Source organism: Poeciliopsis prolifica, unplaced genomic scaffold, assembly GCF_027474105.1.
Source record: "Poeciliopsis prolifica strain line A6 unplaced genomic scaffold, Auburn_PproV2 SCAFFOLD089, whole genome shotgun sequence".
Lineage (NCBI taxonomy): Eukaryota > Metazoa > Chordata > Actinopteri > Cyprinodontiformes > Poeciliidae > Poeciliopsis > Poeciliopsis prolifica.
In genome coordinates, this window is record NW_026562464.1 from 166,711 (window position 1) to 238,399 (window position 71,689).

The 71,689-nt window shown below is 40.2% G+C and overlaps 4 protein-coding genes across 7 annotated transcripts in view; 1 reads left to right on the forward strand and 3 right to left on the reverse strand.

Annotated features, from left to right (window-relative positions):
• The first annotated feature begins 4,562 nt into the window (after window positions 1–4,562).
• prr33 (proline rich 33) lies at window positions 4,563–15,671 on the forward strand. Its single transcript, XM_055022689.1, has 3 exons — window positions 4,563–4,738; window positions 5,034–5,083; window positions 11,140–15,671. The coding sequence occupies exon 3, from the start codon at window positions 11,155–11,157 to the stop codon at window positions 14,209–14,211; it is 3,057 nt and encodes a 1,018-aa protein (XP_054878664.1). The 5' UTR covers window positions 4,563–4,738; window positions 5,034–5,083; window positions 11,140–11,154; the 3' UTR covers window positions 14,212–15,671.
• lsp1a (lymphocyte specific protein 1 a) lies at window positions 8,027–55,151 on the reverse strand. 2 transcript variants are annotated; one of them, XM_055022691.1, is made up of 13 exons: window positions 54,835–55,151; window positions 47,247–47,378; window positions 34,990–35,326; window positions 33,996–34,135; window positions 27,470–27,710; window positions 26,937–27,065; window positions 23,282–23,325; window positions 19,975–20,056; window positions 19,461–19,595; window positions 18,208–18,306; window positions 16,697–16,783; window positions 15,713–15,812; window positions 8,027–10,645 (listed from the first exon to the last, which is right to left on the reverse strand). In XM_055022691.1, exons 1-13 carry the CDS (start codon window positions 54,891–54,893, stop codon window positions 10,623–10,625), a joined length of 1,608 nt encoding a protein of 535 aa, XP_054878666.1. In that variant the 5' UTR covers window positions 54,894–55,151; the 3' UTR covers window positions 8,027–10,622. The 2 variants fall into 2 exon arrangements, with proteins under 2 accessions (XP_054878666.1, XP_054878665.1); XM_055022690.1 differs by having other exon boundaries at window positions 19,939–20,056.
• A 3,605-nt stretch (window positions 55,152–58,756) lies between these two features.
• On the reverse strand, window positions 58,757–62,077 carry LOC129353385 (troponin I, fast skeletal muscle-like). The gene is made up of 7 exons (XM_055022693.1): window positions 61,972–62,077; window positions 60,893–60,925; window positions 60,681–60,717; window positions 60,335–60,463; window positions 59,504–59,593; window positions 59,255–59,428; window positions 58,757–59,124 (listed from the first exon to the last, which is right to left on the reverse strand). The coding sequence occupies exons 2-7, from the start codon at window positions 60,898–60,900 to the stop codon at window positions 59,047–59,049; spliced, it is 516 nt and encodes a 171-aa protein (XP_054878668.1). The 5' UTR covers window positions 60,901–60,925; window positions 61,972–62,077; the 3' UTR covers window positions 58,757–59,046.
• Window positions 62,078–70,356: 8,279 nt separating this feature from the next.
• The window catches only part of LOC129353387 (troponin I, fast skeletal muscle-like), a 7,894-nt gene continuing 6,561 nt past the window's right edge, over window positions 70,357–71,689 (reverse strand). For all 3 annotated transcript variants that reach the window (XM_055022694.1, XM_055022695.1, XM_055022696.1), the window contains exons 4-7: window positions 71,495–71,623; window positions 71,162–71,251; window positions 70,840–71,013; window positions 70,357–70,750 (exon numbers count right to left, since the gene is read on the reverse strand). In XM_055022694.1, the coding sequence (XP_054878669.1) occupies window positions 70,673–70,750; window positions 70,840–71,013; window positions 71,162–71,251; window positions 71,495–71,623 (471 nt within the window). In that variant the 3' untranslated portion in view covers window positions 70,357–70,672. The remainder of the gene's footprint in view (window positions 70,751–70,839; window positions 71,014–71,161; window positions 71,252–71,494; window positions 71,624–71,689) is intronic.

Consider the following 71,689-nt stretch of genomic DNA (forward strand, 5'->3'; position numbering starts at 1 on the left):
GATAGAAACAGAGGCTTTGACACTTGGGTGGTGGGTGTGTCTCTGTGGCCGTGATGTCATCAATATGAATGGGAAGATCAGTATCCTGCTGGCTTAGTGTGTATGAGGAAGCGGTGAGCGGGGAGGTCAGTCCTTGCAAAGTTTGATGCATGATAATGAAAATGGAATAAATCCATAATTGTTACGGAACAAAGACGAGGCCTGGAGATGACTGACATGCATCTGACAGATGTGATTCCTCGAGTTAACCCCGAGTTAACCCCCAGTTAACCCCGAGTTAACCCCGAGGTAACCCCGAGTTAACCCCCAGTTAACCCTGAGTTAACCCCGGTTAACCCCCGAGTTAACCCCAAGGTAACCCTGAATTAACCCCGAGTTAACCCCGAGGTAACCCCGAGTTAACCCCGAATTAACCCCGAGTTAACCCCCAGTTAACCCCGAGTTAACCCCGAGGTAACCCCGAGTTAACCCCCAGTTAACCCTGAGTTAACCCTGAGTTAACCCCCAGTTAACCCAGAGTTAACCCCCAGTTAACCCCAAGGTAACCCCAAGGTAACCCTGAATTAACCCCGAGTTTAACCCGAGGTAACCCCGAATTAACCCCGAGTTAACCCCAGTTACCCCCTAGGTAACCCTGAGTTAACCCCCAGTTAACCCTGAGTTAACCCTGAGTTAACCCCCAGTTAACCCAGAGTTAACCCCCAGTTAACCCCAAGGTAACCCCGAATTAACCCCGAGTTAACCCCGAGTTAACCCCGAGTTAACCCCGAGGTAACCCCGAATTAACCCCGAGGTAACCCCGAATTAACCCCGAGTTAACCCCGAATTAACCCAGAGTTAACCCCAAGGTAACCCTGACCCCGAGCTAACCGAGTTAACCCACTTAACCCCGAGTTAACCCCAAGGTAACCCTGAATTAACCCCGAGTTAAAACCGAGTTAACCCCGAATTAACCCCGAGTAACCCCGAATTAACCCCGAGTTAACCCCGAGATAACCCCCGAATTAACCCCGAGGTAACCCCAGTTAACCCCGAGTTAACCCCGAGGTAACCCCGAATTAACCCGAGGTAACCCCGAATTAACCCCGAGTTAACCCGAGGAAACCCCGTGTTAACCCCGAATTAACCCCGAGTTAACCCCGAATTAACCCCGAGGTAACCCCCAGTTAACTCCGAGTTAACCCCGAGGTAACCCCGAATTAACCCCGAGGTAACCCCGAATTAACCCCGAGGTAACCCCGAATTAACCCAGAGTTAACCCCGAGGTAACCCCGAATTAACCCCGAGTTAACCCCGAGTTAACCCCGAGGTAACCCCGAATTAACCCCGAGGTAACCCCCAGTTAACTCAGAGTTAACCCCAAGGTAACCCTGAATTAACCCCGAGTTTACCGAATTAACCCAGAGTTAACCCCGAGGTAACCCGGAATTAACCCAGAGGTAACCCCGAATTAACCCCGAGGTAACCCCGAGTTAACCCCGAGGTAACCCCGAATTAACCCCGAGGTAACCCCCAGTTAACTCAGAGTTAACCCCAAGGTAACCCTGAATTAACCCCGAGTTAACCCCGAATTAACCCAGAGTTAACCCCGAGGTAACCCCGAATTAACCCCGAGGTAACCCCGAATTAACCCCGAGTTAACCCCGAAACCCCGAGTTAACCCCGAGGTAACCCCGTGTTAACCCGAATTAACCCGAGTTAACCCCGAATTAACCCCGAGGTAACCCGAATTAACCCCGAGTTAACCCCGAATTAACCCCGAGTTAACCCCGAGTTAACCCCGAATTAACCCCGAGTTAACCCCGAATTAACCCCGAGTTAACCCGAGGTAACCCCGAATTAACCCCGAGGTAACCCCCAGTTAACCCCGAGTTAACCCCAAGGTAACCCTGAATTAACCCCGAGTTAACCCCGAATTAACCCCGAGGTAACCCCGAATTAACCCCCAGTTAACCCTGAATTAACACCGAGGTAACCCCGAATTAACCCCGAGTTAACCCCGAATTAACCCCGAGGTAACCCCGAGTTAACCCCGAGGTAACCCCGAATTAACCCCGAGTTAACCCCGAGGTAACCCCGAGTTAACCCCGAATTAACCCAGAGTTAACCCCGAATTAACCCCGAGGTAACCCCGAATTAACCCCGAGGTAACCCCGAATTAACCCAGAGTTAACCCCGAGGTAACCCCGAATTAACCCCAAGTTAACCCCGAGGTAACCCCAAATTAACCCAGAGTTAACCCCGAGGTAACCCCGAATTAACCCCAAGTTAACCCCGAGTGGCCCTCTACCTCCACTATCACTAAAATCTAATTTTTCCCCATGTCCCCTGAAGGCTCCGTAGAAAATGCTTCAGCAAAGATTCTGATTACAATTAGAAAGAGAGATCATTTTTACTTTATTTTAGCTTGGCTTTATTGGCTCCCTGTTAAATCCAGAACAGAAGTTAAGTTCCTCCTTCTCTCATGTGAAGCCCTTAATAATCAACTCCATCAGACATTGGTTCATATGTTCCTAACAGAACACTTTGCTCTCAGATTGCAGATTTACTCCTAGACTTTCGAAATGTAGAATGTGAGGCCAATCCTTTAATTCTCAGACTCTTCTGGGAACGAGTTGAGTCTGGGAACCGGTTCCCAGACTCAACTTAAGCCTTTCCTTTTCCTGTCTGTGTGGCTGGAGATTATCTGAAAACTGCTGCTTCTACCTGGTTATGGGATCCTGATCCACTCTGTCAGCTGGAAGCTGCTCTTCTGCTCCCCAACATGTGACTGGACGTATCTCCGGCACACAGTGACACTCTGCTTATTTTAGTTCTAGGTTCTCTTAGTTACCACATCTGTCACCTAGTGGGGGATCTAGAGCTTTTACATTAGGGAGGGAAAAGGACTGGGCTGGGAGGTAAAGCTGAACTTCCTGGGTTGTGAATATTGTCTCCATGTAAAGTGAGTCAACAAAATGTTCACAAAAACTCCTGAGCTATTTAAAGGATTCGTGTTTCTTCTAAGTAAATACAATTTTTATATGGACATGTTCCTTGACTCATCAGCCACAATAAAAAAAGCATTCCCTTTTCACATGAACATCACAGCAGAAGTTCATTTTGAGAATTTTATTTGACAATTTTGGGATTTCAGGCGTTGAATTTGTTGATAAGATTTCATAAAATACCTTGTTCATTCAGTGATTTAATTATTGGGTATGTAATTAGTAAAAAAAAAGAAAAAGTAAAATAATTGAACAAAAAAACCAAGTAGATGTTATAATATAGTGTTATAATAAATTCTATTCACCAAACAAGTCCTATCACTTGTTTATTGAGGTAGCGATCAGAACCAGGGTTAGCAGGCGATCGGGTCAGAACAAGTCAGCCTTAGATTATTTTATCAGTCACAGGATTTTTTATTTTACTAACCTCAGAAGAAGACAATACTCCTAATTGTACAGGAAGTGTTTAAACACAAAGATGGTAGAGACATAAAGTGGCTTACACAGTTAAAAATGAACAACAAAAAAAAAACACTCCTGTGTTGGCACTATACTTCACTACCTGAAGTGTCAAATCACTGTAAGCAATAATAAGTTGGATAAAGGAGCAGAATCATAGACATTCATCAGCATCGTTGCTATTACTGTCCTTTGAATGGTGTATTGTAGCCGGTCGTGATTAAATGATCGTAAAACCCGACCCTGCCTCACACAGCGTCGGGTTAGTGATGATGAATTGAGAGGCAGACGAGATGGAACCAGGTTGAAATGAAATGTGGGTTTAAAGATGAAAAAAAGAGTTCAACATAATCCAGAGTCCATAATCCTGACAGCACAGCAGAGCAGAAGGCAAAGGCTCAGCACTGGTAGCAACCGGGTTTACATGGACAGAATAAGACAGACTGGAACAACATGTGACAATGAAGACACGGAAACACAGGTGACATTAAACACCCAGGAGGGTAATCATGGAACGAGACACCTGGGAGTAATCAAGAGGAGACAGGACAACCCGGAGGCTCAGAGACAGAAACCTTAATTACACGACAGGAAAAACACAGATCCTGACAATACAGAGTCAAATGATTTGATCATCTGAATTTACACTTACGATCACTTCCCCTCTGTTTCTCTCCTTTCTCCTTTCCAAATCAAGATCCTTGATTAATGGTGCCTTGAGACAACATTGCTGATGATAGATAGGTTCATTCAGATTTTCTCTGCAATTATATTATCTTTTTTGCTGTCCTTGAGGAAACTGAAATATTGAGAAATGGTGTTTTGGGGGAAAAGGTGTTATTCCAAATTCTCCCCATCAAAAAATAGCACTCTGAGTTAGACTGATCTGGAATTGAATGAACTGGAAGAACCTGACAATATTGCTGTTGTGATAACGTCTTTTGGAAAACGGCCCTGCTGAAAGACCCTCTGCAGCATTTAAATGTTTTTTTTTCTTCTCAAGGACCTCTAGGTGGCCTTCAAAGCTCACTCAGAGGTCTGTGTTTGTTAAAACTGGGTGTTGGCCTGTCAGCTACATCTCGCCTCAACTTTCTCTGCGGTCGCAATGTTGCTGCAGCTTCTGAGCAACCCACAGCGCTCAGGGTTTATTTTTGGAATGCCATGGCGCCCTTTCCTTCCATTTGTAGGAAGGGGGGTCGAGTTGGTCTCAACATGAACCTGCCGATCTGACACTCCAGGCTGGGACAAGCAGGCAGCAGCTGGCTGGCCACCCCCAAGCAGCAGTCCTACAGGTAACAATTCCCTTCAATTACACCTTTTATTTTCCAGAGCAGAGGAAAAGCGTTAAGTTATGGAGGCAGCTGCTGAGACCTTATGTGTGTGGAAGGGTAACTTTTTTTTTGTCCTCTGCAAAACTGAAGCACTGACAGGGCTACAATTTCAAATGTGTGGCTTTACCACACATTTTATCACTGATCATCTGTCCAGGTTATAAAACAGTGTAGCATTCACTTGTAATTTGAATTGAACAGCTCTAATAAATGCTCATTTTTTACCATGAATTAAAACACCGTCCTGTCCTGCCAGGGGAAACCTGCCTGGAGCACTTTAAACTCCATCAATAAGTTCTTCGCCTGGTAAGTCGTTTTCATTTCCATTATTGCTTGACATAAAGTCTGTAGCTTGAATTCACGCGCATAAGCAGGTTATTTCTGTTTGAGTTTTTTGTTGCATAGCTATTATTAGACTTTCCTCTTTTGAACCTGCATCCTAAAAGAACTACAAATGCCAACACTTCCAGAGCCTTAAAAGGAGGAATGAGTATCTCATGTGTCAGGCTGGCGGCTCAGTGCAGAAGGGGGGAGCTGGGAGAGTTCTAAACATTTACCAGGTTGTGCCTCTAAATCACAGGGGTGACACGTAGTGAGATAAGACTAACTGAACTTAATTATGCCAGAACCTTAAACTGCCTGGTTGGTTCTCCAACAACCTGATCTGGTAAATCAGGGTTAAGGCTGGTGACACAATGTTCTGGCAGTGTGACACATACAGAGTGTTATTTCTTAGGCCTAAAATAATGGCTCCCAGGCCGTGTGCCAAAGCTGCATACTCATGGGGCATTCATGCCTAATTGGCCCTCATGTTTTCCTGGGTGACATCACATTTCAAAGGTATTATCCAGTGTCAGTGGGGCGTGAGATCATAAGGTATAATGAGCGTTCACTTTCAGCATGTTCTAAATAAAAAAGCAAACACCTGATGGGCAGCTAGTCACAGTCCAATAATACAATAATACATTTATTACAATGGAACCGAGACTCAGGGATCTACAAGCTTCGTCTTTAAATGACAATAATCTTGGAGTTATCAATACAGTTAGCTGAGCCTTGCATTGAATTTGGATACTGTAAAAATACAAAAGCATGCCTAGTATTTTTGGTCTAGTTTTTATTGCAGGTGTCTTGATGCCCTTGACACCTGCAATAAAAAATGACAAGATGGAACAGACTGCCAGAACAATTGAAATGTACAGATAACTGGTGAGCACCAGTTATCTCAACAGGTGCTCACCAGTTTGAGATAACTGGTGAGCACCTGTACATAACCCGCTTTCCATCAGGTGATTGTACTCTTGTGACAGCTGCACCTGCAATAATCAGTCAAAATGCATCATAAAATTCTGATTTAACATCAAACATAAATTGTTTTAACTCTGCTCTGAGGCTCTCTAGTGTTGAATGAATCCAGGAACATCAGGAATCCACTATTCTTCATCATGCTGTTCACATTTTAACATCAGGAGAGCAGGACAACACTTAACTGATCCACAGTAACTTGGCATTGTGAAGGTCGAGGACGTTCTCTGATGGAATTGGACCCTGAGCTTAGAGTGTCACCAGCAGGCTGCAACAGAAAAACCAGAAGAGTTGAAGAAAGGCATAGAATTGACCACATCCCACACGGGTGACCTCTTGTTTGTGAGCAGTGCCCTGGGGAAGTGGATGATTGATGCCACTCAAATTTGAGCAAATTTACTTGAACTGAGAATCACCCAAATGTCAGGTCAGAACATTGAAACCCGTCTACATCAGCATGGTCCTGTGTACTATACGACCTGCAAGGATATTGAGTACAACATCAGGCAAAGGTGCTGTTGTCTTGCATTGGCCATCTGGGTATATAAAAAGATGTTTATATAGTGGCTTTCATTGAACAGCAAACTGACAGTTAGCTTCTGTACAGGGTGTGTGTGCTCTATCAGCTGAGCCACCCAGAACTCTGGGACAGGAAGGTTACCTGGATGAGGAATCGAGGGCTTCAGTGCTTTTTCTCTGATGAAAGTTGATTCACTCTGAACAGAAACTTTGGCTGCCAGTGATGTTGGATATATCAAGAAGAGCACCTGGGTGATGGTGTTAGTGTGGAGTAGTGAGTCCAGTCAATAAAGTACTGCCCTAAACTACCCATACTACCTGAGTAACGTCATGATTTCAGTCATGATGTCCCTATATGAAGAACAATGTCATCATCATGGATGAGATTGCTCAAGGTCACTTCACAAGAAAGTGATTGCTGGACACTGGGGTTCTTCAATGGAGAACTTGAACATTCTTCAGACTTCAATCCTGCAGAAGCCTTGTGTGATCAGCTGATCACCAGAAGCCCAATGACCCGAGGGCCGTCCTTCCTGAAGAAGGGCCATGCCTCAATAGGTCAATTTATGAACAGCACTTTAAGCTATAATTGTGATTAAGACTTTGACATGTTTTGTTGAAACTTACCCACTGCTGGTGTTTTGTTTCAATACATTGCTTGAAATGAAGAACTCACCATTGCATGCGAGTGCTTAAATATGCTTAAACACTCTACTTTTGTGATATAATATCACAATAGTGTGTACTCTATATGTTTTCCAGAAATTTCAATATCAAATATTTATCACCTCAGACCTAAGGGGCTTATATGTAAAGCCTTTTTCTTTCAGGTGTGATGTGAAAAAACTATTTTACCAAGCACTGTTTGGTGAAATCACTCAATCAGGTTTATTCATATATTGTGCACAATACAGAGAGCTTGTAGGACAATCAATGATGAAGCAGGTCTGGATGAGTTGAGTTTTATACCAAGGATAAGGAATTGAAAACAAGACAGTCTGGATCTGAAGCAGCTGTAGAAAACAACTTCCAACCTTTACATGTAACCCAAACAGTTCGTTTGGTGAGAGTTCACAAGCATTTAATAAAACATGATCAGCAGATGTTAACTTGTAGTAATTTCCCACCACATATTTAAAACGATCTAATTCCTTCTCAAAGAACACAGATTTAGTTAATTAGTGGATTTTACTTTGAATACTGGACAGAGTTTGAGATAACTGGTGGTCTGGGTGGGCATTCTATTTCTTTCCTCGAACAAAAAAAACCATTTTAATGAATCTTTTAAGCAAGGGAAGATGGCAATTATTTTGTAAAGTGTCATTAAAACATTTTAATATGGTGAATGTTGTAGTTGTTTGACACTACTGATCAATGAACGGCTGCCCGTTCATCGATCGGCATAATAAAAACAGTTGACAGAAGAACAGATACTGATTTTATTTCATATTTTCAAGGTGGCATATAAATAGAAGCAAAAAATAAAAGTAAAAGCATTTTGAGGCAGAAGCAGAAATGTATCAACTAAAGCACACAGTGTTCAGAGGTGTGACTATTAAGCTAAATATCACAAAGTCGAATTTCAATAAGCAAATGTCCACCACAATTCTCACCATTATGCACTGTATAATATTTATAATTACAACAGATTTTTATAGCTAAACCAAAAAGTATTCATGACTTTGTAAGTTTAAAGTTTAAATCAACCTTTTGATTTCAGCATCATGTCAATTTTGACTGAAAGACATTGTAACATGGGTTATGAAGAGGGAACATCCTGATTTGAATCTAATAGAGAATATTTCCCGTCAAATTATGGTGACGGCAAAGAATTTAAAGGCTTGGAGCACATGATCAAAGACAAATCACCAAAAATGATTCAACAAAATTGATCAACAATCAGAAAACAAGCAATTTTTTTCCATGAAAATCTTTGAATTATTTTATTTTTTCATAATTTCAGACAGATAGACTTTCTGGTAGAATGAAATAAATGTTATGTCTGATCGTATCTGGGGTATGAATAATTTTGGGTTTAGCTGTACATCTGGTGTCAAAAAAAGTCCCACACCCTTTACCAAAGTTAAACCAAACTAAAAACTTGTTTTAGGATAATTAGGATTACATCATTAACTACTTCTAAAAGCCAGAAAATGAGTCAGAGATATTCTGTAAATTTCTTCAAATTCAGCCGTTTACATGTTCACCTTTATATCAAAATTTGAACTGGATGAGTTGGGTCGGTTTGGGTCTTCCACATAGCAGACCTGCTATGGAAAGGTGGTAAAAGGTTTGAGGGAGTTTGAAATGGCTATTTTTCTATATGTATTTAACGCACTTTATAACCAGTACATAAATGGTATGACTGGGTTCATTGTCCACTTAAAAAACTATTTTGTTTGCAGGTTTAACTTCCTTGCTCTTGTCTGGAGGTGAGATGTTAATTGTTTAAAGTACTCTTCTTTTCTTGTGATGCCAACTTTTGATCATCATTCCCCCAAAATGCACACGATATTGACGTCAACCTCTTACATCATAGTTGATATGTTGTTCTCAGTTTTACAGATTTTGCCATTTTTACTCCAAATTGTAATTATGACAATTTTACAAACCCAGTTTCATTTTAGGTTTATCAGACAGAGTTTGAAAACTGTTATCTGACTCCTCTTGGCTGAGTGACATTACAGAGCTGTCTTCACTCTCACTGGTTTGTTCAGACAGCTGGAAATTACTGTGGTGTTGATGCTTACATATGATTATTTTAACATTTGAATGTTAAAAATGCAGATGCTCATGCATCTGGAGATTGTTCCCAAGGATAAACGAGATAGTGGAGGTCCACAATTCTCTTCCTATTTAGATTTTTATGTGATGTTACATAAGTAAGTTACAATGCCATAAAATGTTGCTAATTATTTAATAGCAGCAATAAAGAACTTACTTTAAAAATATCAAAATAAAAATGGTTCCAGCACAAAAAATTCCAAATAAAATTCTAGTAAATTTTGGTGAGAAGCTTCTGGAAGGACGCCCAATATTACATAACTCATACAGTTGGAAAAAACTGTCTGAATTAGATGAAAGTTGTAAAAATAAATGTTTACATTATGTTTTCGGAATCTATCAACCAGAAATAGTTTTGGTAATCCCAAGTGGCCGAAATAACAAAACATTTCTTCAGATTTAATGTCAGAGAGTAAAATGCTTGTGTGTTTTTATTACATCTAAAGTCTGCTTTTAGCCGCGGCTGGTGCTCAGAGCTTTTGCAGTTTTGATTGTCCTCAAGCTAAAACAGGTGACCTGTTTAACATCAATGTTAAACAGGTCAAACATTGATGTGATCCATTTACTCGAGATGATTCAAATTGTACATTTTACAAGTGATCGTCTTGAACAGGAGCAAACTGAAAACTAACTCACATTTAGACTCATAATGGTAAAAACAGAAAGCAGGAAGATATAAAGAGTATCACACAACTAAAACCATCAGATATTTTTTGTGGGCTTTCATTTTTAACTTGTACAATTGAGCCCAAAATTATTCATACTGCTGACAGATTTCTGAAAGTCTTTCTCTACACTGGAAGCATTAATATTCTTGGAGGTTGCAGCAAGCATACCAACATGAATATGATTGAGAATCCACGGGTGAAACTTAAGTTTAGGGTGATGGAGGGCATCCAAGCTTAAGGACTTGGAGAATAGGTCAGCAACAAATCAGTGGAAAGGTGGGAAAAGCTTCTCATCAATTGGAATGAACAGTGTGATTGTCAACAAAATAATTTTCCATTGTTTATTGAGAAAGGTTTGCATTTTCAACATACTGGGATTTTAATGAAACATAAATTTCAAAAAATTACTGAGCCTAAAACTGCCGAGGGTACATATCTATTTCTGGGGCTGTATGTGCATTTCCTCTAGAGCTGGTCAGAAAAAATACAGACTTTCCTGTTGCAGAGTTTCTGCATCAGCATGTCAGGTGTTGCAACATCATGAAGGCAACAGGAGAGGAAATGCTTCCTCAGCAATCACTGTAACACAAACCTGCAAAAGGGACGGAGGAAAAACATTAGATATTGAAAATGTGAAACTTCTTTTAACCTGGTGTACTTTCAAGAGAAATTCTGTTTGAAAGAAAAACTGAGTTTGTCCACTTCCAACTTTGAACACACCTGTTTAGAATTGTATTTGAAATGTAATATGTAACAATGTATTGTTTATTCCATGATGCATGACTTTGTGTTTTTGTGTTTATGATGTAAAGCACTTTGAAATGCCTTGTTGCTGAAATGTGCTATACAAATAAAATGTGATTGATTGATTGAAGTATTCAGGATGAAGTTAGCAAAAGAGGAAAGCGATAATGATGTTATAGACATTAAAAAAAGAAAATGTGTTTAATATGCCATCCCCACTGACCAGCTGCTTTATGGTTACTGCTTCCATTTAAATGACTTGCATGTGAAAACATACAACAATGAACAATTGTGAAACTTCAGGCAAAGTTTTAAGAATGCTTTATCTCTTTTTTTCAATAGGGTGCAGAAGCATTCATGTCTGTTGCTTATGGCACTATCCACCAGCTGGGCCTGTTTTCCCAGCAGTACCCTCCACCACTGCTGCCCAAGCCTGGAAAAGACAATGTCCGTCTTCAGAAACTCCTCAAAAGGACTGCAAAGAAAAAGGCCTCCATCCAGACTTCACAGTCTGCTACACCTTTCCGGTCGAGCCTTTCCCCTGTAAATGAAGCAAGCCCTGACCTGGAGCGCAGCGACCACTCAACTTCCCCTCAAACACCAGAGACACCCCCTCAACTCCACAGCAGACAGCAACCTCCACGGTTCACTGTCAGGCCATTGTATCAACATGTGCCGTCCCCTTACCCGCAGCGTGCAGCTTTTGGTCAAGCAGTTAGCATGTCGCCTCCCACGGTGGCTGCCCGTTCATGCACATACTCACACCACGTCACAAAAACATCATTAAGTTCTGCTTCAAATCAGTTTTCCAAAGTCTTAGCTTCTCCAGGAGAAGCAAAGCAATCACCGCCATATTCCTTTGTGCCTGAGGTAAGCATACAAACAACTGAACTGGAAACATTTACTGAAAGCCACGCTGGTTTGAGACCTGCCCCTTATGCAGGCACCCCACATTCAAAAATCACAAGTTCAGGTGCAACTCAACATCCGGTACCAGCGGGTCAACCTGTGGTTCGACCTCTTACTGTGTTGGCCCCACTCATAAAATCTAAAAGTCCACGTCCAACATTTAAAGCAACTGAGCCTTCAAAATCACCAAAGCCAATGTTTGAAGTGCCTCAGATTAGGATGTATACAGCAAGCACTTCCTATTATGAGACATCCAGGACACCTCCAGTGTACGACACGGCTGGATTAACTGCTATTGGCAGCATAGTACTTCAAAGTAAAACATTAGCAGAAACAAAACAAGAAGTGCTCACAGCATCTGAGATCAGAGGAGGGAAGGCAACGACCACAACAATGCGGCCTCCTTTATTCGACCTAGATCCTGGTAGAAAGACTCCAGCAACAGAAGTAAAAGGAGCCGCCCCAAAGGCTGAAGTAAGAAGAGTCACTCCAACGATAGAAACCCAGCGAGTCACTCCAGTGTCAGAAATCAAACGAGTCACTCCAACTCCAAACATAGAAACAACAAGACCAACTCAAACAGCTGAACATAAAACCACCACCCCAACATCTGAGGTCAGAGTTCAAACACCAACTTATGAGTTTCTGTCGTCCAGGCGACCTAAAACCCCAGCATACCACATCAGCCGAGCCGCAACGCCCGTCTTTGAAATCTCGCGACCCAATCCTCTTTTGTTTGCGGTGTCACCAATCACAGTTGATCTAGAGAGGTCAAGGTCACCCCAAACAATTTCTACTGTGAGCACTTCATTGCCCTCCCTTCATCTGAAGACAACAGAGCTTCCTGAAACTTTACTAAATGGGGATGTCCACTCAGATGTGACACCTGCAGACAACTCTATAAAACAAAGTATGACAAAGTCAAAATCAGAGTCTGATCTGACAAGGAGAGTGATCTCGGTTTCAGCGGTTGGCTCTCAAAGAGCAGTAACTCCTGTATCTCTGTCTTCAACACAAGTAGCCACTGCTTATCAAAGGCCAAAAACCCCAACTTATGAAGCCTCTCGCCTTTTGACCACATCGCTAGGCTACAAAAAGCAAAAGGCGTTACCATCATCTATTTCACATGTGGCCTTTCAGAGACCTAAAACCCCAGACTCTCAAAAGTCAAAGTCTGCTTACCGCGGACTTACACCAGCTGAATACGCTGCTTACGGTGGAATCAAAACATATTCACCTGCATTTGGCATTACAACCTCAGTGACACCAACACAAGATAAGATTAAAGTTGAAAACGAATCTTCAAAACAGAGTAGTGACGAAGCAATTGCAAAGGAACAATCATCGGTTGAAATCTCTGAAAGACAGGACACCACTAGATGTGAGGAAAAGCTGGACCAGAGTCAAGTACAGGCTGGTCCCAGTGTCACAATCCCAGTTATTGTAGTTTCAACACCATCTGACTCAACAGGAACAATATCAATACAAGATCCATGTACAGCAACCAGTCCAGTTGCAGCAAAACAAGCGGCAACAGCGACTCAAGAAATGCCAAAAGCAATGGCTATGTCTTTTGAAAACCAGAAGGAAAAAACCACAGTAATTACAAAGACAAAAATAATAGATCCTCTTCTAAAGAGTGGCGACCAAGATTCCCTGAAGGTCATAAAAAAGCTTTTGAGTACAGGGAAGGTCCAGACCAATGAGGAGAAAGCAAAATCTGACTTGAAAGCTGACAAATCTGTCATAACAGAACCAAAGACACCTGTTACGCAGATTAAGCATGAAAGCTCAAAATCAGTTCCTGCTGAAACTACTCTTCCTATTGAGGCCCCTTCTACCAAGTCAACTAAAAGCAATAAAAACAACAACACAGAAACATGTTCAGCAGATAAACCTGACAAAAAGGGTGCTGATGACTCCCCTGCAGCAGCAGCAGCAGCATCAGCAGCAGCATCGCTTCTTAATGTCACGCAAAAGTCAAAGGGGATGAAATCAACAGCAAGTGGGTGGTCGCGACTAAAGAAACACATGGTGGTGGAACAGGAGGAACCAAAATTCCCAGAGACAGGTTCTCAAGCTGAGATCCAAGGGCAGGACCAGAGTGAAGAGATGAGGCTAGAAGAGAAGCCAAGTGGTCAGGCTGAGAAGCTAGCTACACCCAAAGACACAGACACTCCAAAGGCAACTAAGATGTGGGACGCCGTCCTCTTCCAGATGTTCTCCTCCAAGGAAAACATAATGCATCAGATTGAACTAAACAAAAGTGAAGATGAGAAAAATGAGGAGAAAAGCAATGAGCAGAAGGAGGTCCCTTCGTTTGCGTTCAGGCTACCCGTGTTGCTTTTCAGCCCCAGATTTGATGCTAAGAAGCTGAAAGAAGCCGCCTCAAGACCAGTGTCAAAAATCTCTGTTGTGTTTGAAATGGGTCTGATTGGGCGGAAAGGTAAAGAAGAGGAACCAAAAGACTTTAACAGGAAGGCCAGAGGGTTTGCTGCTTCTTAAACTATGCCTGATATGAAATGTCCACATTAAACCACGGCTAAACTTGTTCTGTAAGTTAATGTACAGCTCTACATTAATTTCTCTGTTAACGTGAGACTTCTGAACACTGCTGAAGGAAACTAAATCCCAACTTTATACTTGACAAATGCATTAGAGTATGACGGTAGCTTAATGGGTGTTAGATGTTTTATTTTTATTAGTAAGCAAAAACGAGCTAACTTGTGTTAAATGTCTCCAGACATCACAAAACATTAAAGTGTTTACGTAATCTGACAATTTCCATTTGCTTCTTTCAATACACTTTTAGAGATGCTGCTGAGCCACTGAATATGTATGTACATGGTTGCTGCATGTGTACAATCTTCCAGTATTTTTATATTTATCAAGAAATGTTTGATTATATGTTAATTCATAATCAAAATAAAAAAACAGCTTTTTTTTTTAACCAAATTGTGTTGTTTGCCACAACATAACACCTCTGAGGAAATGATAAATGCTTATGTAGAGTTTGTAGATATTTTTCATCTGTTCTTTGAAAACACTCACCTCAGTGATAGAAGAGAAAAGTGGGAAAGTTTAGATGAACAATAATGTTTAATGTGTCCCTCAAAAACTGCAGGATGGAAGGGAATCACCTATTAAGGCACAAGTAATTCATCCACTCCTAGTAAACCTCCATAATAATAAATTCAGCAACAGTAATAAACAAACCACTGTGCTATATAATCACTATGATTTTCATTTGGAACATTAGGCAGACACTTATCTTAAATCGAAGCGACTGAAGGCTATAGACAGCGTTTTAGAGGTCAAAAAGAAATAAATAATGTAGAGAAAATGTAGAGTGTTTTTTTGTGAGTTGTTAAAGTTTTAAGAGAAAAGGAATGAAAAGCAGACAAAGGGCTGTACAGCATGTTAGTTACATGGTGAGGGATGATGGGATGGTAGAAAGCTCTGCGCTTCTTGGCTGTAGTTGTTGAGTATCTTTTTTTTTTACTACGTATCATCTTCCCTTGATCAACACTTTTATTGGGGAGTGGACAAAAGTCTACTTTTCAAATGACTCCATTTTCTCTAATAGACACAATAATAAAGTCTAATTACTTTCAAAATAAAGATTTTCGTCAACAAAAGCCAAGTTTCATCTTTTCTTTTAGGGAAAGAATTTGATTTAGAAGTCAAACCCAAACTGCCTGGCATGTTTAGCTTTTGCAATGTAAAAAATAACCTCCATGTACTAAATGACATCTTGAAATGATGTTTCATTGCCACTTTGTCTCAAATTCAAATAGATTAGGATGCACACAGGAAAAAAAATGAAGCATATAATTCAAATACATTTCAGCTGACTTTCAGTTAAAAATGTGGTTGTATGAAGGAATTTGTTCCAATTTCTAAATTAAAAAAAAAAGACTGAAGCAAATTTAATGATCAGAAATAAAACCTAAAATGAAAGCCGATCCTGTTTGTTGTGTTGCTCTATTTGTGATGAAGTTCCTACCGGCACTTTGACTGAAGTCTCCACATTCATCTACAGAGATCTTCTCATATTTTCCATGACCAGTGACAATAAATGTATGTTTTTTCCCATGTGGTGTTGGCTGTGGAGAGATGAGACAGAAATGAGTTTATTTCTGTTAAAAGCCCTTTGATTTTTGTTCAGATTGACCCTTTGACCTGGAGGGTTAAGGTTTTCCCTACACGTCCATAAACATCAGAGTGATTCAGGTGCTGAAGCCACTCTGAGCAAGGAGACAACAGAAAACTCCTGTCTGAATGAATGAGGAGGTGTGATTGATCCTGTTGCTCGGGCTGATGCCGTCTTGTGATCGGCTCTTCTTCAACTTCTGTTCAACAGCGGTTGGAAAATAATTTAAAGGAGCATTACTGCCACCCACTGATGAGGAGTGTTGATCAAACATCAAAGAAAAAAAACAACAAAAAAATCTTATCCCATCAGACAAATTACCAAAGATTGAAAAAATATTAAATATTACGGCCAGGTAGCCTTTACTGATTGTCTTTCTGAAATGAATCAATAAGGTCTAATCTTGACTTTGATTAGTTAATGCACAAAACTAAAAAGGCACAAAAAACACAAATCAGTGGATATAAATTAATGATCATACAGTCCAGACTGGATTAAGAGAATCGTGCCATGATGAAACTATTACATATGCTGTGCTTGCATGTTGATGCAGACACAGCATCAACATGCAGTGCCTGCTGTTTGCACAGTTCAATCCATGATTCAGAGAACGTCTCTCTTTTCCTCACTTCTGCTAACATTTTGTCCTGTGGTGCATTATGAATAACTTTTATCTCTACATACGTACAGAACTCACAGAAAGATACAGAACATTCTAGAATTTAAAGATGTACTCAGCTTCACTGTAACAATGCTGCGTAATTCTGACATAAAGAGACTTGCAGCCATGGTCCAGCTGTTATTTTGAAAGAGAAAAAAAAAGCAGTTGCTACAAACCTTTGCTTTCTGTTCACTCCTCCCTGATGGGTCTCCACATATTTCCCACATGTTCTTCTTCTGCAGCACGCCTCCAGATGTCACATCCTGGAAATCGCATCCAGAAGGAGAACAGAACTGTTAGAACTCTCAGGTGAAAACAGAGGAGGAGGAATCTGTTTATCCATAAACCGGAGTCAAGTCAAATCCTATCATATGGACTGATTCCAATCAAATTACATTCACTTCATTATAATCCCGACTTGAATAAATACAGTAATCATATCATTGTAACTGGAAGTCTCAGAAAGTCCAACCATCGGCACTTGAGTGTGTGAGAGAAAAGAACTCAACTCCAGTCAACAAGTATTCATTTATTTCATTTGGGATTTTGAAATCTGGACACAGTCGGTTTGTTTGAACTGACTACCAACCAACCAGACATGATTACCTGACCAACAATAAAAAGAAAAGAAACAGCAAAATGCTGACTGTCTTCCATTTTTGTTGATTTTTTCTACCAACTCGTCTTATTAACGGTAAACAAACAACAAATTGCTGCGTTTTCTCCACCATCTGGGAACTCGTAATTATATGACTATGATTCATTCAAATGAGATGAATGTCAACATTTTGGGTTAATTAGTTCATGTTTTGTGTTAAATGACTTGTCCTACCTAAAAATGATGCACTTTGAGACTCCTCTTCAGGGGGCTAACTACGTGACAGTCAGTCTTTCATTCTTCATACAAAACTCTGATAAAACCAGCTTGCTAGTGTGGATGATGAAACCAAGATGTCAGATTTATCTATCAAAGAAATAGATGAATGCCATGTGGAGTCTGCTTGAGTTAGAGTTCTTATTACACTTAAGCAACAGCCACCCAAAAACCAGTGAACAATTCAGTTTTACTTCTCTCTGCTTGTGTAAAAACACAGACACCTGGTTTTACCTCAGTGCAGGGCGCAGCCTGGTAGCAGCCAAGTCTGATTTATCATCCTAATAAAGCGAGCCAAATAGTTATCAGATCCAGGGTGCTGCATCATCCAGTTCTTGATGAGAATGTAAGCTCTAGCAAAGACGCACAAGCTTTATTTCATTTTTATGAGTTTGTTTAACTTCTTGTTTGCTGTTGATGGCATGTTCTCATGCAGAGACTTTAGCCAGGTTAGCTTTAGCTGCTTTATCTGCTTTAGCTGCTTCTTGTTGTGCCATACAGGGGACAAGTCAAAGAAGAGTTTTATATTGATTTTGCTTGAGAAAATAGAGTGTAAAAAAGAGAAAAATGCAAAACAAAGCCTAGAAAAGATTAAAAGTGAATAAATAAACAACACTAAATGTCAAAGACAGAGACAGAAGACACTTCACCATAAGAATGAACACATCACTGCCACATCAGATGTTACACTCAGAATAAGATGTCACTGCACAACTATGAACTTATGCTTAGAAACCAGAGATTATGTTTAGAAAAATGTTTTTCTTTATTTGACATAAGAGAACAAATTCAGAAGATTCAAAGTGGACTTACAGACGGTCGGGATGGGGACTGTTTGCTGCTGGGCCCTGAGGGGCCTTTCACCCAGTGTCTGATCAGGCTGGCCACGCCCACTTTCAGACTGCCAGTGTCCTGATTCAGAAAGTAGAGGAAAGACAACATGGACTTCAGTTTTACAACCATTTCATTGTTTTAGCATTACAAAGGAAAATGAGGGAGTAAAAATGTGATTTTATTATTTCCAAATTCTTTAATCTGAGACAAGATTGAGGTGATTAGTGGAAAGAAGTCAAATTATTATATAATTTGTATTTTGCAAATCATTTTAAAGTAATCTTACATGTACACAATCAATTTATCATATAAATTTATATTATTGATGTCAATCATTACAGACTGCAGAACACACATGTCATCTGTTTTGCTGATCCCAAATCAGCAGACAGATAATGAAGTTATTTTATACAAAATAAAACAATTTTCTTCTATTTTAAGCAGAAAAATGTGCAACATTTCTCTGCTGTACTTGTCACAAACTCAACTGAAAGTTGCTCTTCTTGATCAGTACTGACAGACATTTTGAAAACTTTCTCTGAAGAGGTTAAATACACAGATCTGACCCAAGACTTCAAGACAAGTCTGTTGGAGTTATTGTAGTCAGCAAAGTCTATAATGATTGCTGAATCATTTTCACAATGTACATTTTTGCCTAGAATGTGAAATCAGCAGAAACATAAGCAGAGAGGACAATTAAATTAGCCTTAAAATGTGACTGTTAAACATTTTTGAAGGGTTTAAATTGATGGTTGTAAAACTACCACTAAACTGTTTACCAATTTATGACGCGATTTATAGTTATGATTCAACTACACTATGATTGGATATGAGTCTGAATATTGGATCGTTTAAATCCAATTTAAATCCTACATATCTGAAGTGAGTTGGAACAATCTGTTAAGTGCCTGGGGACATATGAATTATTCTGGTGCCATATGAAGTAAATATCATCTAACTTTTCTTAGTCTGCATACAACTGGTCAACTTGTCAGCCTATAGGCAGAGAATCAAGCAATATGAAGGTTTAAAATAGTTGCAGTCTCAAAATTGCTACATAATTTCATCACATTGTTCTTACAGTTTAAGCTTCTTTCAGTGAGATGTCAGAAGTCACGAGAGTGAGTAAAGTCTGCACAGTCCCAGTTGGAGGTCTGTAAAAATTGGTCTAAGCTCATTCTAGATATTTATGCCATACATCAGCAACAAACAAACTGTGTGTGTTTTGTCACCCTGCATCTTGCTCCTTTGTTCAGGCTCCAGGCCTCTCCAGCCTCAAACAGATTCTTCTTGGAGGCAACGACCTCTGGGGAGTTGGGAAGGTCAGAGAGCGAAGCCTTCAGTGCCCGCGAGTCCTGGGAGGTTTTCTGAGAGGGAAATCTGTGTTACCAGTATGTACATAACCTGACTATGTTTATGAAGTCTCATGTATAGGGTATTGTTATATTGAGGAGGTTCACTTATCCTGCAGTAAACACATTAAATGTTTTTAAACATATGTTCAATACAACCTTTCTAGTTTGAAATATGTATGCTGCCTTATCTTTAAATGGTTGGCCCTTAAAATGTGTCTATATCACTGCATCAAAATGAATAATACATCAAATAATATTTTATATTACTGAAAATAATTATTTTTAGTATTTTCAGTAGTAGTTATAATTATTTTCAGTAATATATCCAACATAACTGAAAAATATAAACATGTACTTTTTGTTTAATGCTGGACACATGTGGGATGCTGACCTCCACAGCGTGAGTGTACTGCTCCATCTTATCATCGATCCTGGTCAGGAGGAAGGGAGGCTGAGTCTTCTTGAAACTGTTGCTAAATTAGACACAAGACACTGTTAAAATGAAAGCCACAAACGGTTAACTAGATAAGACAGATAACTGTGTGCAACTTTTCACATAGCTGTCATGATGTGTCATTTGAGAGAACCTCTTTTTTCCTAAACAAAAACAGATAGTCTAGACCAGTGGTTCTTAACCTGGGTTCCATGGAGCCCTAGGAGTTCTATGAGTCGGTCTCAGGGTTTCGGCGGAGCCTCTGCCGTGGAGGTAATGACACATTGTGTAAAGTCGTGATGACACGCCCCGCTTGGCCGTCACTTTGCTGCAGAGGATCACGTGACATTCCTTGGCCAATCAGAACTGCGGGGAATTTAGTCCACTCAGTATTCAACGGCTGTCGTAGTTGGATGTCGTGTGGTTTCTTTCTCGATTTTTTATCCATACTAAACATGTCGAGCAAAAAAGGAAAGTGATCGCACGAATATGTACAACGTGGATTCACATGCAACATAGATCCCATTCTGTATATAACAGAACAGGATGGGAGTCGGCGTCCCATCTGCATGATATGCAATGCCAAGTTGAGCAACTCTAGTCTCGCACCAGCAAAACTAAGGGAACACTTCTTGATGGAGATGGGGAAAAGTAAAAAAGTATTTTGTGGATTCAAAACAACAAAAAACAAATACAATTTCAAATTGAAAAAAATTTTGTTGTTAAAAAATATTAAATTTTTTTTAAAAATCCAAATGTACTTTTAATTCGTAAAATAGCTAAAAAAGTAAAAAAATTTTTTTACATATATATATATATATATTATTATTATTATTTATTTAGTTTTTTTGTGGGCTGAAATTCTTTTATGAGGCCAAAATATTGTTTTGGGGCCAGAATAAAGTAACAGCGTAATTTGTTGTGTTGGTTTTGTTCTTTGAGCAAGGTGATGTTCATGCATGACTCATTTTGTGCACCAGTAAAAAAAAAAAAAGCCTTGAATTTGGGAAAAAAAATCATATTTTATTTATCACTAAAGAAGGGTTCAGTGAATGCGGATATGAAACTGGTGGGTTTGGTACCTCAGAAAAGGTTAAGAACCACTGGTCAAGACTAAGCAATTGCTGTTTTACCTTTGTATGTCAGATATTTCCATACATTTCCTGAAGGCATCCTCATATATTTTCTTTGTACCAACTGACAATCAGGCAATCCAAAAGGAGTCTGCCCAATGTTGGACTGTCCACTCTGGATTAAGTCTTCTGCCTCAAGCAGAAGAGTTTAAGTACCATTTTTTTAATAAAGGATTGGATTCAGTCAATAGAGATGTTATTGAGTTATTCTTCTTTAGAAAATATCAAGTTTGAATTCTCAAAAGCTATCAACAAGGAAATTAAATGATCTTGAACTTATACATCCTGACAGAGCTTCCCTTGTCTTGAAAGTTCCTCATTTCCTTGTGCAGACTGCCTGGAGCCGTCGTCCCTCACCCACCAAAGATAGTCTCTGACATCTGGACTCCGTTAAACAGAGCTATGAATCACAACCTAGTAGTATTATATCCTGAAAAATATGTGTTGGCGGGGGTCTCCTTTGACCTTCTTCCTTGTGGTCAAAGTTAGTTGCCTGTCTTAACTTGAGGCAACTGAGAGTTAATCAGCATCTATGAAGCAGTTAGGACAAACAACTGAAGAATTAGCCATTCAACTTTCGGCATAATGATTAATAAAAACATTTTCTACTAAAGTAAATTTAAAGTGATTTCAAAGTTCTTCCAAATTACACCTTTTTTCAGACCAGGGCTGGTAATGTTAATTAGGAAAACATTTCATGGTGGAAAGTTTTGTCTCTCCAACATGGGTTGGTTTCAAAAACTGCCTCTTTGAGAAATATCAGAAGGTTAAATATTAACTTTATAGACTAGCAAGAGGGCAGCAATCTTTGTTCATCGGCTGCTTTAACTTGTGATGTCCAAGCCTCTTAGTATTCAAGCCAAAATCATTTACATGAAAATAATGAAAGCCCACAAATTGAAATTGAAACATTTCTTGTATATTTTCTTTAATCTCATGAAGAAAGAACCAAACACATCACATGAACAGTGTAAAGTTGTCAGAGTTTTGTTAAGAGGGTGAATCTATAAATCCCTTCAGATCTGAAGTATTTAAATGGTTGTTCATTAAGGAAAGGCTGACACTATGTGGAGTTAGGTTTTTTTTTGGTGGCGTATTTTTAGCCTTTGTCAGAAACAAGAACTCTTTGTTCTTTAGGGAAGTTAACTGAATGGGTGCAATAAAGACAACTTGTTGGAAGTTCTTATTGGTCTTATGTATTATGACTGTTAAAATCAAAGGAAATAAAATATGGTCATTGAAATATTTGGATTAAATGTTTATTTAACTTATTTTACGCTAAAAGCTCTAAGTTAGTGAAAATTACAACCATATAATCTTTAAAACAAATCAATCCTCCAGCTGCAGCTGATCCAGAAGCTGCTGCTCCTGTTCTCACTAAAACCAGGAAGATAGAGACATAACAGCAGTTTTAAAGTCCCTCCACTGGCTTCTTGTAGCTCAAAGAATAGACTTTAAAATACTGTTGTTAGTTTATAAATCACTGAACGGTTTAGCACCACAATACATCAAAGATCTGCTGTTGTTGTATCAACCTTCCAGACTCTCAGGTTCTGGTTCTGGTCCGCTCTGCATCCCCAGAACCAGAACCAAGAGAGGAGAAGCAGCTTTCAGCATCTATGCACCAAAAATCTGGAACAAACTTCCAGAAAACTGTAAAACAGCAGAAACCCTGACTTCCTTTAAATCTCAACTGAAAACACACCTGATTAGAATTGTATTTGAAATGTAATATGTAACAATGTATTGTTTATTCTATGATGCATGACTTTGTGTTTTTGTGTTTCTGATGTAAAGCACTTTGAAATGCCTTGCTGCTGAAATGTGCTATACAAATAAAATTTGATTTGATTTTGATTTAAAAAGTAACGTATCTGCATCAGCCGCCTTTGAGTTTGACCAAATTTCTTGGATAGTGACTGTGTATCACAAAACATCATTCTGACGGCCACCAACGGCCCACCAGCCACACTTTGGACACCGTGGACTGAACAAGAGTCTAGCAGCCGTATTCTGTTTTACTTTGAATAGAATCTTGAAAACATTTAAAATATTTTTTCAACAGTTTTGATGAATGAATTGCCTTTTTTTTCTCATGAAAAAATAAAAACAAAGACTGAGAACATAGTTACCTTTTCTTCAGCGAACGATTCAGGGAGTTGGTTCTTTCTGTGATCTGAAAAAGAAAAAAGGTTTGGGTCATGCGTCATACCTTCAGACTGTCAAGTTCCTAAACAAAGCCCCAGATGTCCATGGTGCAACACATGCTTACCAAACTCTTTGAAATGTTTAACACTTAGTTGTGACCGTGAGATTCAAAGTGATTTTTCAAGCAGAAAGCCATCGAGCATCTCGTCTAGCAGGCAGTCCTGATCAACATGGTGACACCTGAGTCATTTCAAATAAAAGCTGCTTTGTCTTCTGTCAGGGCTGATGATGAGGACAGGACTGGGATAACATGGTACCTTTTCAAAATTGAGCTAATTGTAATCAGAATATGTTTCAGTCAAAATATTGCTGCATGAAAGAATTAACTGATGGCATTTTGATGAATTAGAGAGCAAAAATCACTGAAACATAAGGCAGAGTGGATGGCTGCAAGTGTCAATAGTTTGCATAGTTCAGAGGTCGGCAACCCAACATGTTGAAAGAGCTGTATTGGACCCAAAAAACGAAAAACAAATCTGTTTGGAGCTGCAAAAAAGTAAAAGTCGTATATAAGGCTTTTATATAAGGCAAAACAGGCTCTAGGTGTTTACATTAGCGTATTATCAAAATGACTAAGTGTATACATAATTAGTATTCATGATTAAATGTTTATTTTCCCTGCAGTGCGTCCTGGAAGGAATGACGCATCACGTGACTCTTCTGTTGTACGATGGAGCTTTAAGTTAATCTTCTGTTACAATATGAATGTATTTACAAAATTAAAGAAACGCAATAAAGAAATCAGATTTTTGATATCATTTTTATTATGAAGAGCGACAGGGAAAGTGTCATTTTTTTCCCTTTTTGGAACACGGAAAATCTGCCCCCGAAATGCAATTTGCATAACGATGATCGCTCTTTGTGAATAATTACCGTTAAGTGTGTGATCAAAAAAACTACAAAAGGAGCATAATAAATCGGCAGCCTTTTGAAAACGTAAAGTATATAAAATTAAGAGTTTAAGTTCAATTTCTGTGCAAATGCCAAGCAAGTCAGTGCAACAGTAACACAAAGCAGCCATGAGCAACGACACAAAATAATATCGCTAAGTGTCATTCTAAATGTATACTGATGAAAATTACTATATCGCTTATTTATGTATGTTTTCAGTTTTTTATTTTTTTCCAAAAAATGTGTAGTTTCGGCTTTCATTGAGGTGCGCTCCGGAAAGTACGGTACTCTTTTAGTTATTTGACAACTTGTCACTGCAGAGCGAACATTCAGGCAATTCTTCCACACTGGCAACAAATGCAGATGATTCGGTCCAAGAATTGTAGAATTGAATGTTTCTTCTACATTTTTATAACATTGGAAAATGTTAAGAATGATTGTGTCGTGTTTGTCCTCCGATAGAAACCATAATTAAACAAAAAATATATTTCCCAGCCCCATCTTTTCCCATTTTCAAACATTTTTGATGAAGCTCCAAAGAGCCACTAGAGCGGCGCTAAAGAGCCGCATGCGGCTCCAGAGCCGTGGGTTGCCGACCCCTGGCATAGTTTATTGATCAAAAGATTAAAATACACATTTCTGTGGCATGCAGCATAATGAAAATAAATGTGGTATTTCCATTTCTAGTTTGAACTGATTGAAGTTCACAGTGAGACAAAAAGGTCAGCATGTCGTTTTATTCATTTTATCTCGATGTGTGGTCTCATTTGTTCATGAAGTCTTAAACATTTGAAAGCAATGTAAGGGTGGTATTATCAATCAGTGAACTTTAAAAAACATCGCATGCTGCCAAGGTGCAGCCAAGACATGCTGGCTTTACAAACTCACATGCACACCCCCCCCCCCCCCCACACACACACACACACATGCAACTTACAAAAGCTTAAAGACTGAACCCATCAGCTGCAAAGAGAACACAGAGTTATGTTCATTCCTTTTTTGCATGTTCAATAAAGTTGACAAAAGTCAAATAAGAAAGCCTGGTCTGCTGCTTCTGTTTTTGGTTGTTTTTAATGTTCTTTGTAATTGATTGTAAGCAAGATTAAGACTGAGGATTAATTAAACTAGGTAGCAAAATCTTTAATTAAACTGATAAATTATAAAGGTGAGATAAACATGGTGGTATCCTGTTAAAAGCTTCTTGAGGCATAACGTTGGATTTTACCAGATGGCATTTTAATGCAACTTTCATTTCATTTAACAACAAAAAAATAAAGTCATCAGCTAACAAAGTTATTGTCATCTGATGCATTCATATCATTCTTTTTTTGTTTCATCCAGAACAGATACAAGCTTAGTTCTACTTAAATTTATTATTTTTCCAGATTTTAACTCAATATGGAGGTCAGATGCAAAGTGTAAAGTTCTGAAAACATTCCGCTTAAGCTCTTTTTGGTTGTATAAGACTTGATCAGGGGTGCTCAAACTTTTTCAGACCAAGATCCACTTTTTCCATCAGCAGCCGGCTGAGATCTACCTCATGACATGAAGTCATAAAAATTGTAAATTAAATCCTATACACTTATTTTATATGCGAATGTACATCAATTATAACAGAAATATTAAAGTGATAGAAAACCTAATGCAGTTTCTTCCTCAGTGAGATTCTAACTCTGGGATGAGATTACTGGTTGTAAACCTGAGGTCAGCAGCTGTCAGTCAGTTATGACAGATCTGAAATTTGGTTTGATGACATCACTATAAGAAACTGCAGACTGATAGGAGGAACCAAAGAGCTCTGCAGAGGTAAAGGCAAATCTGCTGAATTTGGAACATAATTCATTTAGTTTCACATAATCATAATGGTAGAAACCATTTGTTTGTTAAAACTTAATGCAATATATTTGTCCTATTTGATGTTTGTTGTGATGTTTACTGTAAATAAACGAGGTCATTTGAAAATCAGTAAAGTCCAAGTCTGTCGTTTATTGAACGTTCAGAAACTCCAGCGGCTGTGATGAACCACAGCGAAGGTCAACAAAGGTCAAACAACCCCAACAGGTGATCAACTCAGAACCACTCGCACCGTTTCACTCTCTCTCTCTCTTTATCATGCCGTTGCCGTGACAACCACCTGGGCCCCACAAGCCGAGCAAAGATTACATTCCAAACATAACACTCGGTCCATTCCCATATCAAGGCTTGATATTTATTGATTATTAATGAGCCGCTCATGAACACAGCGGTGGTTGATCAGCTCATTTAAACTCCTGCTCTGCTGGTCAGTTGGTCTTTGATTCACCTTTTTATCATTAATGGAAGCGAAATGCACTGGATGACCCAACACCTTGTTGAAACAATAATTACTGATTATTAATTTAAACACGTTTTGCGGTTTTTTAAAATGATTCTTCTTTAATGAAGCTATAAACGTTTTGGATCTTAGTGAATATTTTTATAAGCCTGTCAGAAGAGGAAGTTCTGGTCTCAGCGTCCTGGAGGCCTTCAGTTTGTCACTTCCTGCCGAGATCGACTCAAAACCTCCCCGCGATCGACCGGTCGATCACAATTGTCGTATTGAGCACCCCTGGGCTAGATGATGCTGAATAGCACGACACAAAATAATAATAAAAAGTGTTTTATGGTTTTGCAGCTGAAAACAAAGTCATGCTGTTCAGTTTTTATCACCTTGAGTGTTGAAACTTTGGGACTGAACGCCTCCTCTCCTTCTGCACTGGACGTTCTGAGGCTCTTCATCCTTTCTGCTGCTTCCATCCTCCTCCGCTCCATGTCTTCCCTCATCTTTGTTCTTTCCTCCTGAATGGAATTCCAAACCACTCAATCACATCATGCGGTGCATTATGGTCTCATATGAAACAGACATCATTTTCCTCCCTGAACATTCCTCAGTGAAGTCATCATTTCCAAAGTATTCTGGCTGATATAAAAGGAAATGTTTTTTTTGTTTTTTTTACTTTGGTCACAACAGCAGCTCCTTCTTACAAAAACACAACCTAACCTCAATTCACCCTGAAAGTTTGAGGACTTGATTGTGCTGCTTAACTGAAATATTGACTTTGCTGCCTTGTTGCTGAAATGTGCAAAAATGTTTGGGTTCATCTCTAAGCTATTTTATTGATGATACATTTCCTCCACTTCTGTAAATATCTACATCCAGCCAAAGGATTGTATTTTTATTTCACTCGTTCTGCTTAAAGCACCTCCTCAGCAGCCAGCTGCTGCTTTTCCTCGTCCTCCCTCTGGCGCTCCTCTTCCTTTCGAGCTTGCCGTCTCTCTTCCCGTCTCCTCTTCAGCTCTTCCAGCTCCTGCTCAGCCTCAAACTGCCTGTGTCTGATGTGCTCCAGCTCCTGACTTTCCTTCTCCTGCATGCTCAGGCGGATCCTCTCCAGTCTCTGCTCCGCCTCCAGGAAGGGCTTCGGCTCCTCGGACTCCACAGATTGTCTGCATACAACACAAATATCTTGGTTTTAGCTCTGGAGCACATATAGGTCCCATTCATTAAACAAATAATTGAACAAGTTATCTGAGTTTATTATTTTATGATGCTTTAGTCCCAAAATAACTACTTTTGCCCTTCTAAACACAAAATTGTGATCAGAAAAATATTGGTGATATTTGTGTAGGTTATTCTGTCGAAGAAGACCAAATTGCTATCACTTTATTTGACAGATTGTGCATAAGACTGACATGAAACTATCATAAACATAACATAACAGTTGTCATGAACAAGAAGACTATGAATGTTTATGACTGTTGTCAAGAAGTGTCATTCAATAAATAATTACACTTGTAATGCAAAGTTGCTCTAAAAGTTGCATCAAAAGTTTGTTAAAAGTGCAAACTTTGCAATAAGTGTCATTATTTACCGAATTACATTTCCATGACAATAAGCACGAATATTCATAAAGTATTCTTCACAACAGATGTTATGTCATGTTTATATTAGAATCATATCTGACTTGTGAAGAAACCTTTAAATAAAGTGTTACCAAAAAATCTATTTCTATATAAATAAAAATTCCTTCTCACCCACTGCGGGTGGTTCTTATCCTCTGAGCTCGGGTCCTCTACCAGAGGCCTGGGAGCTTGAGGGTCCTGCAGTATCTTGGCTGTGCCAAGGACTGCACTGCTGCACATTTCTGGACTGAGATGTCTGATGTTGTTCCTGGGATCTGTTGTAGCCATTGATCCAGTTTGGGGGTGACTGCCCCGAGGGCCCCAATGACCACAGGCACCACTGTGGTCTTCACCTTCCAGGCCCTCTCCAGTTCCTCCCTGAGGCCCTGGTATTTCTCCAGTTTCTCCTTTGTCCTGATGTTGCAGTCACTTGGTATTGCTACATCTACCACAACAGTTTTCCTCTGTTGTTTATCCACTACGACAATGTCTGGTTGGTTCGCCATTACCATTCTGTCTGTCTGGATCTGGAAGTCCCACAGGATCTTAGCTCTGGTGTTCTCCACCACCTTTGGGGGTGTTTCCCACTTTGATCTCGGGTTTCCAGTCCATATTCTGCACAGATGTTTCTGTACACTATGCCTGCCACTTGGTTATGTCGTTCCATGTATGCTTTCCCTGCCAGTATCTTGCACCCTGCTGTTATGTGCTGGACTGTCTCAGGGGCCTCCTTGCACAACCTACACTTTGGGTCTTGTCTGGTGGTAGATCTGGGCCTCTATTGCTCTGGTGTTTAGGGTCTGTTCCTGGGCGGCCAGGATGAGGGCCTCTGTGCTGTCCTTGAGTCCAGCTTTTTCCAGCCATTGGTAGGATTTACTGATATCAGCCACTTGGGTTATTTGCTGGTGGTACATCCCATGTAGGGGCTTGTACTCCCATGATGGTATCTCTGGCACCTCAACCTCATTCCCTGTTGTCTGAGACATTCACTGAGCACATTGTCTGTTGAGGCTTTGTCCCTGATGTATCTATGGATCTTAGTTGTTTCGTCCTGGACAGTGGTTCTCACACTCACTAGTCCTCTGCCTCCTTCCTTGCGGCTCGTGTACAGTCTCAGGGTGCTGGATTTGGGGTGGAACCCTCCATGCATTGTTAGTAGTTTTCTAGTCTTTTATCTCCTCCTTTGGCCAGCTGATTATTCCTGCAGGGTATCTGATTACTGGCAAGGCATAGCTGTTTATCACACGGATTTTGGTCTTGCCATTGAGCTGGCTTCTCAGGACCTGCCTTATTCGTTGGAGGTATTTAGCTGTGGCTCTTTTCCTTGTGACCTCATTGAGGTTACCATTTGCTTGTGGTATACCTAGGTACTTGTAACTGTCCTCTATGTCTGCTATTGTTCCTTCTGGGAGTGAGACCCCTTCTGTGCGGATGACCTTCGCCCTCTTTGTGACCAGCCGACCACAATCTCTAGTCCGAATGACATCCCAATGTCAGTGCTGTAGATCCTGGTGGTGTGGATCAGTGAGTCGATGTCTTGCTCACTCTTGCCGTACAGCTTGATGTCATCCATGTAGAGAAAGTGACTGATGTTGGCCCCGTTCTTGAGTCGGTATCCGTAGCCAGTCTGGTCGACAATTTGGCTACAGTCTAAAATTTGATTATTTTAGACTGTAGCAAGAAGCTGGAGCGCCTGGAGAGAAACCAGCTCATTTCTTTTTGATATTTTATTTCTGAAATTTTATTACAAAATTTATTTCTGACATTTTATAATTACATGTCAGAAATACATTTAATTATTTCTGAACCTTTATTCTGAAATAAAGGCTCTAGTGGCCTTTATTTAATAGTAGTAGTCAGGAAAGTGGGTTATGAGAGAGGGGATTCAAACCCAGGACTTTGTTGCTGCAAGGCAACAGTACTTCCAAGTGATCCACTGTGCAACCATGTTGTTCACAAAACTAATGTTTTATTCACATCTAAGGAGAATTGAGGCAAATTAACTAAACAGTCATGATTTTGAACTGTGGCGGGAAGCCAGAGCGCCCGGAGAGAAACTTGCAAACAGTAAACCGGTCTGATCTTATTACACTTCATCCCAGAACATTTTATGTCTCTTGTCATGAATGCTAAAGTAACTGAATTCATCAGTCACTTTAACTGATGAGTTAAAGTAACTGATTACTTAAACTTTTCCAGCTTCAAAATGCTCACTTATGCTCTCATCAGGGATATTTTCCTTAACTAATTAGAAATTTCTAGCTCCTCTCCGAAAGCACCTTTATCGTTTTCAAGATGAGGGGCAGGAGAAACGGTCACCTTACATGTTCACCTGGCCTTTCTCTTCTTTCTTTCCTTCTCATAAAGATCAATGAAGCCCCTTCAGTACATGTCTTCACTGCAGCAGCTGTCTGCAGTGAAGACATGTTCATCAACAGCCTTCAGTGTCTGCAGTCCATGAATTATGTTGGTGTAAAGCTGGGCTCGGTCAGAACCACAGCAGATGACAGAGGACAGGTGGTTCCTTTCTGTTCCACATTTTCCAGGTACATCGATGCTTGGGTTGGGAATTACTTTGTGTTTTAAATGATTGAAGTGGCCGACTATGGCAGAAAAAAGACCAGGATGTTGTTGTCGGTGAGGCAGCGTTTGTAATTTAACTTTGATCCGCAGCCTGAACAAATCTATTTGACACCCAAATTCACCAACAGCTAAAAAGAGATGCTGTATTGTCTACTGTTAAGAATTAAAAAGAGGAATAACTTGATTTAGCTCGTTAATTTATTCCTCTGTCCTAGATTCTTTCTAGATTCTTGTGTCTGTATACGTGTGCAGGGAGAAAGAGCAATCATACGACATCAGACTTCAGATATCCAGAGTTTTATCCAGAGAAATTCAATGCAAGAAGAATGTTACAATAAGCATCTCACCTAGATTATCAAAAGTCCAAGAAATAACAAAACAGAAATAATTAACTGAGTAAAAAGGACAGAAACAAAAGATGCATCTTCTGGGAAACTCTCACTCAGCACAAAGAGATTCGGACTTCTGCTCTAAAACAAACCATTTTATAATAATGTGTATTCCCTTCATTTAAATATATGCATTAGGAGGTGTGTTTTTCCTTTGTGTGGGCTGTCTTAAATGTTAATTTTATTATCTCTGAGACCCACTGAAACACCCAGCTCTTCTCCTACCAGCCTTCTTAGGCGATCTGATTAATAGCGTGGGTCTGCAGCGTTATCTCTGCCTCAAATGATTCCACAAGAAACTAGTTTGTATTTTTAACCAAGCTTGCACAAAATGTAATGCTAAATAATGACTATAAGTTTCGATCTAAGAAGTAACTAATTCAAAACATGCTTAAAGAAATATATTTAATTCTAATATAGATAAAATTATTTATAAAAAGTTTTAAGATCCTAGTGAACTTTTGAACCATGCTCAGGAATTTGTTAATTGCCTGGCAGACAGACTCTTTGTCTAAAGAGATTCTAGGCCTGTTTTCTGTCGAATCCTCCCTAAGAATTTATATACGTTCAGAGATTCAGCAGTTGTTTTAGTTTGGATCTTTATCTAAATTTATGTGAATGTAGAGTGTACTTTAACTTTCTATGGTATATTTCATATGTATCAAAACTATCCTGTGCAGTATTGTGCTGATTTAAAATATTATTTCAACACTACTGATCGGTAAAGATGGAAGTACAATCATGGGGCCGTTACTCAACAGCTCTAAGGAATCTCTCACATTTTGAATAAGTGCTTGCACTGTACAATTCTCTATCTGTATTTCCACCAAAGAGTTGAGCCAGACCTAGACAGAGACCTAGAAAAAGACCTAGACAGAGACCTAGAAAAAGACCTAGACAGAGACCTAGACAGAGACCTAGACAAAGACCTAGACAGAGACCTAGACAGAGACCTAGACAAAGACCTAGACAGAGACCTAGACAGAGACCTAGACAGAGACCTAGACAGAGACCTAGAAAAAGACCTAGACAGAGACCTAGACAGAGACCTAGAAAAAGACCTAGACAGAGACCTAGACAAAGACCTAGACAGAGACCTAGACAGAGACCTAGAAAAAGACCTAGACAGAGACCTAGAAAAAGACCTAGACAGAGACCTAGACAAAGACCTAGACAGAGACCTAGACAGAGACCTAGACAGAGACCTAGAAAAAGACCTAGACAGAGACCTAGACAGAAACCTAGACAGAGACCTAGACAGAGACCTAGACAGAAACCTAGACAGAGACCCAGACAGAGACCTAGAAAAAGACCTAGACAGAGACCTAGAAAAAGACCTATACAGAGACCTAGACAAAGTCCACTAAACATGAAATCTCAAAGTCTCTTCCCATGCCCAGTTTTCTCTCCCTCAGCTCCATGAGGACGGGGGAGAAACGTGTTTTCCTGGATGTCTAACAGCTGAATGTATGAGGCTTGCACAGCATGGAATGGATGACGCCTTAATAAATACCTTTTCCTGAGCGAGACACCTTGCAGATTCAGGATGGATTGAAGTGTGGCATTCACCCAACGATAAATTGTTGGAGACCTTACAGAAGTTCTTCTCCGTGTCTTCCATGTCTGTGTGTCCTTGTGCAGCTTCTGTCCTCGTGTCCCTGAACAAACTCTCTGCTCTGAAAGGTTAACATCCCCGTCCAGGTTGTTTAGTCCTTTCGGACCACAGTCTTTTAATTCTATAAAGTGTAATGAGCAATGGCTACATTAAGAGAGAAACCAAGGAAGAAAAACTGAAGTGAAACAAGACAAGTTGTCAGGAAAGGGATTTGTGGTTGAACATGTTTTGGTGCAAAATGTCTGCATGGACCACAGATTAAAAGACCTCGTGAAAATAATGGCTGAAGTTATTCAAATGTGTCACTATTGACAATCAAACAAGGCCAACACTGGGATGATCTGAACTGACACTCTGAAGAAGAAGAAGAAGAAGAAGAAGAAGTAGTAAAGGTTTTGCTTTACTGCAGGTAAAGCAAAGAAAACATTCATTCAAAGTCGAATGCAGGTTGCATCAAAATAAACAGTCCTGAGTTACGATATCAAAACTTCCTGATAGCTTGGCTATCAGCTGATTAATGCTGGTTCTGATTGGTTCTGACGGAGCTGAGGAATTCTGCAGAACACAGGAAGCGGGCAGAGGAGACCGATTCTTTCCCCCAGAGATGATCTATCTTGTTAGGACAGCGAAAGTTTCCTCTATATGTAAAATGGTTTTGTTTGAGGTTCGGTGTGAGCGGTCACTGCCGGGTCAGGTTGAGCCTGACACTCCGTCCCTCTGTATGTCAAATATTGCTACCAGTAGCATGTAGCGCCGATCCAACAGCAAGAGCAGAACCAGCGTCAAAAACTTGAATTCTTTTTCAGTTGATTTGTTTAGCTTTCTAACCGTGCTAATGGCGGCTTTTGCTGTCTCGCCGCTCCGATGTCCTTTTATTGCTGCATTGAGCCTCGATGGAGCCAAACTCCGTCAAGTGTTTGTTTTTAAATGCCATATTAGATTCGTTGTATTGAAGCATTTTGACATGGTCATTTTCCACCTTAACACGCAAACGTCCCCATTCACTCTTCAATCGCTAAAGTTTCACACGACAGGAAGTGATGCTGCGCGCTTGCGCAGTGAGAAGGAGAGAGGAGATAAAGTGAGATGAATGTGATCCATTTGATGATCGGCAACATGAGACTGTGATCGGCGATCATCCACTTTTCACGGAAATCGGCCGATTATGATCGGTCCCCGATCGATCGGTACACATCTAATACATATGAGTATTTTTGTGTGTCTACACACGTACACACACACCTGCTAGATCTGCTCTTCTGATTCATGACTGACGTCACTTCCTGGTCGGCAGTGCCAGGCTTCAGGCTGTTGTGTTTTGGCTTCTGACACAGGAAAACTTTGGACGTGTAGGACACTTTAGATTCTTTCTTTCTCGCTTCCTGTTGATAAAATGTGAGAAAGAAAAACACTATTTGAGCATATCAGATTATTTCAATGTGTACCAGACATTAAGAATCTTGATAAAATATGTTTTTATTATTTATTTATTTTTGCATTTTAAATTCAAAATGTTCTTTTTAACAGCAATCTCTGATTTTCATTGGTTACTTTTGGTCAAGAGGTATTTATTGTTACTATTTCAAGTTATTTCAGTGACTGTTGAAGGCTTTCCATTCTTTCAGAGAGGCATGCCAACAATTTGCTCACGCGTGTAAAACATTTGAATTAAACCCAGTTTCTCAGAGTAACTGAAAGAAAGTCTGTAACTAAGCTCTCAAAAAGATCTCTTAATGTTAAAGGAAAGTTTTCCTTCTCACTGTTGTCACATGCATGCTGCTAACTATGAGTTTGTGACTCTGGGATCCACTGCTGACTGCAGCAACATGCTCGTTCTGATCAGCTGGCTTGGATAAGCTAAGCTTGACTGCTTTGTTTACCAGCTATCATCAAGTTGCAATACATGAAACTAACTTTGAAGTTTTTTGGGTTGCACTAAATTAACACATTTTAACAATGAACTTTTTATGTGGTTTTACGAAACAATTGTTGAGGATTTGTACTAAATAATAAAACTGAGTTGAATTGAATTAAATTAGTGATGTAAATAGATACATTGTTTCTCACAACACTCTAAATCTAAGGAAGATTTCTCTGATTTCATGACCAGTTTTATCTTTTACTTGATAAATTTAGAAACAAAAAGATTGACATTATCACCCAAAAAATAGAAACAAAAAGAATTTCGAGCAACTTCAGAAATCAAACACTTAAATGTGTGATACTAAACTCTTACCTCTGTATTTGGCCTTTGAGTCTCTTGTTTGGTGGAAAGCAGCACTTTGTCCTTCTTCATTTCCTCCCTCTCCTTCACTCTCTTAACCTCTTGTTCAATGATGCTGTCAGTATCTTCCTGATCTTGTATTTGAACTGGACTCGAAGCAGTGTGAGCAGCCTTTTTGGCTAAATTGTTCTTCATAAAGACATTTTCTTCTTCCTCCTCTTTTTCTCCATCCTGACTGAGCTCCTGCGGTCGCTGCTGTCTTTGTTTTTCTCTGCGCTGAGTCCAGTCACTAAAACCCTCATCCTCCTCAAGAGAAGGAGAACTGCTGGGCTTCCTTTGACAATCATACCTGAAGTAACAAGAGACAGTCAGGCAAATATGGTTCAATTATTTGGATACCCATGTATCTCTTAAAGGGATAGTGTTATGTTTCCAAGACATATAGTGCCATTTTATAGCCCTATCAAGTAACTATTTTAAGTAGAGTTATATGAACTTCCATACATAAAATATGACTTCAAAGAAATAACATTTTGTAATTTAAGGCCTTGAAATTGTTTCTTCCTAAAACGCCACCTTCAGGACAACATGGCTCCACTTTAACCCTGTAACATTTTTACCAGCTTTGTACTGAGAAGTAGTTCCTATTATGAGCTCAGTAGGACTTTCTGAAGGGCAGCTACAGTTTGAAACAATGAACATTTTAGACTTTAGACTCCTTTATTGTCCATTAAACTTACATAAAATGGAAATTTATCTTTGGCAATGGCACAAGAAACACACATCACAGTCGCCACAAAACTGCATGCACAATGAACAAACAAGATCCGTAAAATGAAATCAAGTCATACTATACTCATGTCATTCAGTTAAATATTAAAAACCATTTAAAATTTACTATACTACTGCTAAGAGAGCACACAGAACAATGCACTGTGTTACTGTGAAATTTAAAATCAGTGGAATACAACTAGCAGACTTAGAGAACATATAAACTTATCTAGTCAGATTTTTATTTAGAATATCCACAGCTGATGAAACAAATGATCGCTTGTAGCCATTCTTCCTTGCCATTGGGACTTTAAATCTATGTCCAGATGGCAGCAACTGGAGAGCACAGTGAAGAGGATGAGTCGGGTCCAGATAGACTTGATGTGCCTTCTTTGTTAAGGCCCGCGTGTACAAATGTGAAAGTTGCTGCTGTTTAAGTCCAATAATCTTTCCAGCCTGGTTGACGATCTGTCCCAGTTTGTTCTTTTGTTTGACAGAGAGGTACCCATACCATGACACGATGTTGAATGTCAGCACACTCTCGGTCAAGGACTTGTAGACCATGGACATAGTGCGCTGACTGGTGTTAAGGCCCCTGAGTCTTCTCAGGAGAGCCAGGCGCTGTCTACCTTTTTTAAATGTGTAATCCACGTGGTCTTGAAACTGTAGGTGACTGTCTATGACTGTCTCAAGGTATTTAAACTGAGTCACCTGCTCCACCTCCTGACCCTTCATGCTGATTGGCCTGAAGGTGTGCCCTGGTCTTTATTGCCTCCCTTCTTGTTGCTTCCTAGCCACATCTCCTTGGTTTTGGAGACATTAAGGTCCAGGAAGCTGCTGTCAAACCATGCAGATAAGGTGTTAATATACTGCAGGTAGGGGGAGGTATCTGCTTCCCATATGCAGGCAATTAGAGCCATATCATCTGCGTACTTAATGAGGGAGCGGTCATAAGTTTGACACTGTAGCTCATTGGTGTATATGGAGAAGAGCAAAGGTGATAACACACATCCTTGGGGAACTCCTGTGTTGAGGACCAGAGAGTCAGAGAGGCAGTTCTTAATGCACACACGCTGGGGTCGATCCCTCAAAAAATCCCTGATGAGGAGAACCAGACCAGAACTGACTTGCAGGTCACAGAGGCCTGGTAGAAGGAGGTGTGGCTGCACCGTGTTAAAGGCAGAAGAGAAGTCCATGAATAGAACACGGGCATGGGTCTTAGGTTTATCCAAGTGACACTGCAAGTTATTTAGAAGAGTGAGTGTGGCGTCTCTCCACCCACCTGTTGGTTCTATAAGAAAATTGCATGGGATCTAATTGACCTGCTACCTGGCGGGTCAGGTTATTACGAATTAGACACTCCATGCATTTGCTAAGGATGGATGTAAGGGCAATAAGTCTAAAATCACTGTTAGTTTTGGCATGGGGAGTTTTTGGCACAGGGATAATGGTAGCTGTCATCCAGGCTTTAGGATAGTGGTTACTGTTAAACAGCATCTGAAATATCTTTGTAATAGCAGGACCTAGTTGGATAGCGCATTCCTTTAGAACACTCCCCTGAAGTCCGTCTGGGCCAGGTGCTTTATGAGGGTTCAGACCCTGGAATATGGAGGTCACTGTATGCTCTTGAATAATCATAGTGTAGCCCAATTACACCGTTTTAACATGGGTAAGGGCCCCTGAGTTCATTAAACTCATCAAGTTACAAATAATGACTATTAGTACACTCTCGTGTTTTAAACCTATGTTGAGTTTAGAGTAATGATATACCAGTATTTCTTTCCCTTCACACCAAATAGTTTAAAAAATAACTAACTATAGTTAATAATAAAAAACGTACACCTGTATGAGAATTAAACATGTATTAAACACCTTAACAAATGCACAAACTGTGAAATATCTCACTCTTTTAAGTTCACACAATAATTGTGGGCCCACACTTTTAAGTTCACCTAAGCCGGCAATACTTAACTAAAATATAGTCCCAACAAAACAAACCCCGTTGCAGGCCTGATGTGAAGCGTGGAACTTGGCACTCCTCTCCGAGTGAAAACCCGAGCCCTTTCGACACCTACCCGTCCTCAGTGCTAACCAGCCACCAAGATGTCTTCCGCTCCCCAACCAGTCTGGCAGTCCACAGGATCCAGGAACAGAGACGTCCAACGTAGCCCAGTCCTCCAACCACTCCACCACTTTCCACATGCGTAGCTCGCTGCTCCAGGCGCTCCTCCGTAAAGCTCCCACTACGGAAACTTTAGCTGGATTGTCCATTAGCCGGGTTAGCTTACAGACCTCGACGGCTATTCACCGAGTTAGCAAATAGTAAATGCGACAGCGAGCATTACACATAGTGTTCAGTGAGCTCCGGTCTGGAACAATCACAGCAGCGGTAAACAGAGCGTAGGGTTGATATACTTTTTCCCGACTGTCGAGCTGAAAGCCGAATTATGTACAAACCCGTTTACTAAACTCTGCTACTTTTTTCCTTTTTCGCGCTTCATCCCTTCACTCTCTCTTCCCTATCCCTCTCTCCCTCCACATGAACAAAAAAACAGAAAGATTACTTTTTAAAGAACCTGAAATAGTTTCTGGCTAACACTGATTAATAACATTTTTAACATATTTAAGCAAACATGATACATTCTAAACTATCACTCTTTACAAACACTTTTAGTTTGGACTGGGTTACAATAGGATCAGATGTCAAGCCAGCACAAACATCATCACACTCCTTTTGAAAGTCCTGAATGTCAAACCTGGAATAAAACGTATTTAGATTATTGGCAAACTGGAGGGGGTCTTCATCGCACTGCAAAATGTGTCTTTGCTCCCTGTCCATCATTTTATTCAACCCTCTCCATGCATCTCTGACATTACCAGTCCTTAATTTCCTTTCAACCTTATCTTTATAAATCAGTTGGGCCTTTTTCATTAGTCGTCTGGCTTCCTTAGACAGTTCCTTTGTTACTTCCAGGTTTCCCTCTATGAAGGCTTTTTTCTTCAGATTCAGTTGATGTTTCAGTTCTTTGCTGACCCAAGGTTTATTATTGGGGTAGATTTTGATTTCTTTTGTTCCAATTACCGAGTCCACACAAAAATTAATGTAGCTGGATATAGTGTCAATTAACAAGTCAGTATTGCCCCCACAAACATTAAAAAACAATTCCCATTCTGTAACTTCAAAACTGCCTCTCAGCATGTCCACCGAGCTGTCTGTCCAGGCCTGGCAATGAATTATAGTGGGTTTGGTCCTTTTCAACAATTGACGGTACTTTGGAAGAAGGTGAATGACGTTATGATCTGACAGACCTAGAGGGGGGCGGGCCCGGGAAGCATAGGCACCTTCCACATTCCCATAGCATTTATCAAAAATTTTGTTCTGTCTCGTCATGCATGTAATATACTGCTCCAAATTTGGCAGATGTGGGGAGACGTCACATTTATTGAAATCCCCTAAGAGAAAAACAGGGTCATCCCCTGACTGGTGCAGTGCTTTGTTATAACTGGCAGCTATATCATCTGCAGCGAGTTTAAAATCCAAAATTACTGTTATTTGACCAAATTCACGAGGCAAGTAGTGTGGTCTAAATGAGACAGTCATATAGTGAACAGTGCATTCAGTCTCCCGTACCGTGATTTTTGTTGCCCAGCTGGAATTTATGAACATGCACAATCCGCCTCCGATGCATTTTGCTGTCTTAGTTCCGTCACGATCATAGCGAACTAAGGAATATCCTTCCAAGTTAATGTTGTTTATGTCATCGTTCAGCCATGTCTCTGTGAAACATATCAAGTTGGATTGTTTAAAGTCCCTGTCGGACTTTATAAGTGCCGAGAGTTCATTCATTTTGTTTTTAAGTGAGCCCACATTGGAAAGAGTTAGTGTCGGGAGAGGGAAGCGACTCCCCTCCGTTTCAACCTGTTGCGAATCCCGCCTCTTGATCCTCTTTTCTTTGTCTTTTCCTTTTTATCACTCCATCCAGGGTGGATTATCCCAAAGGACTGAAGAGTAAGTTCGGTGGTTCATTGAAGGAGTATCGGAGATTCAGAAGATCCTCTCGGATGTAGCGAAGTTTGGGTGCCTGACTGCAGTGGAGTTCCTCTTCCGTGTGCGCTTACAGTGTCCCATATTACTATTAGGATCCAAATCAGAATCATTATCCTGATCAGCATGTTGTCCGACATGTTCCTTCACCGTATTACCACTTGGCTTCACTTACAGACTTACTACAAACAACGAACAACGAAGACACGACGAAGACAAGCCACAAACCACACGCCACTACCGAGGGTCAGCACGTACGCATGCGCCCCAAAACATTTTACTGACTTTGTTTTTAAACTATTTTTCATGCCCTTTATTCTCTCTCCTCTTTGTTCTAATTATATCATTGGGTTTTATGTCAGCTTAGGGAAATGCTGTTCTCCACAAAAGATGCATCACTTTACCCAATTCATTTCAAGCTCTCCACTTCAACAAATCTTTAAAATGACTTTGTTGTAGTGTGGGGCTGCCACGTAAATTATGAATATTGCAGTAATTGCGTTTCCATTCACCATATAATAGCCCAATTTGACATTTCGAAAATAGTTTTACTGAATTGGAACACAGCAATTTTGAAAAAGAAAGAAACTTCTGTTTTTTGGTAAGCAGGTTTGGAAGAAGGCTGACATGGTTTTTCAGCTGTATCAAAATTGGTTCATTTAGCAAAACTGCAACAGAAATAGTTTTTTGCATCACACAGGTCACATGATCAACAACTGGATGTTGTTGATCACAAAGAAGATAACAGGAAGTAGTTGGAAGACCATGGCGTAACGTTTTTTTTTAACTTTATATTATTAACTAATAGTTATTGGTCAGTGATTTTACCTTTTAGCAGCACACTGAAACAATGCACTCTAAAGGTCATTAAGAGGTCAGAAAGTTCAACAAAACTTAGGGATTCAGAGATTCTAGGCAGGTACGTGCAGAGGGGGTGGCTAAGGGGGCTTAAGCTCCTTCCCCTTTAATTGCTTGATGCCCATAGTGCCGTTTTTGAGGTTTTTCTTTTTCTTTTTTTTTTATCTGTATGTCAGGACGCCTGCTTGAGCCCCTCAGCAATAATATTTAGCTAAATATAGTAATTTAGCTAAATAAACTAGTCTGGCTGTCTTCAGTCTAATAATGACTCAGTTTCTGTCTCCATGTTGTTCAGACAATGGCTCCATGGTGAGGAGGAGGAGGGAGGATCTGAGCCTCTAACAAGAATATTTTTTATACATTGGTTTGTCAATAAAAATGTTGATCTGATGTTCGAAAAACTGTTTCTATTTATATTTCATTGTCCTGCAGCAGGTAGAAAAAACCTGCCTCGCCCCTAAACACAGAAATGCTTCAGCAACAGAGAAACTTCTGACTTTTAACTTAATCATTCTGCCAAAAGCCGTTCTACAGGCAGTGTGAGTCGGTCCCACCGACAGACAGAAAGAACCTCGGATTTATATCAGACATCCTGATTAAGACACGGTATCAACTGTCACTGCGAGTCGCAAGGCACCTGAACCCCCCTGTACCACCCGGTACCACCGATGTGCTTACTCTGCTTCTCCTTCACGTTTCTACCAGGCGGGTTAAAACTGCTGCTGACTGGATCTGGGCTGGAGGTGAGCGGCTGTCAATAGAAGTTACTGCAGAACCTCAAGTGTTAAAGGAAGATTCGGTCCACAGCATTTAGTTTATAAAATAAACATCAGGGAAAATACTGGAGCAATTATTAGAACTACAGCATAAAGCCAAACATGCCACAATTAAATGAATCAAAAAGTCCACAAAGTATCCGTGGACTGACATGGGGGATTCCAGGTAGATTCCAGAGATGCACATGGCAGCGGCTCTTCATGCAGGGCCGGTCCAAGGTAAATATGGGGCCTGAGACAGAACCCTCCTGTCCTACTAAGAACTTCAGCATCACTAACATGTTTAAATATTGAAAAGGTGAATCTGTGAGAAGGAGACCAGGTTTATTGGCCCAGTTTAAAAACAATCACTGATTCATTGTTTGCTGTGATGTATTTGTGAACAAACCCAATTCAAACACAAAAATTACGCCATATTGCAGCCATGGTAACACAACAATCAAACTATCAAGATGATTCTTTAAACTTTTTCAAAGTAAACTTCTTAATTAAATCCTAAATGTACTTTTTTTTTCTCAGTTGACTCCATTAAATAAAATTAATAACATTGTCATTCTCTATCAATGATGCTACAGGTTTAGATCTATGGTCTGTTACAATTAAACCATTTCTGGGGCCCTCTGAATGTCTGGAGGGCCCTGAATGTCTGGAGGCCCCTGAATGTCTGGAGGCCCCTGAATGTCTGGAGGCCCCTGAATGTCTGGAGGCCCCTGAATGTCTGGAGGCCCCTGAATGTCTGGAGGCCCCTGAATGTCTGGAGGCCCCTGAATGTCTGGGGGCCTGAATGTCTGGAGGCCCCTGAATGTCTGGAGGCCCCTGAATGTCTGGAGGCCCCTGAATGGCCCCTACCAGCAGTCTTATCATTCTAGATCTCAGAGTATATAGAGTTAACCCTTTGAGCTTTTATGATCTATAAATCAATCTGCAGCCAAGTTGTTCTAGAGGTTAAATAGATATTATTAGGGCTTAATCAGTAAAATGGTAGAAAATGTGCTAATTTCATAACTTCATAACCTTTGACCTTCTCCTTGGTCTGTTTAACAGCTACAGTCTCAGATCAACTTGTACTAACAGCCCTCCAGGACTGTCAGCAGCAGAAACAGAAACTTTATTCCTGTTGGGGAAAATATGAACATTTGCTTTGCATTGTCTCCACATGATGGAAGTGATATAGTAGAATCCAATTAGATTATTGATCAATATGGGTTGTTGCTGTGTTGATGTAAGATGTTTTTGTTCATTGTGCCCCTTTAACTTTGAGCCCCGGCCCCTCCAAAGCTCTCTGCATGGCCCTGATTCTAGGAATAGTTGGAAACTTTTTGAATAAAGAGTCAAATAATACTTCATAGTATTTCTGGCTTGAATCAGGGCTGTCCAAGAGCTACCTGCAGCTGTTACATGCAGGATAGTATCATGTCTTATTCTGTCACCTTTAATCAGGACTCTGTTTTCTGGTGAAAATGTGTTCTGAGTCTCCGGGACGCGGCAGGAGGATTTTATTAACATTCCTTGATCACCCAGTGGGACCTTAAGTCTGTGCTTGATTCCTGACAAAGTAGCAAAACTAAAATACCAACAATTCTGTTTAGGTGTCACTAAAACTGCTTTGAGGTCTCTGAAGTGGTTCCTTTAGAAACAGAGAAATTTACTTTGGCTGCTCATTTAGCCAGTAGAGTAACTATAATCTGCTTCGCTGTCATTCCAGCAGATGCTTATTACAGTAGAAAAATGATCATAGACTAATTATTGAATTGCCACAAAAAGCAGATGACAAAATCTCCCAACTTATCACAATTTAAAAGGGAGCCTTATGTCACTGCTGCAGCCATACAAGAGGTATGGAAATGACAGACCTGCAGTGGCAGAGTTACCTAATGTTGAATCACCACATTTCTCGGCCAGCTGAGCCTGCCATGAGACGGAGGAGGTGTTAGAGGTGAAAGCAGTAATTTACAGGCCTTAAATTTCAGGTCTCCTGTCACACCACAGGTTGTGGCACGGTGATGCTTTTTCTCTTGAGACATTCTTTTCATGCTAGGTAATGAGAAAGCAGCTGCATGTCGCTCTTCAGATCATCATCATGGTGCTGGGGAGAGAGACTGCTTGTTGCTTTTGTCAATGAAATCATTTGTTCTTCAGTTATCAGTAAAAGAAGGTAAAACAGCTAAGACTGTTTGACATTAAATGGTCTCACAGATGTCCTGTGCCTCAGTAAGACACCGTTTCCTTCCTTTTATCTTTGTTGTGGATATCAAGGTGTTTAAGTAAATTGTCTTTTAAGTTATATTTGAAATATATGCAGCACTTTTATAATAACTGAAGGTAACATCGTTACTTGATAATGCTATAAAATGCCACTGTGTGCCTGGAAAATATTTTTTTTTAAAAAGAGGAAAACTATTGAATATATATATATCCACTACGACAATGGAGCACAAGAAACTGGAGAAATACCAGGGCCTCAGGGAGGAACTGGAGAGGGCCTGGAAGGTGAAGACCACAGTGGTGCCTGTGGTCATCGGGGCCCTCGGGGCAGTAACCCCCAAACTGGATCAATGGCTACAACAGATCCCAGGAACAACATCAGACATCTCAGTCCAGAAATGTGCAGCAGTCCTTGGCACAGCCAAGATACTGCAGGACCCTCAAGCTCCCAGGCCTCTGGTAGAGGACCCGAGTTCAGAGGATAAGAACTGCCCCGAGGGCCCCGATGACCACAGGCACCACTGTGGTCTTCACCTTCCAGGCCCTCTCCAGTTCTTCCCTGAGGCCCTGGTATTTCTCCAGTTTCTCCTTTGTCCTGATGTTGCAGTCACTTGGTATTGCTACATGTACCACAACAGTTTTCCTCTGTTGTTTATCCACTACGACAATGTCTGTTTGGTTCGCCATTACCATTTGTCTGTCTGGATCTGGAAGTTCCCACAGGATCTTAGCTCTGGTGTTCTCTACCACCTTTGGGGGTGTTTCCCACTTTGATCTCGGGGTTTCCAGTCCATATTCTGCACAGATGTTTCTGTACACTATGCCTGCCACTTGGTTATGTTGTTCCATGTACGCTTTCCCTGCCAGTATCTTGCACCCTGCTGTGATGTGCTGGACTGTCTCAGGGGCCCTCCTTGCACAACCTACACTTTGGGTCTTGTCTGGTGTGGTAGATCTGGGCCTCTATTGCTCTGGTGTTTAGGCCTGTTCCTGGGCGGCCAGGATGAGGGCCTCTGTGCTGTCCTTGAGTCCAGCTTTTCAGCCATTGGTAGGATTTACTGATATCAGCCACTTGGGTTATTTGCTGGTGGTAATCCCATGTAGGGCTTGTACTCCCATGATGGTATCTCTGGCACCTCAACCTCCGTTCCCTGTTGTCTGAGACATTCACTGAGCACATTGTCTGTTGAGGCTTTGTCCTGATGTATTTATGGATCTTAGTTGTTTCGTCCTGGACAGTGGTTCTCAACATCACTAGTCCTCTGCCTCCTTCCTTGCGGCTCGTGTACAGTCTCAGGGTGCTGGATTTGGGATGGAACCCTCCATGCATGGTTAGTAGCTTTCTGGTCTTAATATCTCTGTGGCTTTTATCTCCTCCTTTGGCAGCTAATTATTCCTGCAGGGTATCTGATTACTGGCAAGGCATAGCTGTTTATCACACGGATTTTGGTCTTGCCATTGAGCTGGCTTCTCAGGACCTGCCTTATTCGTTGGAGGTATTTAGCTGTGGCTCCTTTCCTTGTGACCTCATCGAGGTTGCCATTTGCTTGTGGTATACCCAGGTACTTGTAACTGTCCTCTATGTCTGCTATTGTTCCTTCTGGGAGTGAGACCCCTTCTGTGCGGATGACCTTCGCCCTCTTTGTGATCAGCCGACCACACTTCTCTAGTCCGAATGACATCCCAATGTCCGTGCTGTAGATCCTGGTGGTGTGGATCAGTGAGTCGATGTCTCGGTCACACTTGGCGTACAGCTTGATGTCATCATGTAGAGTAGGTGACTGATGTTGGCCCCGTTCTTGAGTCTGTATAAGTATCCAGTCTTGTTGATAATTTGGCTGAGGGGGTTCGGGCCTATGCAGAAGAGTAGCGGGGACAGAGCATCTCCTTGGTATATGCCACATTTGATGGACACTTGTGCAAGTGGCAGAGGAGCCAAACACCAACTCCTTGTAGACCGCACAGTTGCCTGAGACTGCAAAACCCGACACACCAACCTGTGCATGGCTTGGATCGATTACAAGAAAGCCTATGACTCAATGCCGCATACTTGGATCATTGAATGCCTAGAGATGTATAACATCAACAGGACTCTGAGAGCCTTCATTGCAAACTCGATGAGGCTGTGGAAAACCACCCTTGAAGCCTATATATATATATATATATATATATATATATATATATATATATATATATATATATATATATATATATATATATTTAAATATAATTATATTAAAATATAATTATATATTTATAATTATATATATTAAAATATAATTGAAACATCGACATTCTCTCAATGTATAAATTTTGAAATCATGCAAATGTAACATGATTATATTTCTCTTTTGTTATAATTAAACAAAATGTTTTTTTTTTTTGGTTATTTGTATTGTTCCCTACCTGACTGTAATCTGGTTAATTGTTTTAACCGTGTAGTAAAATGGTAACAAAGCCCCTCTTTATTTCTTCTTCTGTGGTATTGTCTTTAAAATGTTTGCATCCCTTAGGCCCTCCCCTTTTGTCATGTTGTCCTGTGGGAGAGATGTGTACTATTTATCCATCCATCTATTTTCTGTTCTGCCTTGTCCCTAGAGGGCTCGGGTGGTGCTGGTGCCTCTCCAGCTACTTTCTGGGTGAAAAGCGAGTCTCCCTGGACAGGTCACCAGTCTGTCGCAGTTTACTATTTATTTTCAATCTAAATGCATCCAGTTTATTTATGGATTTATTAAGTTAATGGGAGCCATCATTTTAAAGACAAACCGTGTCACAGCCTGATCACTTAAAACCAGCACAAAGCAGAAAGTGAAGTGGATATAAAGTGATTCAGTTCAATGAGCATCAGCATTTTCTTCACTTATCTCAGTTTGCATTATAATAACAGGTGCAAACTGAGAACAAACTCGTTATCACTTCCACCTCTTCTTCTTAATGGCAATTAATAGTTTGTGTGAAGTCAGCTTTAATGAAACTCTTTAAACTTGTTCTTGTTACAGCTTCACTTTGTTTCACTGACACCAACAATACAACATAAACTTTAATGAGATGGTGTCATGAATACAATATCAACATAAAAAAATGACATAAAGCATATGAACAGACCTCGCTGGCTGAGCCTTCCTGTGAGGCAGACATGAGGTTAATACAGGAATTTTTTCAACTTAAATGACCTTTTTAAAGCCACTTGCTAAAGTTATGCTTTATATCACTGCATCCTTTCTCTGGTTCCCTAGCAACATGCTGGATTCCACTTTCTACTTTAACCTTTCAAAACAAGAGTTGTAACAACAAAACAAATATGAATAATACAAAATAAAACATGCAAGCTAAAATTATGACCATAAAACTCATTTTTGATAGTATGTTGAATGACATATTTTAGACTAATTTTTGAGAGAGTGGGCAGGAGTGATGGTTACTTCTTGACTTCTTGAATTATTATACAGGTCCTATCTAACTTTCTAACTGCGACGTCAGTTTGATTAGATTGATATAACCATTTGTTTGCTAGAGAAGTCTGCAGTCTGATTAATAATCTATGACAGTAGGAGTTCAACTCGCCCATCAGCTGCAGTGTGAAGAAGACAGTGGGTTTTGTGGTGTGTGCTCACATGCTGCTGTCCTCTGGTGACCAATCTTCCGGCGTTGAGCTGTTGTTCTGTCGACGGAAAGATTCTCGTGCCTTTCGGCGACGTTCCCGCTCCACTTCTTCAGCATCCTCAATACTCCTCTGAGCGGTGAGTCTGGGCAGAAAAACAACTACTGAAGTTCCAGCGGCTTTTTGTGAAAATGCTACAGATATGTTGAAACATGCACAGCCAAAAAGAGTCGCCAAAAGCAGAAACGCGGCACACATCTCATTTTCAAAAATCAGTAACAAGTGGTAGAAAACAGGGCATTAACTAATGTACATTCTTAAACACTTTTGATAAAATGTGCAAAAAGACTGCTGGTAAACATACAAAATATAAATTTATATCTACAGTATGCATTGTGCTGTAAATTCAATAAATATTTCACATTGCTTCACCTGTAAACATCACTTTGCATGTTGTTTCTACCCTCAATAATGTAATGTTATGGATTCTGTGTGTCTCTTTTATCCTCTCCTATCTGCTTACACTCACACACTGCAGTTGACATAACCATGTTCATGTGTGACTACGCCAGCAACAAATTGAAACTGATTAGACTTTAACTCTCTATTTTTTCTGTCAATAAAGCATTTCATGACAGGAAACAGAAGAAAGTGCTGTTTCCTGGTGGTGGTGGGCACTGGTATCACTTATTATGATGACTCTACTTCGATGCTATAGATGCAGTCTTGATTTCATAAGGTCAGGCTCTCAATCTTTATGCCAAGTTCCTGATTTTGTGTAACAAACATGATTTCCCATCATAGGCTGCAATGACAAGACATGACACTTACATTTTTAAAAATAAGTATTTGGGTTTCAGTTTGTTTTGGGGGGTTTTGCCAGTTGTGAAGTGCTAGGAATCAAACTCACAACCTCCATCTGGATGTAATAGCTCAGAACTACATCAGATCAGGTTCATTAGTGCAAGTTCAGATTTATTAATTTTTTTTACTTGGTCAAAGAATTATTTTGCTTTCACTTTGCATAGAGATGGAGATTTTAAGCTTGTTTTCCAAAACAGGCTTAGCATGCAGAGCTCATCTGTGCTGACATTGTCTTCCCAGTGACTTTAAGCAAACTTCTTCTTGGCTTTTCTGTATTGTTCTGTTGTAAACTGAAACCAGACGCAAGAACTGACATGCTGTCCCACTGAGTGTTTCCTTAAATAAAGGTTGATGAAGTTTCCTTGAGCCAAGCCATGGACGTCAGTACAGTCCACACCAGATTAGGACCAGTGATAGAAGGACACATCCAGCTTTTAAGAGCAGAAAGTGTCTGCATGAATTCAGTCAATGTTTAAAATTTCTTCATACAAATTGTGAGGTGAGATCAGGAAGTGACTGAAGGTTTGAGTTGATTTGAAGCCGCGTTCCTCAGTTTGAGGTGGCAGAAAGTCACAACATGCTTGAGGATGAAGTCGAATATGAACACGCCTCACACTGCCAGTCAGAGATTGATGTCTTCATTTGCTTTCGATGGTTTATTTTCTGGTACTTTCATTAAATACTCAGATAGCTGCACTGAAAAAAGAAAAGAGTTGAACCAACTTACTTAAACTGCTTCGATTAGTAACAAGTAATCCAATTAAGTTTGTCCAACTCAATCTATTAAGTTGGTTTAACTCGGCAAGTTTGTCAGTCTTTCTGAAATGATTTAGTTTTCTTCAAATGAAGAAGTAAAGTAATAAAGGATCTTTTTTAAAACATTTTTTGTTTTTTGCTCTAGTGGCTTTTATTTAAGAGTAAAGTGGGTAATGGAAGATGGGGAAGACATTTAGCAAAGGTCATCAGGCTGGGAATTGAACCTGCGATGGCCACATCAAGGTCTAAGACCTGCTTACCCTTGCACCACCGCAGCACCACAGTTGGTACAGAATCTGTCTCTGGTGAAGCTTGAGTCATGATGCCAGACGTCAGGATATGAACTTAATTATTTCAAGTCAAAGAAAAGTTCCTTTAAGTTAAAAATGTGTAACTCTTAAGTAAATTCAACACAAAAAAAGTAAATTGTCATCACTAAACCAAAAGAATTAAGTGAGAATGTAAATAAGTCAGGAACTCATTCAAAGCTCATTTAATCTTCAAATCATTGTGTCACTTTGCACAACAAAAAAGCAGCTTCTCATCTCTGTGAACACATCCTGAATGCTTTTGGACATCATGCAAGTGAATATGTCCAATTCTCTGCTTTTGTGTTTTCAGTTGCTTGTGCCATGTTGATCCTGTGGGTTCTGGTCAGTCAAGCGAAGGCTGCTAGCAGTTTGTTCAGCATCGTCTTCCTTCTCACGTGTTTATTTGCCATTATTTTTGTCTCTTGGTTTTCCTTCCCAGATGCCTTTCATATCTGGCCACCAGCCTCCCGATTAATCCCCCCAGCAGGCGACTCTGTTGTTCATGTTTATTTGGACATTAAGGAAACAAAGACAAGACAGGAAATCTAGACGAGTCTAATGGTTCTTCTGAGCCTTGCTGTGTCGTTGGAGCAGAATCAGTTACTTCATAACAGATCCATACACATGGGGTGTGTATGGATCCATCACAGATCCGTGATGGATAAGAACTGCCAGCAACCACACAAAGCCTTTTGCTCTGTCTGCACATGTTGAAGTGCAACAGGAGAGGAAGAGGGATCAGAGTCAGGAGGGAAGAGGTTGAGGGTATTTTGTAATCTCTCACGCTGTCATCAGGTGGATGAATGGATTGAATGATAATAACAAGGTTTAGCATTCAGCCTGAAAGCCCTCCAGCCTGTGTGGTGCAGACGGGCATGGTGGGAACACGTTACAGATGAAGTCACTGTGCTACAGGAACAAGTCAGAACAGAGAGAAGCAATGAGTCACTGCAACTCCAGAACATAAATCAACAGGTGGGTTCAGAAGCCACAACAAGTCAGACTTTATTTTATCAATCACTTGGCAAAATTACTGAAACTGAATAAAGTTCAACTTTACAGTATACTCAGACAATATGAGGACCATGAGGCAAACAGCAGAAACAGACTTGAAGTATCTTGGCATAACACAGAGTTACTTGATTTCCTCTATGAGAAAAAATTGATTTGGTTTCAGAACTATCAATGCATTGGAGCAGAAACAAGCATGAGTTTTTTTTTAGAGGAAAAACTTCACCTTGCAGTTAAAAAAAAAACTTGGTTAGTTCAATATAAACAAGTTGTTTTGGTTTTTTTAACAAAATGATTGATGTATGACTCAATATTTCAAACCCAACCTGGGAGGCGTCGCCCAAACGACTGACTGCTTCGTGTCACTTTGACATGGAGCGAATGTTGCTTCATTTTGATGCTTTCTGTGGTAGCTGGCACTGTGACACCTTTGACCTTTTTGAGAAGATCCCTCCTAATTTATGACATTTTCTTATTCGTTAGCCATATAGAAAATTTTGAGATGAAAGACTCAGCATTATTTTTTAATTGAAAAAAAGGGAAAAAAGATGAGTTCAGAAGATCACTGTGGAAAAGAGAAAACAAGCTGGCAGCTTCACTAGAGAACCAAGGAAGTCTTCATTGATTTACTTTTCCTAGCAAGTAGCAAGAGGGTATTACAGCAGATACCTTTCCCAGAACTGTTACAGCACTGCTGACTGACCGTCCTTCATTCCCTCAGTCAGCAGAGAGTTGAGAGAGGCCTGTGCTCTCATCACTCATCAGCCCACCTCCCCCAAAAAACACATTCCAGAATGTCTTATCTCTTTGGACACACAGAGGCAACTCACACATGAGTCAGGGATCCAGTCTTAGAGGTCACAGATCTGCCCCGGTCTGTGCTGCAGGCTGAGCCAACCTGACAAAGAGCTGATTAAAAGCAGATCAGGTCTGCTGCACGCCTGCCATGACCCTATACCCATAACAGCAAGTCTTTGTGACCGCTTCTTCTGTCTCACAATAAGAAACCTGGAAAGAATCTGAGAGCAAATAAAGTCTTTCCAAAAACCAGCAGCACGAGTTCAAACTGAAGATCATGCTGTAAACATCTCCAACGTCCCTCCAACAAATATTTAAGAGATCAGAGCTAATTATTTATTTCATACCAACAGATGTTCAAAAGTATTGAGACACGCCTTTAAAAATGTCTTTTTTAATGAATGAGATTCAGGTATTGTTGTTTAATCTCAGTTATGAAAATTTCACCCAAATTTTTACTCAAAGTAAAAAAACAGTTGACAAATTTAAGTTGTATTTATTTCTTCTTTTAATTTTTGACAACTACTCTTCACACATTAAGTTGAAATGCCTTCAGTGAGGAACTTTTTGAACAAGTCTCTGACATCTGTCTAATATTTGAATGATTTCTTTAATGTACAGCAGGTTTCATCTCAATAAGATCAAGATCTGGGTTTTCTGGACTTTCCATTTCAGAATTTTCTTCGTCTTTTCATAATTTCTTGAACATTTTGTGCATTACCATGTTTCACTTCCTGTGTCCAGACTGACTTCTACATGGTTTAGTGTTTTCCTCCACTAACTACCTTTTCTACATAGTGAAGTTAATGCTGGGTTTTTGATGATGAGCTGACCAGGTTCTGCTGCAGCAGTAGATCACTAAACCCAATAATAAAACTTCTTTGACTTCCTTCTTTGACTCATTAGCTGCTGCAGTCTTTAACTGTCTGAGGTTCTACTGAAATGGTTTCCTATTCATGTTCACCTAAAATGATACACTTGTGTGTAATTCTAGCTATTTAAAATGACAATATATGTGGGAATGTCTGAATTTAATCCTGACCAGAAGCTGCTTTGGTTGTGGCCTTGGTGTCACAGAAACAAACAAATGGGTATATTGGATATATAATTATACTACTGAGGCCAATACCTCAGTAGTATACACTACTGACTCTATATATCATCTATCCATGTGATATATATGTGTCCAAATTTGATACAAAAAAAATATGTCATAATTTTTCACATTTTTTACATCCTTCAAAGTTGTACCAAATATTAGAAACAAAGATCTCAGAATAGAAGACAATTATAAACCAAAGAAACAATAAACATCACAGAGAAAGCACCGCATGAAGTTGCTCAGAAGCAGGTCAACATGTCCAAGCGATCTGAACTCCCTAAGAGAAGGGAACATGACTAACGGTGCTGAAAAACAGCCAAGCAGTAAATTGTCTGATACAGCAGTGGGCTGGAAGTCATTGCCTGCATTTGGTGTGATGTCATGGTTTCTGTCTGCACAGTCCCATCTTCTCAGTAAACTATATGTCAGGATGAGAGCCAAACACTGCCAGCTGGTATCTTGAAGCCTTGTGATTCTTTCAGTGACTCACCAATTACAAAAGCTCAACAGAGACAGAGGCAAGAATCAAACCGTAAGCATTCATTCTGATTCAGAGGAAAAGCTTTATGATGGCAGCAATTCACACAAAAACCATTTTTATGATATCAGGTGACAAAATGTTTTGATGACCTATCTGAATGTTCATGAATACATTTTAGAAAACTGAGACTCATTGGGATAGGTATTATATCCTAAATATTATATATATACATGGAACAACATAACCAAGTGGCAGGCATAGTGTACAGAAACATCTGTGCAGAATATGGACTGGAAACCCCGAGATCAAAGTGGGAAACACCCCCAAAGGTGGTGGAGAACACAGAGCTAAGATCCTGTGGGACTTCCAGATCCAGACAGACAAAATGGTAATGGCGAACCAACCAGACATTGTCGTAGTGGATAAACAACAGAGGAAAGCCGTTGTGGTAGATGTAGCAATACCAAGTGACTGCAAACAGGAAAAAAGCACGAGAAACTGGAGAAATACCAGGGCCTCAGGGAAGAACTGGAGAGGGCCTGGAAGGTGAAGACCACAGTGGTGCCTGTGGTCATTGGGGCCCTCGGGGCAGTAACCCCCAAACTGGATCAATGGGTTACAACAGATCCAGGAACAACATCAGACATCTCAGTCCAGAAATGTGCAGTCCTTGGCACAGCCAAGATACTGCAGGACCCTCAAGATCCCAGGCCTCTGGTAGAGGACCCGAGCTCAGAGGATAAGAACCACCCGCAGTGGGTGAGAAGGGAATTTTTAAATTTATTTTAAATATATATATGACACCTCCATAGCAGGAGTGTGTAAATTCCCAAACACCACCTTTTCAGACATCCTGGAAGTCCTTTCATCAGGACTTCAGGTAAAACTGTCCATGAGTCAAATTCATCTCATTCTGGCTCAAAACAACACGTTGATTTCATGATAGCAATCCGACTGGTTCCGACTGATTGACATCTAACTATGCCTTTCAGAGCTTCACAAGTCTGCACAGGTTTAACACACATCAGCAATGGGTGAATGTGGCTTTAAACAAGCATGTGAGAAGAAAATTCAAACTATATGTTTGTTTTGTTGTAATGTCTGAGTCAAAGGCTTTCCTTCAGAGTCCTGGCTGACCACAGCACATCCTCTGTCCTCTGCTGTCTGCCTTCAGCTGGATCTGGTTGTAAACAAGATATCTTGCCATCAAAAGACAGTAATTTCTCGTCTATGTCCTTTCCTTACTCACCTAGAACAAATAAATCAAAGCAGACACTTTTTGTCCAAATTAAATAAATATAAATATGGTTAAACTGAAGTGAAGTCTTTGTATTATGTAGTGCTCAGTGTGACATTTGTACTTTTTCTTGTTTCTTTTTTCTTTTTTTTTGGCTGCAGATACAACAACACAGATATTTAGTTGACATAAAATGTAAATTAATTTAAACTAAAATTAAGACATATTAGAAAAGAATGAATTTGACTAAAGGAACCTTGTTAGAGCTTTTGACTTGTTTCTGTCTTTGTTTGGTAAAAACCTGTATAATCTGTTAAAATCTTTGTTAGAATGAAAAAAGTGAACAGAACTGAGGAAACCATGGGAAATGATTCAATTGTAATTTTAAGTAGCATCCCAAATGACCAGACAAGCCAGGCTGCAGGTGCAGAAATGGTTTGAGTCACTGAAGAGCCTCACAGAACCAAACTGAGAGGCAAACCCCAGAAAAAAACAGGACATACCTTCATAAATGTGGACTTAGAAAACAATAGAGAGACTCAGGTGACCTTTCCCCTCTGACTCTGGTTAGTGACTCCATTTCCCAGAAAATCCTCTGGCATCTACTTTGTCTTAAATTTTTCAACTGAAAAGTCTCCATTGCCATCCTCACTTAGTGAGGTTTAGTAGCAAAATGATCAAGCAATAGATTAACTATTTACTACAAATATTAGCTTGTGGAAAGATACACCTAAATCCCCATGTGACCCATAACGTTTCCACTAATCCAAGGGTTTTTCACTAAGACAGACAGACTTTTGCAGCAAACGCCCTCAAAATCTACCCCAAAAAATAAAAAAACAAGACCTGACAAAAACTCTCAGGTTACTGATGATCACTTAAAAATAAAATACCCAGCTTGAAGCAAAAAGTCGTGTTTACTCATGTTACCTCAGTCACTGTTTGAGATGCATGTCATTTAAACATTAACCTCAGTGGCTGTGCAGCTTTCTAGAACAAAGAGAAAAAACCATGAGAAACTGAGACGTATCCATCACATACCTCATTAGATTTTGCAAACCTTGTTTGCTGGAATTCCTCCTCAGCAGAGTGTGGGACATGTTTGCTTCTTTTCTGCGTCTAGTTGTCCTCTTCTTGTTGCTTCACACTGGTGGAAATAACAGAGATCACACCAGCTGCTGATACGGCTCTAAGATCAACCCCTCTGAGAGAAGGTGTTTTTGTCCAGAAGTTGTACAAAGTTAAACAGCACTGAAGTGTTTGGGAATAGGTGTGAATGGTAAAGTCTCTTTAAGCACACGCACGCACACACACACACACACACGGACAGTCCCAATCCTTACAAAGCTTGCTGAGAATGCCAGCAAGGCTCAAGGGGACTAGCTCCTTTCTCCCAGGGAGGCTGGATCTTTAGTCGTTACACTCCCCCAGCACAAACACACACATCACCCCTCCCTCTGTTCTACATGTGGTTTTCATTGAAGAGCGGCGGGAGAATCCCTCTTTTCAGTCTCTATTCCATCTGTCTGTTATTCCTCCAAACATGGTTTTCCCAAGGGTAGAATAAAAAAACAAGAATGTGTCCCTGAAATTGATTTATTTTTTTTTTTTATGTGAGTGAGGTGAATGAAACACAAACAACAAGTTGAGTGAATGTAAAACTTCCTGGCACCAAAAACAAGATACTGTTTTTATATACTGCTCCAAAAAATAAAGGGAACACTCAAACAACACAATATAACTCCAAGGAAATCAAACTTCTGTGAAATCAAACTGTCCACTTAGAAAGCAACACTGATTGACAGACAATCAATATCACCTGCTGTTGTGCAAATGGAATAGACAACAGGTGGAAATTTTTTTCATGTTTATTTCATTCATTCAGATCTAGGATGTGTTCTCTTCATTTTTTTAAGTGGCAGGCATAGTTTACAAGATAGTGTTTTTGGTGCAAATTACTAATCAATACTCAGATCAGCATATTTACAAAAAAAAAAGTATAATTTGGCATCTATAACATTTGCAGTCATGCATATCCAATGCAATTCAGTTGTGAAAAAGGCATGAGCTGCTCCAAAATGCTGCAGCAAGACTTTTGGTGAAAATCAAGAACCAAGACCATCTTTTTGTAATTTTAACTTTATCAGCCCTATGTTAAAGTTAAGATCTTCTGCTTAAATATGAAGTGTTTTTAAAGAAGTGTAGTCGACTCAGCCAGAAGATTTGAACAAGTCGGTAAATGACAGCATTGCTTTTTTTCTATTTATTGTAATCATTCACCAACAGCAATTCTTTTTTCAAAGGTTTGGTTGGCTCTATTGGCCTTTATTTGAAAGTATTTTGACAGGAAACAGGGTAATGAGACAAGAGGAAGACATGCGGCAAATATCAATATTGAACCTGCGACCGCTGCCACAAGGACTAAAGCCTCAATACATGGGATGTGCTTTGCCACTGCACCACCACAGAACCCGCCGACAGCATTTCTTATTTCTTGTGTCTCAGTCCATTCCTTCACCTTGTTGCTACCTGTGTTGAGCCCTGGTTTCCGCTCCACAGTGCTGCCTTGGTTTTGGACTATTTGAGATTTTTGAGCCTTATTTCTTCATTAGATCATCATTATTCACTTCAACCTGACTCCAGCATCCTGCCTCACCACTTCCACCACACTTCATGACATTATTAAAGAGGTCTGAAATGTTTGGCATTATTTATAAAAACATTGAGTATATCATTCTTTAAAAAAAAAGAAATTATGGCATAACTTAAATATATATTGCTGTTGTGTGAGAATGGACTAAATAATAACCACATCCAGAAGAGGTTCCTATTGCTTCAACATTTAAATGTCCGCTCATCTGTAGATAAACTTTCCTTTGACATGTGCAGCTCTCAGGGTGTGGGAGGCATTCTGACATGGAAGACGGGCGGGGCGGGGTGGAGCGGGGTGGGGTGGGCCAGGGCAGGGTGGGGGGGTGGGGGGGGGCCAGGCAGGGCAGGGCGGGGTGGGGGGGGTGGGGGGGGGCAGGGGCGGGGGGGGTGGGGTGGGGTGGGGCATGGCAGGGCAGGGCGGGGTGGGGCAGGGTGGAGCTGGGCAGTGCAGTCAGAAAAAAATAAACTTCCACACACTGATATAAGCATCAGATTCTGCTGAACATCATCGTTCTCAGATTAGAAACTGGAAAATTATAAAGTGGCACAGAGCGAACCACTGCTTCTGCTGCAGAGTATCGACTCGAGGCGTAAAAAGAGAGATACAACATTCAGGACTGCTTTGTGTTTAATTGGAGTTTTTTTCCCAGTTCCATAACATTGTCTAAACAGGACAGACTTCTGAAGCTATAATTTTAAAAGCAGACTAGAAAATAAAACCCTAGTTTTATTATTTTCTAAAATGAGTCTCTGATAAATAACAGTTTCCAAATATAACTCAGAGGCATCTCTGTGACATTCCTGCAAAGGCTACAGGGATAAAGTTAGCTTCTGAGGAAACGTTAGAGCCCTGGAGTGTCTGAGGTCTCTGGCAAGTTGGAGGCAGAGCCCAAAGCAACATACAAGGAGTGAGAGAATGTCTGGAAAAATGAGGGAATTACAACAAAACAAACTGAGAAAATGTCAAAGAACGTCAGGTGAGTTGATCAGTTAAAGACAAAAGGAAAAACAATTTTCATCTCCTCATAAATATCATTTCTTGGGGGGTGGAAGTTTGTTTTCTTTTTCTTTTTATGCAATAGTTAATATGTTAGACACATTGTTTTATCTCAGTTTAATATTAAAAAAAGCAATAAAAAACTGATAGCAAACTCCAATTTTACCCATGAACACATTGATGTCTATTTCTACACTCCTGAAATGGTTTTAATTAGAAATGTTCTTTATTGTCCCAGACTGGGGACAATAAAGTTCAGGTCTAACGGGAGCATCAAGTTCTGTCACAAAGTGTTTAAACCATAAAACAAACAAGATTAGAAATACTAGGAATAATAATAAAGCTGACAGTACTAGATTTTTATATAAAAACCTGCAGTTAAATTAGAAAATATTTATATTATGAATCCATCTGAACCTGTCAGAATTGACTAAGTTAAGGTGTTAAAAGAGGTTATTGTAAAATGGAAAATGATTATCATTTCCTAATGTTTTTACACAAAGACTCATTCAGTGACATTAAAATAGGATTATATAACTACATTGAGAGAAGATTTGCTGCTCTAAATGCACTTTTGAGTCTCTCATATTTATATTTATACATAAAGAGATGAAAGGCACTGGATAAATCTGGACACTACTGGAAAGGCAGACTGGAAATGGATTTCTAACACAAATAAGCTTTAACAGTTTGATTGCATAATAAAGCTTTGGCTGTTGGATTATTTATTACACATTGTACCGCCTTCGTATTCAGCTGAAGAAGGTCATCCATTTTCAAACTGACACTTATTGGACAGTTTAAAGAGTTTCACTGATTTCATATCAAAACGTGTCACAGATGTAAACTTTATGGGCTTAGTTTAACCTTAACTAGGGTAACTAGTTATTTATTTAATTCCAACCAAAGTAGGACAGTCCAGTAGTAGGTCTGTTTTTAATCATTGCTACTTCACTTCTCCATCCATCCTCTTTTGGTCTATACCTGCAGCATCAGGAACGTTGGAGCCTTTCTCCAGAGCTGATTGGACGAGAGGCCTGGTCCACCCTGGACAGGTCACCAGGACAATAAAGGACAACACAAAGACATCCAGGGCAAACATCCATGCACAAACACACTCTTACCTAAGAGTAAGCAGTTGCATGTTTTTAGACTGTGGGATGAAGCCAGAGTGTCTGCAGTAAACCAAGGCATGAATGGGAAGAACATGCAGCTCCATGCAGAAACATTCAGGCCTGAACCCTCCATTTATGGTATTTTAAAGTAAAAATAAAAAAAATGTTCCATTAAAAAAATGACCAAACATACCACGTGTCTTCTTCCACATTTGATTTTATTATATGAAGTGTTTGATTGTGTGTGGCACCACAGACGTGACGTTTCTGTGGTGAACCTGAACCTCCACTCTCTTCCCCCCCTCCCTCCAGACTACAACAAAAGTGCAAAATCTCCTTCTCAGTCACTGACACATTACATGTCTTGCAGAAAGTCTCCCTCGAGTCACGCTAACCCTCAGCTGTGAGATGAACATTAGTCGCCGGCTCCGACCGACACATAAGACACATGGAGTTCATGTAAACAGAAAGACGAGCAGCAGCGAACAATTAGGAAGACTCAAACATCTTCTTCCTATCGGCTTTGTCCTCAATGTTCTTACGCCAGTCACCCACTGCTTCTGCTGGCTGTGGAACACAGAAACATCTTTTTCTAATAGCAATAAATATGTCTTCGAAAGCATCACAGACATAAGAACAGTGATAATAGTTTTGTGTTCTACATAGGGCGAAATTTTGATCAAAACTTGTGTCTCACCTCCTCTTTGACCTCCTTCTTGACCTGCTTCAGGTTGGCCCTCAGGTCCATGTTGACCGTGTGTTTGGAGCCCAGCAGAGCCTTCAGCATGGCGTCGGCGGACATACGCACCTTCTTCAGGGCGGGCTTCTTCACTCCAACCAGATCCACCACTTTGATCTTCAGATCCTCAATCTATGAACAAATATGACACTTGATTTTTCTGCTCTTTCGATTTTTGCTGTGTTTTTGTGGTCACATGTGACCCACCTCTTTGTCTGCCTTTTGGACTTTGGCCTCAATGTCGTACCTTTCCTCATCTATCTTATCTATGGCAGCATGGATCTTCTTGCAGAGCTCCTGTTGACACAAATAATCAAAAATAATATATAAGATAATAACTTTTTCACCTGGACTGTTTTATATCAAATCTAATGAAAAATGAAAACTCTTGTCATGAAGGAAGATCCGCAGCAGAGCTCATGTTACAGTGTGGACTTGTATTGATTTCTACAACATTGCAACCACCTCTTTAGTTTGTGTTCTAACTAACACACACTAAAGATGTTATAAAAGTTACATTTATAAGCAATGTAACTTTTAGAAGAACCATGTTTTATGTGGTTCCATGTCTTAAAATGGAGCCATATTATAAGTTCAGGATGCTTGTACAACATGGAACAAGGACAATTGACTGTGTTCATCTATCAAATTCTGATTTGTTGGTGAATGTAGATGGAAAAACAGAAAAAAGAAAAGAAAGAAATGGGCTGACAAAGATTTTGTTCTGGAAACTGGATATGTGTGCTCTGTCATTCCACCACCATGTTGCCATGATTCATAGTTACATCTACTTATGGAAACTCCATCACCTCTAGGATTTTGTTGTTCAGAGGTCAGAATCTGAACTTACTTAAACTTGAACAATCAAGAAACCTTTGTGGTACTTTTAGGTCTACTGTCTGCCTTCAGCAAACGTTGCCCTTTTGTATTCTTCAATGGCTGGACTTACTTCCCTTCCTATATTTCCAGACCTATCAAAATCTTAGATCTGGAAATATCTTCATACAAATTTGTGGTGTTTGCGGCCAGATGTCTCACCATGAGCGTAGCCTGATCTCCATTCGTGTCTGGAGGAGGACAGTTCTCAGCCATGTAGGCCTCTTTGGCCTCGGCTCTCTCTTTCTTTTCATTCTCCAGCCAAGTCTGAGCCACCTGCAGGACCAGGCTCTGTAGAAGGAAACAACACCAAACACACAATTCAGTTTTATTTCTTCTGTCATCCTAATTTATCTGGATCTGTAAATTGAATTTACAGATCAGACCAGTGTTGTATGGATATTCATTTTGTCTTGATTAATTAACTGTATACAAGTTGTTGATTTCCCAATTTCTGTAGCAGTGTGTGTGTGTGTGTGTGTGTGTGTGTGTGTGTGTGTGTTGATACCTTTAGGTGGTGCCGACGGCTGGATGTCATCTTTTTTCTGTTTGGACAGATTTTTCATAGTTACAATGTCACTGTTGAGAAAAAACTGAAACTTTCCAAAATGCATTTTCTTAAAAAAAAAAAACAAGAACTGTGAAACAGCTAATCAGTTTAACGGTTTGGGTAGAGATTGCAAACTGGAAACGGTCATGAGAGAAAACTTTTTAACTTACTCAGACATCTTGATGGCGTTTGTAGTTCACAATCTGCATCAAAACACACATGAATTACAGGAAATTTATGAGTGCATTTGGCTTCTGCTGCTGGAGCCAAGAACATCAGCTGTCTGAGATCAGCATGACGGACACTGATGCACAGCAGAATTTGTAACGTAACACGATCTGTGGCTGCAGCTGAGAAACAGCAACATAGACGAAACTAAACTGGGAAGATCCAGCTAGGGTGTCACTTCTTTTTCAGACACCATCCGATCATGTGAAATCCTTCTATACAGCAATGCAGACGGCGAAGGTCCAACATGTTGCTTTTATGTTCAATTAATGGATGGTCCATGACGATGAAACGAAGATTGTCCAATGAGGTCACATTACATTTTTTTATCAGCATGTTGAGAAAAATGTCTCAAGTAAAAATAACTATCCAAATATTTATTAGCATTATGGTTGTCATTGCTTTTTAAAAGGGTAGAAGTACATTTTATTTCAAACTTAGCTGAAGTATTCACCACCAAATGCATTATTTTTAGGAACATTAAGTAAACAGAATCTGAATTTCTACATTTGAATCTAAAAGCAAAAAAAGGCAAAAAAATCAATCAGCAAAATGAATCAAAATTTCCTCAATGTCAACTGATAGCATTGAAGGAAATGTCATTGAGAAAAACATACACGCTTACGAACCCTTTCCAAAAAACACAGACATTTTGGAATTATATAAGCCCTTCGTTAAATTGCTTTAACGAAGGGCTTATATAATCAAAACATTATCTTTTTAAAAAAAATGTTCTGATTGACAAACATTATTTAAAAGAAATACAAGCAGAACAGGTATAAAATGTTTAAGGTTCCCATTTCATCCTGCTGAGCTGAAAACTAATTTTGAAACACATTAAGGTAAAAAATGAAGAAAGCTGCATGTGTCCTAGAAGCTCGGCGAGCGAGAGGTTAGGGAGTCAGAATTGGTCAAAAGTGAAGCAGCCTGAAATGATGTCACCTAAAGACACAATTAGGTGAAGTAAAGGATGCTGCTCTCAAAAAGGCTGGAGAAAGTAAAAATATGGAAAAGTTCTCACCTATTGAGAGAGAGGGAAGGAGGTCAAGACACACTTGTTGGAAGAAAAGCAGACACTGCCAAAGCCACGGACAGAGAAAAATGAAATACGTATATATGGTGGTCTGAGATGCCTCAGCAGAATGCTGAGAACCTCTTTATGGAAATGAATTTCAAAGTCAGACCAATGACCCTGCGAGCTCCTGAAATACACCCTGCCCAGCCCCACGGCAAGCCGCCCCCGTCTTCCCACTGAGCTCACGGCTCCTTCCACCAACTTTACTGTCAATGGATAACCAGACATTACTCGCATAGAAACGTTCAGATAGAAGAAGAGCAAAATGTTGCTTCTTTGCAAGTGAGCAGAGTACAATAGCTAACTGGCTAATTACTCATTTGTCTGGTAGACAAGCCAACGTCAGTGTTGGTGAATATCAGTGCTTGCCGTCACCCAGTGCTTCTACCTCCACCACATTCATGTCCCAAAGCTAATCCATCAAATTCGATTTGCCGAAGCTGTATAATCCCCTTTTTACGACCCTTTTTTGTGATGTAGAAACCTGAAACTTGGGCTTCAGGAGCCTTCGGGTCTTATGTTGCTACCTAAACCTCACCGTGTGCCTCTCATGTTCCTATAACACTTAAAGCATCTGCAGTGTTCCCTCAATGCAGCAAAGTCTGAACAAATGCATCTTCCCCAACCACAAAGATCTCTTCAGGCACAGAGACAAAGGCATGTCGGACTGAAATCCTCATGTTCAACGGTTGGGGTTCCAAAAGACGCTTATGGCAATATTGTCGCAGTTCGTTTAATTGATATTTTACTGGAAATGATCAGAGTAAAGCCTACATTCTGTTATGTATCTATTTGTCAATAATCACCAGTGTATCAGTTTGAATTATCAGAATTATCAAGTAAATAAAAGCAGCAACAAACAAAATTACTCATTTTTCAAAACATTTATTTCTACTGCTTTCATAAAAACTGGTGCATTCTGATGTGATATTTCCAGTATCACCAGTAGTTCTACTCTCACAGGAGAATAGTGTGATCACTGACAATTAGAAAAGCAAGACAGAGTGCCCCGCTCTGGGCCCTGACCGGGGGAAAAGAGGTGCACTCAGACCTGTCTGCCCTGCTATCATCCGCCAAAGTTCTGCAAAATTTTAGGAAGACTCAAACATCTTCTTCCTGCCGGCCTTGTCCTCAATGTTCTTACGCCAATCGATCGCTTCTGTTGGCTGGATCAGACAACACGGAATTGTTCATACACAGAACTGACAGAACACATCTAGCGCTTGCAACAAGTTACAACTCAACTGATTTCTGTGAAATGAAAAAATATCTCCATTGATTTCTTTACAGTTTCTTGGCTGGAAAAGTCTTGTGTTGTTTACTGTAGAAAATGTCCTGTACCACTTTTAAAAAAAGTATGATTACTACTCTTAATTTGTTATTAGTTGAAAAAAGAGGATTGTACATAAAGTGCAACACGTAGCAATGGCTAAAGGTGCAAAACCGGGAAAACCTTTTCTTTGTCAGAGCTTTGAGCCTCACCTCCTCTTTGACCTCCTTCTTGACCTGCTTCAGGTTGGCCCTCAGGTCCATGTTGACCGTGTGTTTGGAGCCCAGCAGAGCCTTCAGCATGGCGTCGGCGGACATACGCACCTTCTTCAGGGCGGGCTTCTTCACTCCAACCAGATCCACCACCTTCAGCTTTAGATCCTCAGTCTGGGGCCAGAGAAATGCTTTTTCACATGATAACTAAATCTACATGTTAGTGACATATTTACCAATGAATGCAATGTTCAACACGTAAAATACAGAGGTAATACATGCTGCCTAAGGTTACACATTGTTGGAAATCTATCATTTCCTGACCAAGGTGAGTGTTTACATCAACCTGTAGTGTGATGCTCTGTTCATTTCTGTTTTGTTGTTGTTGTAGGAACTTTTATACCTGAATGGCTGGAACAAAGTTGTACCAAGTGGTACCGCTGCAGCCAAAAGAAAAATTCAACTGTCTCAGTACTGAGGCCTCTGAGTTTTAGGCCAAAAAATGCCAAACTAAAAGAATTGTACAAAAATGTCAAAAAGAAAGAGCCTATCAACACAAAAAAGCTGATTTAGGGTGAGTTTGATTGTGTGTGTGCGTGTGTGTGTGTGTAGGTGTGTGTGTAGGGGTGGGTGTGTGTGTGCGAGTGTGTGCGTAAACTTTTACCCAATTTCTGCGGGAGCGAACCCTAACCACAATATTAGGGTGTCAAACTATTAGGGACTTACTCTAAAAGGGTGTAATAGTATTAGGGTGTTTTTCTTTCCCACGTTCTCTTTGGCCTAACTTATATTTCTGACTGCAGTTTCTCTCTCTGTACATAGATGAAAACATAAAAGAGCAACGAAAGGGGAATTGAAACAAGCAGTTTCCACTGATAAGACAACTGGCAGCAAAACTGAAAAAGCACATAAAAATACATCGTCTCCAGCACTTCCAACAATCTATGACATCATCTTCTTCTACACAGAAGATGTCATAGATTGTAGGAAGTGCTAGAAAAGCCACTGCAGGTCTTCAGCTCCCACAAAATGCTCACTGACAAAGATCTGTATGCAAATGTTCAGCCCAACCCTAACGATAAACTTGAAGTTACCTCATCCTGACCAAAAGTTTCTACGTGAATGGCAGCTGAACATTTTCTCAGTATCAGGCACTTTTCACTATGTATCAAAGTGTCATGCATTGCTCAACAATTTGAAACATTTTAGTCAAATGCATTTCAGGACCCTCTGCTTTTCCTACCTGTAAAGCAAATCTAAAAGTGGCTCTCACTGCTGCTCCCTGGCAGAGTGAATGGAGCAAGCTGCAGGAGTGATGTGGACACAGAGCTGCAGCAGAAGAAGAGGGAGATCCTGCCAAGTCCCAAACAGTAAAGAATAAACGTACATATGGTGTTAAGTGCCACCTCAGCTGGAAATCCAGACCTCTTTATGGAAGCAGAGCCACTTCAGACCAATTTCTGGATCCTGCTTCAGACCAGCAGGATCCAGAAATACCACTGCAACTCTCTGCGGAACCTCATCAATTTCAGCTGCAGGAAATCCCTTTGTTTTCAGGTTGCCTTCGTCAGAGGTCACAAAAGAAGTCAGAGACAGAAGCAATTGTTATACCACAGTCATCCAGGCAAGCTGGGCTAATCCATACCAGGAGAATGCCAAGACTCATCATCCATCAGCCACTGAAGCAAAAGCTCTACTGATGAAGCTGCAGCAGACAGTTCAGGAAATGGCATGAGGAAGTTCAAGAAGCTTTTCATTCAATAGCAAAAGGAAGAGATTACCTGAAAGCCTGGGAGTGGCTGCAAACCAAAGGAATTCTGATCTGAGATCTTCTTAGTAACTGGAGTAAGATCAACATGAGACATCAAACTGTAAGCATCTCAGAAAATCATGTCATCTTGTGGACATTTTCACACACTTTGATTTTCCTTTTAATCTGATTAGATACCAATAATTTGATTTACTTGATTGTCATGTTGAATATTACTGGTTGAGTCATGTTCAGAAGCACAAATCATAAAATCAACACAAGAATCAATATATTATCAAAAAATACACATTTTGCTAATCAGCTGCAAAAGTGACATACTGTAGCTTTCTATAATTAAAGTTAGGAACTTTTTAAGTTCTAGTTCATTCAATTATTCTTGATAAATTGCATGGGTCCATAGCTGCAATAAGAGGCCCCCTGTAGAAGCTACTACAGGGGGCCAGAAGGGGCATTGGAAACCCTCTGTCCAGGATCAGCTGCCTTTAGCAACACTTAAGTAAATTTGAAGAAATGACATCTCCACAACCTGGAATCACTTCAGTCTTCATATCCTGGACAAATAAACAAAAAGGGAGAAGACAGTAGTGGGTGTGGAGGCAGCAGAAACAGAGGCTTGAACTGTGATGGTGTCAGTTTTGCTTCTTTGACTTCTTTTATGAGCTCACTTTATCTTTTATCATTTATAATCTTTGGGTTAAAATAAAAAACAAAAAAATCTATTTTTCTAATATATCCTCTGACTCCTGTTTTTAAATTGGTCCATCACAACTGGGCTCAGCAGGTTTTCTGGGGGAAACCCTGCATCACCCATGTTTTACCACTTTCATGTATAGCGGCCACTACGAGCCATTTTCTTGTGTTTCTTGTGGAATTTTATGTTATACATACACACAGAACACTGAAGTGGACACCATTCAATACACTATCAACTCCTGGCCATCCACTGTAAGTGCAAAAACATATTTGTTAAATCCAACATGGCAGACAAAAGCAACTCAAGAATATCCAGTCCCTCCTTCTACTGTAGAGGAATCTTGCAGGTAAAAGAAAAAATAAATAAAAAATAAAAAATCAACTGATCACCTAGAAAAGAATTCTTGAATCTTTTTTCTTATAAAATTTATTTGTTCACCTTCTTCATGCCTTAAGAAAATCAAAAGAATGGAAAAGAATCCTGACATAGAGAATCATAATTCATGTATGAAAAAGTTAAAATATAAAACATCCAATTAGGTTTTCTTTGAAAAACGTTATCACTGGAATGATCATCGTATTTATGACATAACTAAAGTCACATTTACTGTCTTCACCACCATGATGAAGGGATTAGCTAGCACAGAGGCGCCACTGGATGGACCTGACTGGGGTCATGACCCTTTAAGCTTAAGGTCAAGGTGTCACTCCATGCCAACACTTTTATTTTCGTCAACCCCTGTAGACAGTCATTACGTTGCACAAAGCTAAAGTTAAGCTATGAACACAGAGGACTGTCTTTGACTTTAACCTTAATAACAAGTCTTTTAAAATGTTGTGTAAGGTCAAAAATCATAGTTTTACATCTCATTACTTGTTTGAAAGACTAATCTCCACATTGTTGAATATCCACTGCAAAATATCTTAAACTTTGTTTCAACTATTGCATTCCCAAATTAATCTGATTTTGCTACATTACCAGAGAAAATGTTTCCAGTTTCACTGGCTATCAATAATCAGCCTTAAATGTGATTCCTCACTTTTTACTTGGTGATTTGGTCTTGACTGGCTCATAGCATCACCCTCTAATATAGAACTGATTTATGCATCATTTCAAATTAAAGATTTTATTCTGGAACCAGAAGAGAGGCCAGGGAAAATTGCAAGTTTGGAATTTCCATAAAGATTATACTAACAGAGTTGTTAGATTTATGCATATGAACTTAATATAAAAAGAAAATAGCTTACTTGATGTCTGTAGGCTGCTTTCATGTTGGCTTCACTGGACCTGAAATAAACAGGAAAACATGAAATAAGGATAGAAGTGTCAAGCAGGAAAAAGGGTGTTGAACCAAACAGTCAACGCTTCTTCTTACCTTTTATTGAATGAAGTAAATACAGATCAGGACCAGCTGCAATGTGTGTATGACTGCACTGAATTGACTTTTTCATTACATGGCTGGAGATGACATGATGTAGCGTTACAGTCATTAAAGAATCACTAATGAATCATTAAAGAATAATAACATGACCTCGATACTTTTCCACAGTTTCACAGAATAGCAGAGTTCTGATGGAGGACTGGACAGCGTCCTGTCCTGCAGTGGGTGGCCCTCTGCTGACCCTGTGTGGCTGACAGGATCGCTGAGGTAACTCTACACCGAGAAACATTTTGAGCTGTGACAGAAAGTCAAGAAGAAGCAATTTTCATCTCCAAATAAACTCTAAAGCAATAAAAAAAACTGTGTAGCAATTTGTAGTTAGTTTAAATTTCTTTCACAGTTAAATGTTTACTTTTCAATGCTGGAACAGTAAGAAAGAAATAATGATAGAGGACATGAAATCTTGTAATATTGTGGACATTGTCTTTTTATTCCTTTCTATATTTGATATGGTATAATAGTGAGGATAACAAGTAATTATGACCCACATCTGCATTAGACAGCAGTTTGATTCTGGTATCTAAATATTACAGTCTAATAAAGCTGCAGCTGCTAACTAGTGTTACCAGGCTGAGGGTCAAATGTTGTCTCATGTTGTCTCATGTTGGCTCATGTTGGCTCATGTTGGCTCATGTTGTCTCATGTTGGCTCATGTTGGCTCATGTTGTCTCATGTTGTCTCATGTTGTCTCATGTTGCTCATGTTGTCTCATGTTGCTCATGTTGGCTCATGTTGGCTCATGTTGGCTCATGTTGTCTCATGTTGGCTCATGTTGTCTCATGTTGGCTCATGTTGTCTCATGTTGGCTCATGTTGGCTCATGTTGTCTCATGTTGGCTCATGTTGGCTCATGTTGGCTCATGTTGGCTCATGTTGGCTCATGTTGTCTCATGTTGGCTCATGTTGGCTCATGTTGTCTCATGTTGTCTCATGTTGGCTCATGTTGTCTCATGTTGGCTCATGTTGGCTCATGTTGTCTCATGTTGTCTCATGTTGGCTCATGTTGGCTCATGTTGGCTCATGTTGTCTCATGTTGGCTCATGTTGTCTCATGTTGGCTCATGTTGTCTCATGTTGGCTCATGTTGGCTCATGTTGTCTCATGTTGGCTCATGTTGGCTCATGTTGTCTCATGTTGGCTCATGTTGGCTCATGTTGTCTCATGTTGGCTCATGTTGGCTCATGTTGTCTCATGTTGTCTCTTGGCTCATGTTGTCTCATGTTGGCTCATGTTGGCTCATGTTTTCTCATGTTGTCTCATGTTGGCTCATGTTGGCTCATGTTGGCTCATGTTGTCTCATGTTGGCTCATGTTGTCTCATGTTGTCTCATGTTGTCTCATGTTGTCTCATGTTGGCTCATGTTGTCTCATGTTGTCTCATGTTGGCTCATGTTGGCTCATGTTGTCTCATGTTGGCTCATGTTGTCTCATGTTGGCTCATGTTGGCTCATGTTGTCTCATGTTGTCTCATGTTGGCTCATGTTGTCTCATGTTGGCTCATGTTGGCTCATGTTGGCTCATGTTGTCTCATGTTGTCTCATGTTGGCTCATGTTGTCTCATGTTGGCTCATGTTGGCTCATGTTGTCTCATGTTGGCTCATGTTGTCTCATGTTGTCTCATGTTGTCTCATGTTGGCTCATGTTGTCTCATGTTGGCTCATGTTGTCTCATGTTGTCTCATGTTGGCTCATGTTGTCTCATGTTGTCTCATGTTGTCTCATGTTGGCTCATGTTGTCTCATGTTGTCTCATGTTGGCTCATGTTGTCTCATGTTGGCTCGTGTTGGCTCGTGTTGTCTCGTGTTGTCTCATGTTGGCTCATGTTGGCTCATGTTGTCTCATGTTGTCTCATGTTGTCTCATGTTGGCTCATGTTGGCTCGTGTTGTCTCGTTGTTCGTGTTGGCTCATGTTGTCTCATGTTGGCTCATGTTGGCTCATGTTGTCTCATGTTGGCTCATGTTGGCTCATGTTGTCTCATGTTGGCTCATGTTGGCTCATGTTGGCTCATGTTGGCTCATGTTGTCTCATGTTGTCTCATGTTGTCTCGTGTTGGCTCATGTTGTCTCATGTTGGCTCATGTTGGCTCATGTTGTCTCGTGTTGGCTCATGTTGTCTCATGTTGGCTCATGTTGTCTCATGTTGGCTCATGTTGGCTCATGTTGTCTCATGTTGTCTCATGTTGTCTCATGTTGGCTCATGTTGGCTCATGTTGTCTCATGTTGGCTCATGTTGTCTCATGTTGGCTCATGTTGTCTCATGTTGGCTCATGTTGTCTCATGTTGTCTCATGTTGGCTCATGTTGGCTCATGTTGTCTCATGTTGTCTCGTGTTGGCTCATGTTGTCTCATGTTGGCTCATGTTGTCTCATGTTGGCTCATGTTGTCTCATGTTGGCTCATGTTGGCTCATGTTGGCTCATGTTGTCTCATGTTGTCTCATGTTGGCTCATGTTGGCTCATGTTGTCTCATGTTGTCTCATGTTGTCTCATGTTGGCTCATGTTGGCTCATGTTGTCTCGTGTTGGCTCATGTTGGCTCATGTTGGCTCATGTTGGCTCATGTTGGCTCATGTTGTCTCATGTTGGCTCATATTGGCTCATGTTGGCTCATGTTGGCTCATGTTGGCTATCAGCAAACAGAAAGTGCTGGATTTTTGTTGAAAGTTGAACTGATGATTGAGTCTTCTACCAAATAAACATGTCTAACACTCTGCAACAGGAAACTGTTGTTTTTCACTGAACCGTCAATACAAAGGCACATATTTCATGGATTAGATTGATGTTACAGAAAAATGAGATGAGTTTGGTAAACCTTGCCTAATGTAGCTAATGCATCTGATTTACAGTGTTCTGTATCACTGAGTTTAAAGAGAAGTTATGTATGAAACAGGACATGTTGACATAAAAAGCTATTTGGAATTGTAAAATAAAGGCATCTTTACTCATCTAAACTATTGCATTCAATTTATTTATTTTTTTTAAATCTCACATTGATAAGTCAGGAATACATGAGAGACAGTATTGGGTTTGGTGTCTTTGACGAGGATCCTTGTTGCCTAAAAAAGTTGTGGCTTGAATAACCACCATCCAGTGGATTGTCAACAATTCTAGCTAACGCTGCTTAACGTACTGTACAAATGTACAATAACAAAAGCAGGCAGAAAAACACTCATTTATGAAACAAAAGATGATTTGATGAGGAAAGTAAGACATTTCAGAAGCGTGTAAACAGCCCAGAACAACTAGAGGTGTAGAGTTCAGTTCTTTAAGCGCTTTCAAACATCTTCTTCCTGTCAGCTTTGTCCTCAATGTTCTTACGCCAGTCACCCACTGCCTCTGTGGGCTGAAGCACACACAGTTGACATACCCAGTCAACTGTGTTAGCAAAATGTGACAACAGTTGATCCAAGCTTCCTTCGACAAAACCCTCACCTCCTCTTTGGTCTCCTTCTTGACCTGCTTCAGGTTGGCCCTCAGGTCCAGGTTGACCGTGTGTTTGGAGCCCAGCAGAGCCTTCAGCATGGCGTCGGCGGACATACGCACCTTCTTCAGGGCGGGCTTCTTCACTCCAGCCAGATCCACCACTTTGATCTTCAGATCCTCAATCTGGGAGCAATGGAGCAGAATCGAACTAAAGACCAGCTTCTTGTTTTCTTCTCACAGCATGCTTCCAGACAGATATACTTGATGATTTCCATTCAAATATCATGATGAGCTCAATGAAAGTGTACAATAAAATCTTCAGAAGATCTACCTCTTTATCAGCCTTGCCAACTTTGGCCTCCAAGTCATATCTCTCTTCATCCACTTTGTCGATGAGGGCGTGTAACTTTTTGCAGGTTTCCTTGTTTTAATTGAGAAGTGATGGTTACTTATTGATATTAGAAAGCAGACAGTGACTGGTTTTATGTTAAGTTTTAAAAGATGACCAAATGAAATAAGTAACTGAGCAAAACTAAATGAAACCTATCTTGGTAAAGACTAATGGACACCAGTCTTTGCTAGTCTCATTAATGAATCACAGCGATCCTGATAGAGGATCGGGTTTCTGTCAGAGCGTCGGGTTGTGAAGCTGAGGCTCTCTCACCATGAGGGTGGCCTGGTCTCCACTGAGGTTTGGTGCAGGACAGTTCTCAGCCATGTAGGCCTCCTTGGCTACAACCAGATCCTTCTTCTCCTTCTCAAGCCAGGTTGCAGCCACTGACAGAACCAAACTCTGAGGGGAAGGACAGAGGGTTCATGAAAGAATCATTTTTATTATTCATTAGACTTTCAGGCTTTG

What these genes read in the sequence shown, in the direction of transcription:
- prr33 (XM_055022689.1), top strand. Translation starts at nt 11,155, where the DNA reads ATGTCTGTTGCTTATGGCACTATCCACCAGCTGGGCCTGTTTTCCCAG.
- lsp1a (XM_055022690.1), bottom strand. Translation starts at nt 54,893, where the DNA reads ATGTCCCACACTCTGCTGAGGAGGAATTCCAGCAAACAAGGTTTGCAA. An exon ending in AGCAGCTGGCTGCTGAGGAG is followed by an intron (nt 27,066 to 27,469) that starts GTGCTTTAAGCA and finishes AATTCCATTCAG; the next exon opens with GAGGAAAGAACAAAGATGAG. An exon ending in TGTCCAGCATTAAACAAAAA is followed by an intron (nt 19,596 to 19,938) that starts GTACATGTTTAT and finishes TTTCCCTCTCAG; the next exon opens with AAAACCTCCCAGGACTCGCG.
- LOC129353385 (XM_055022693.1), bottom strand. An exon ending in TCCAAAAGGCAGACAAAGAG is followed by an intron (nt 59,429 to 59,503) that starts GTGGGTCACATG and finishes ATTTGTTCATAG; the next exon opens with ATTGAGGATCTGAAGATCAA. An exon ending in AGAAGGAGGTCAAAGAGGAG is followed by an intron (nt 59,125 to 59,254) that starts GTGAGACACAAG and finishes TGTGTTCCACAG; the next exon opens with CCAGCAGAAGCAGTGGGTGA.